Source organism: Nyctibius grandis, chromosome 7, assembly GCF_013368605.1.
Source record: "Nyctibius grandis isolate bNycGra1 chromosome 7, bNycGra1.pri, whole genome shotgun sequence".
NCBI lineage: Eukaryota > Metazoa > Chordata > Aves > Nyctibiiformes > Nyctibiidae > Nyctibius > Nyctibius grandis.
The window spans coordinates 55,432,814-55,504,902 of NC_090664.1; the positions used below are offsets into that span (position 1 = coordinate 55,432,814).

The following is a 72,089-nucleotide window of genomic DNA, read 5'->3' on the forward strand; positions in this document are numbered from 1 at the left end:
GGGAAGCCTTAAGACTGTTAACCCCCATAACACTGACACATTACAGGAAACCTGATGGATGCTCAGCCAAAGATTTTTTCTTTAATCTGGAATCTCTGTGGGGAGAGAAAGAGAGGGAATGTGTCCGAGTGCTGTAACACAGCCTCTGCTGGCATGAGCTTGTGATGACACCACCAGTCTCTATGGTTTTATAGGATTTTCAAGGAATATAACAATATTAAACATTTGTAAGACAGCTAAAACTCCCGGTTGTCTACCTCCTCAAATGGTAAGTTGAGGTAATCAGCAAAACACTGGTAGGAACTGAATACTGTTGCCAGATATTTTGAAGGCATGTGGCATGGTGAATTAAGACTCTGTAGGTTTAAGCTCTTTTAACAGCTTTTTTCATAACTTCACCAGCTGTAAAAGCAAATTTAACACTATGGGCTGAAATTTTTCCATGATATAGCTCTTCAGGGAAATCTTTCAATTCTCAAGATTTTGTAGCTTCTGAAATGAGGTTAGGAAAAATATGAGAATTTCCCATGATAAATACACTTATAAGTGTTCATTTACAAGGTCTAGAGCTTCATTCTCTGGAACTAGATGGTGAAAATTGCCAGGAATACAGCTCTAGTTTTGTTTTAGACAGCTCTGTGAAAGCTTGCCTAATTTAGGAAAAGCATAAGGCTTTGGGGAAAAAAGAAATAAATCCTCATGCACACACTGAAAGGAAAGCTTGCCAGCTTCAGCTCTCCAAAGACACCTTCTGCATTGCACATATTCAAGTCCCTCACAGCTCCACCCTACAACCAAGCCCTGAAGGTTTCATCCTCACAGAGGTTTCCATGTGTAGTTGAGCCCTGCATAAGTACAAATTTAGTTCCTCATGGCTGTGGTGACTCTAGGAGCTGGAAGGCTCCTTTCCAAGGTCTCAGCATTCCCCTACCCAGCCTGTGCAGACAAGCAGTAAGAGGTCATTTGATTTAACTGCAGAAAGATGAGCTGGAGAAGATGGAGCAAAAGCAATGTCAGAGGCGAAAACAGGATTGTAGGATGGACAATTGTGGGAAGATGGGAGCTGGGGTTAAGAATTGATTTTGAGGAATGGCATGATATGAGAATAGAAGAGTGGAGAACAACATTTTAAAGGTATTTCATATCTTGCGTCTCTGATTTTGCAATGTTAACCTTTGCTTAATGTTGATATAGAATTTGAAGTTCTTCAAGATAGTATAAATGGATAGACAAACTTTCATATGTACACAGCATGGCTGGAGTACAGCTGACCTTATGACATCTAGACATTAGACATTTAGCTCTGAGTGAAACTGGGTTATTTCCAAAGTAGGATTCATCTGGCCCATCTTAAAGCTTATGTTAGGATGAGATGAATGAGCTGAGTGTACATATTTCTATACTTTGAGTAGAGAAGATGACTAGTTCAGATTTAGACACTGAACTTTCAGAAGTCTGAAGTAAAGTGAGAAGAATCCCTTGTGAATTTTGCCTTCAAATCAATGTCCAACAGGTACCCAGCAAAATTCGTGTTCACATGCCTGTGAATAGTTTTTGATCCTGTATTTTAAAATATAGTACTGTGGTCATTATACTACCTACAAACACACCTACACACAGATACACTGAAGCCACACTATGAAATGTGTTTTATTAGTATAAATTGACAATAATATTAGCTGTTAGGAGAGGGTTTCTTTTATGCCAGCCATGTTGTTTTAGTACAGGATCAGCAATATTTAGAGTGTTCATGCCTCCTAAAATTATTGTGTGTTACAAAGAAAGAAACAAGGGTCTTGCTAGGAGGAACAGCATTCCCATAATCTTGGGAACAATTGCTCAATTCATTCATTCATTCCAGTCTTTGAGCATGCAGCAAAGTCAAAAGAGTGGACAGCAGGTTAAATGCAGCTTAGAGAGTTGTTAATATTTATTTCCTACTTCACTGTATTGTTACGTCACTTCTGTGCAAAAAGATAAATGCTTCAAATCAGCAACTGACAGGCGAAAGGGAAGTCAAAAAGCAGATGAAAGATGCTAAGAAAGGCTAAAAGAAGGGAAGTCTGACTCTTGCTTTGGAACATGAACTCTCGTGCTTTATACCACTGTGCTCTCTACACCCTAAGTCTGGCAGTGCTTGTAAGTAATTGCATGAAAAAAAGCTTTTACTTCATTGTTTTTCAATAATTGTTCATTTTATTCTTGGAGCAGATGGTCAGACACAGCTTTACTTTTTGCATGAGACTCTTCTCTTTATTTGCTTTGGATTCCTGTTAAACAAGGGAAGATGCTATGAAAAGTGTGAACAGCAGCAGAAGGGACACACATTGTAGAATTTATATAACAATGCATATTACTGCTTTCTTACCACACACTCACTAAAGAGAAACAACATAATTGGCAGAACCCCCCTTTTCTGTGTGTAGGCTTGAAAAGACAGTAATGAAGAAGAAACTGGAGGAAAGCTGTTACACCAGAGCAGCTGAGTTTTGATAGAGATTTATTAGATTTCAGATTATGAAATCTTATTAGTTACAATTTCATCTGCCTTGTTGGTAGCATTAATGTCATTTAATATGTGAACAACTGCGATGCTACAGGTAACAAATGAGTTGAAGCAGCAGAGATGCTTATGGCAGAATTAGAAATATCCAAACGCAGTAAAAGCCTAGAGGTCTTGCTGATATTTTGCTTTGGACAATGATTAGTAAACCAGCATTCAGGATCACACAGATATCAGGAAAAGTCTGTGAAAAGAGGGGGAAGGATATTTTCTTTGCTTTTGAGAGTAATTACATTTTCAGCATCTTCCTTTTGTGATTGTTCTGCTATATCCTTTCCTCTTCCCTGAGAATCTCTTCTCTGTTGGAGTATTTCATGAGGGGTGGCACAGCAGCTTGTTTTTTGTGGGTCAAGAGAAATAAAACACTGTGAAATGATTGAAAAGACATTTTACTGATGTGAATCTACGGTTTCGTTCGTAACATCTTTGTGACAAACTCTCCTTCCCTGTAGTGTGAGAAGATAAGTATGATTACTCATAAGTAGAATATCAGGATCCAGTGCTAATAGTTGATAATATCACCGGAGGTCTCTGAAAGAACCTGTCCCATTTACCCAAGAGAAATAGCACTTCCTTCTATAAAGTTGGATTGGTTACAATATGATTATGCGCTGATCAAAAACAGGTTTATGTGGAAGTGTATCATAAAAATCTCCTAGTGTGTGCTGCATGTTTTATTATAACAGAGAGTAGGTAAACAACTCTTATTTGAGAAGAAAATGGTGGAAAAAACAACCACCTGTTTTAATTGTTGGTATAGCTTCATAGTATGCCTTCCCTGGAAGAGCTGAACTCAACATTTGGAGAGGTTTTAAATGCTTAAGAGGCTGACTCTCAGCTTCCATAAACTGAGATTTATTCACCGTTACTCATTTATTTTGTCTCATGGTAGTGGAAGCATCACAAAGGTGTAGCTGACTTCCACATGTCAAAGTCCTTAAAAGGTACCTAGTGCCCAGTGAGTTTGCTGTCCAATGTGCTCTGCCTTAGTGAATTGTTATGAATGTTCTGGGAATGCAAAGCTGTTGGAAAATCAGGGCCCACTAAGAGGTCCTGTGTTTGCTCATTAGTGATGCCAAACAGTAGTTATCACAGAATCAGTTAAAAGACTGATCCAAAATTGGTATCTTCAGATTGGCATGGACTTGGGAAGATGCATTCCAAAATTGCCAACCATCTGTTCTTTTCTCCTTCTGTTTCCTCCTCTTCCAAGTTCTGCTAACAGGTACCAAAATTCATCAGGCACATCCCGTTTTTTCACTTGAGAGTTGTGCAGATGCAGAATGGTTTCACACTGTGTGATTAGGATCCTTCTCCCTAAACAAGCTATATTTGGATACTGGTTCCATTCAGAAATAGGAAACAGAAACTTGAAACTTCTCAGGTTCGGTAGGGAGTTGAACCTAGGTTTGCTGTACTCCACATGAACATTTTAACTAAGAGACACTTAAAAATGTGAGCAGTTCAACTGGTGACAGCACAGTTTTAAAAAGAGACAGATATGTTCTGCTCAGCTTTGTGAAATTGTTGTAGCTACCCAGCAGGGTATATGGAACAGGCATGCCTGCAGATCTCACCTGCTGTCTGTTAAGTAGCTCTCAGGGAAGCAGTACTTCACATCTGTCCACCTTCATGGATGTAAATGACCATGAAAAGTGCTAGAAACTCTGCTTCATCTTTCCTGTACTGGTTACCAGAAATTGGAAAAAGAAACAAGTCAAGTTTGGATTCCTGTTTTGCCTCATCTACAAAACACAAGGGGCTGCTTGTGGTGGAAGAGCCCACATTAATCCACCATATTTAACATTTTGCGGAAGAGCCTAAAGTAAGATGGCAGTTATCTAAGGCTTTCCCTCTAGTCCATTGAGAGAGGCACCTCTCTTGAGGACAACCCAGCTCCTAGGTAATATGAATAGCCCTCTGTCAGTGGTATGCAATGAAAGGACAAGAGGCAATGGGTATAAACTGAAATACAGAAAATTCCATTTAAATACAAGAAACCACTTTTTACTGTGAGGGTAGCCCAACACTGGAAGAAGCTCCCCAGAGAGCTGGTGGAGTCCCCATCCTTGTTGATATTCAAAATCTGACTGAACGCAGCCCTGAACAACCTGCTCTACTTGACCGTGTGTTGAGCAGGGAAGTTGCATTAGATGATCCCCAGAGGTTCCTGCCAAAGTCAACCATTCTATGATTCTGTGATCTGTGAGCTACAGAGGGAGTTTCTGTAAGGAGGATCCTAAGAAAAGTGGCAAACTAAAAGATTTCATGGAGTTTCATTTCTTTAGGGATGAAAAAACAGAAACACTTGTCTTATTATCATATTATCTTATAATGATTTGCACACGAGCCTGCACCGTGGCAGTAGCTGTAGTAAGTAGGATTAATCTGACTTAGTGCTGAAGCCCAAATTTAGAAAGTAACCATGGATTTAATAGTCAGGGGATTCTTGGTGAATTGAGTCTAAACCATAGCTTATTCCATCCAAAAATAAATGTATAAAATAATTGAATTGATCTATGCATAAAAATGCTAGCATCTCTCTGTTATGCTCATGAAAGGAACCTAAGATGACTAGATCAGATAATGATGTCCCTGTTGATGTAGAGACCAAAGGGAGCTGAATCACGTACACAGAATTTTATTTTTGTCTTAAAGAATGGCTCTTACCTCTATCCCATTATTTGATGCTTCCAGAAGTCGGCAGAATGGAAGGAGGTAGAAAATGAGTTTAAACAAGTAAGTCTATAGATGTTTTCAGAGTAGTTTGGAACCTCATTCTACGTCTTGTTTGGGAATAACATTCAGAGCAGTTTGGAAATTTTAAGTTTCTGCTAGAGGTAGTCAAATGCTCTAGGGGGATGGGTGTATCTAGAATGCAGCCTAGGAGTGGAATAAATCTTTTTAGTTTATTTTGCCTGAGTTTCTGTCACAGCGGATCTTGCACTCACTGTTTATTCAAGCAGTGGTTAGTGCTGACTTGAATATAAACTATGAGAGCATCTCTTAATGTCAGGTCTTCTTGAAGGAAGAGGTAATAATTTAAATACCTGGCAGTTGAACAGACTCACCTTTTTATTTGAGACGCATATGGTAAAGCGATCTCATGAGTCTGGAGACTTAGAAAGAAAAAGAAGAAATAGGTTTCCTGGACTGGTGAATAAGCCAAACAATCTTTGTTCTTGCCGTGACCATTTCAGTGAGAAAAGAGTTTTCACAGGCAAAATCTAGTCACTTTTTTTTTGCCAGGAGAAATAATTTAGGACTGTGCAAATGGATACATTTCCTGCCTACCGAGGTTTTTCTGGGCACAGTTCACCGAACCAAGAGAATGTTGTAAAATAGCTTTTCAGTAAATGTGATGACTGTTTTTTCAACTGACTAATAAAGCTACTTTTTGCAATAGCTGCTGAACATGATGGGTAGTGAGCTTTTCAGCATAGATGAATTTCATTGTTCAGGGTGAGTATAAGGGAGGGAGAATATGTGTTGGCATAAGAGATATCAAGTGAGCAAAGGTGTTCAAGACACGGGCCAATTCTCTGTCATCCTGCCTACCTTCATATCTTAGTGAAGTGGAGCTCAGGGGCTTTCTAGAATACCTGTTTTTACTGATCATGGCTGACATCAGTGAGGCATCCTGCACATCAGATCTCCATCTCCTGGGGCTAAGGCTGGCCTCTGCTCCATCCATTCATATCTGCTCTTGAGTGTGGGAGTGCCCTAAACTGATCCATGGCACTGCTCTCTGCCAGTTTGGCAGGAAAACCACAATCTCCTCAAAGTGCAGCAAATGGGAAGCAGACTAGCTCCTTGAAGAGCATACATGAAGGTACATGCTATTTTCAACTGTCGGGGTCCAAACCCCAGAAGAGCAAAGGCTGTGCAATTAATCCAGTATTCTCCAGGAGCCCTACAGCCTAAAGTTATTAGCCAATATACAGTTCAAATGCTCTGCAGGCCAATATGAGATATGGACATTGGCATGGAGCGGAAAGACCAGCTTATTGGAAAGGATAAGATCTGCCCTCTGAATGAACTGTAAGCCAGCTATTTATTTTCTCTGAATATTAATCTTCCATGGGTAGAACAAAACTGAGCCATATGCCAGCCACCTGTTCACCATGTAAGTCTCATCCTGAGTTTATTTTTTGTTGTGTATATCTGTGTCTTTATATCTATATTCACACACAACAGAGCACACTGGTAGCCGTGGCCAGGGCGCAGAGCTGAGATGAGAGTGTGTCTGATGACAACTGGCCTTCTGGGACTGGGGACAATGTCTATAGTTGGCACATATTGATTTCTTTGTGGATAATAGATGCGTGTACTTCTGCACAGTGGGTACACCCACAGCAGTTGTGGTGTGTAGCAGCCTACTGCAGACTGTGTCCGTTGGTGGCCAGGGTACTCTGGATCTCTTCTAATTCTCTTGTGGTGTCCATGTAAGCACATGTCTAAATAAAGACTAAAGCAACCAAAATGTTCCTGCTGTTAAAACACTGGGTGCCAATTTTTTTCTCTACATCAGCATACCAAACCAACAAATGCTTTTGTGCAGAGTTTTTTTCCAAAGAAAGGAGTTTTGCCTCCCACCCTGTGTAAAGAAAGGCAGATGGCAGAAGGGAGAGAACAGATCCATCCTTTTGAAGTGAAGAGCTCATTCAGAAGACAATTTTGCAGTAATTGTATGTGGTTTCAAGATGTTTCTTTGGAGGCTGGCAGGGGCATGTCTATGCTGAGGAGCAGGTGGGCTCTGCAGCATGTCCTGCAGTGCTGAGCCCTTCACTGTTAAGAAAAGGAGCCTGTCCAAGTGCACTCTGTCTCCCTGGGCCCAGATTTAGCAGGGGCTGAAGTCAGAGTGAAAATGAGTTGTGCAGTCAAACCTGGGCCCTAGCAAATAGGTTTTTCATTATGAACATAGCCAGAGAAATATAAATTTTCCAGTGTAGAGCTGTAGCTACCGTCCTCCTACATCTATACTGCCAAAAGATTTGTTCTAATGTAAAGCAGCACAGCTCAACTGCCTTTGACAGAGCTCAGCTGGCTTCATCTGCTGAAAGTGTTGCAATTTGTGTAGAGATAGTGGCACCCTTTGACTACTAAACCCTAAGGTAGTGCTGTATGTCCTTAACATGGTCTTGTTAGTTGCAAAAGTGGGTCTGGACTTAATGGCTCATCAGATCCTATCCAACCCCTTCTTACTAATCAGCTGAAACTCTTCTCCCTGTAGGTTGCTGGGAATGTCCACCCAGAATGTGATTTTATGACAGAGCTGAGGAAAAAGGAGGCTGAATGTCTGGAGGACTCAGAAGAGCATGGAAATGCAACACCACCAGGTATCCGTGTGTGAGGGTTGAAATGAGTGACAGAGAAGCAACACCCTACCAGAGCCAGGACACAGCCATGCTGCCAATGTGCATGTTTGAGTATTTTATTGATTGTCCCACATCCGTGTTGTCTGGTCAGCTCTTCTTCCATCTACTTTCATTCCTTTCAATTCTTTTTTTGAACATTTTTTTTCACATTCAAATGTGGATAGTCAATCTATCTGAGTGAATCCTTGTGTCCTTGTCCTATTCCTTCCCCAAATGGATGCTATCATGGCATCACGCTTGCTGTGTGAGGGTGTGTTGATCTTTAAAAACAGGGTAACCCCTTAACAAGTACTGTAATCCGGTCTTTCTTCCAGCATTACTCTCCCTCCCTTTCATTTACTGCATTATGTCTGAAAACCAACCCCAATCTAACACAGGGGGTCTAACTAAAGCAGATTAAATAGTCCTCTGGAGGTATTTATTTCTCACTACAAAATAAAAATTGTGCTAAACTATTTTTATAAGATATGTAGAGGGTGGAGGGTCAAAGTTTAAAAAGGTTTTGTTATTATTTTTTGTGTTGCTCAAATATAATTATACTTAAAAATATATTTCACTTTCTGTCTGAGGTTGCAAGAGAACTTGGGACAAATTACTGTGTTGGCCAGAAGCAGATGCTGGAGAGACTCTTGCCTTACCATGCCCAAACATCCTCTTTCACTTCATGAAGGAGCCAGGTGATACGCTGTCATGGTTGCACTCCTGTTGTTGTGTTGCATGCCTGGCAAGAGCATTTCTAAAATATGGGGGGGTGAAGAAAGAACATTGCAAGTTCCCACTCTCTAACTGGATCAGAGCATTACTGCAAAGATTTCAGCAGGATCTGAGGGAGCTTAGCAGTTCTTGTATTTTAAGCATTACCCATAACTGGATATAATCCCATAGTCTGTGATGAGGCTCTGAGCCAAAGAACACTGAAATGAATGGAGTGATTTCCATTGGTTTCCACAGGATTTGGGATCAGCTTGTTGCATGAGTTTTCTAGAGCTCATATGGGGGTTGCGTAGGACAGAACTTAAGCATGGGGCTTTATGAGATTTATGCTCTGATTAGTGTGGGATGAAATGAAAGACAGAGGAATGAATAATGTGATTGTTCTTTAAGATCAAGGTTAGAGATATAAAGCAGAATTTTGCCATTGAAGTAACACATGTGTTGGGTCAAATGCAAGACTCTGCAAACTAATGCCTTTGTGGCTGCCTACTGTCTGGGTGAATACGGCTAGAACAAACTACAAGCCCATAAGGAGGAAATGATCTTCCAGGAAAGACCCAGATTTGGCAGTTCCACAAGAAAAAGAAACTGCAAAGCCCAACCTCTGCCTCACCCAACACATGCTAGTTATAAATGAGGGATAAGGAAAATCCCTTTCATCTGTGCAGATTCATTTCCTGCCCTGGGATTCTCTTACTTATCCTTCATCTGACTCTCAAAGCTTTTTTTATGGAAACGTGCTATCCTCATAAAACACACTGCTTATTCCAGCCTCTGATCTGCAAAGAAAGAGTAAGCCCCAAGGAAGGTGGGAATGAGAAGGGATACATTAGAGGGGTGAGTGCTGAATGAGGCAGAAGTCTGATGGACCAGTGCTTCCCAATCTTTTTCAATGGTCTTCCTTGGCCTTAATATGATTTCTTCCTTACTCCTTCCCACCTCTACCTCTGTCACCTCGGTTCTCTCACTTCTTCCTATTGCTTGTCTCCAGATAAAGTGAAAAGTTTTGTATATGACCACCTGAATGTACACATGCAAAATATCCTATCAACTCTGTGAGATGCTAATGGAGATGATCCTCTCTTCTTGATATAACCTTTGTACCAACAAGAGGTCTTCTCCTGGTTTTTATTGTCTGTGTTACGTGGCTCTTCATCAGAAAAAATAAGTGCTTCTGTTTCAGCTGGGATAGTAAAAAGGAACTGCACAAAGAAAGGCTGGTCTGACCCATTCCCTCCCTACCATATTGCTTGTCCAGTAGAAGATGATATTCCACTTGAAGAAGTAAGTTTAATTAAATAAATATATGTGAGTGGTGTGCTGACGACGTAGGATTCCTTTCTATTCCTGCAGACCACTGGGGAGGGAAACTCAGCTGAAGCCAGAATTTGTTACCAAGTATGGAATGAAATCCAAATTTTATCCAAGTAACTTGTTTTGGAGAATTTCTAGGGATGTTTTATTATTCAGGTATAAGAGTATAACAAAACCAAAGCTAGCTGCTAATTCCATACAATCATGCAGTTCTGTTAAACTTGCTCACAGATATAACAGCTAGAGATATATTGTGAAATGTTCATAAAATATGAATTAAGACATTTCAATAATATCAGTCAGCAAGATGATTTTGTGGCATCACAGCATCAGTACAGCAAACATGCTGTTATAACACCACTGTTCCAAACTCAACAATATCTAAGGACAAGAGGGTTTTCTGGTTTCTCACCCTGCCTAGCGTAAGATATCTAATTCAACAAGGAAATAAAAATTTAAAATATTTCAAAATCTACAACACTGTAATGCAGATCTGAATTTGACGTATTTCCTCAGCTAGATTTGCACAATTGGTGATATTTAGAGGTTATACGTACACGGAAAACATAACGCTTGATCTCTAACTAATACGGGTACAAACATATTGTATAGATATGCTTAGCTTCCTGTAACTCTTCTTCCAGGGGAAAGCAACAAGCTAAAATACTGTATCATATTTCAATGAAAAAAAAATCACAATCCTGGGGATTATTGTGGTTACATAAAGCTTCTTTCGTGATCAGATTTTGCTGCCTTATTAGCTACTGTGGAGAAAATTAGGAGTAACTCAGTGGAAAGAATCTGAAGAAATCTCCACTAAGTTAAAACTGATAGCAAGGAGTCAGGAATCACTTTAAGTGATTAAAAATTAGTTGTCTAGTCTAACTCTACATCTCTACCCTTCCTCTGTACAGGCTAAACACTGCACTTTTGTCTTTATTTGCACAAGTGAGGTGAATACTATCTTTTTTTGTCCACTACAGAGAGAATGAAAATAACATTTTTACTGTAGTAAAATGCTGGAGAGAATTTAGTTTATATTTTCATGGGGAGATTTGCCTTGTCTTCCCTCTACTTTTTGTACTGACTACTATCATGTTGTTTAACTCAAATTTCCATTCCAGCCTCTAAGCCACAGTACCTGCTGCTCACCATAAATAAACACATTGAAATGCAACTCTTCTCTTTCTTTCCTTCTTTTATTGCTTCCTTACATTTCTGGTGTAAAAATAATCTTAAATGAGTCTATGGATTTTTTTAGTAATAGCCCATATTTTACCTCAACGTAAACTCTTCAGTTGTAGGTTTATCCACTTAAGGATTTGATTATTTTCTGTGTTTTTAAGTGGATTTTTAAGTGGAGGTTGTCACCTAAGTGGAGGTTGTCAACTAAGGTCAGCCTGGCACATCTTTGATATGTTTCTTATGGATTGGTGCCTTCCAGACTTACTGCCTCGCCACCAGTCTCAAAAAATTATTGCACAAGTCTAAGCTAATCACTACACAGGGGATCTATATTAATGCTTTGGTCAGGATCAGGTGTGAGCTTTTCAAGGAGATCTCTTGGTTATCCCCACTTACTGCATTTACACTGAGGGGTGCTCTCAGAAAGGATGATCTGGCTTCCTATGGATGAAACTAACCTGGAAGACAAATACTGGGTGCACCTAGTGTGCTCTGACCAATAAAAATGTTCAGCCCATGGGATTCAACCATGGCTAGTCAGAAACGCACACAGCATGGATGTAGGGTCCTCGGCACCAAAAGTTTTGCTCTACTAAGCTAGACCTACCAACCTTCACTTGTTAAGGTGGGTGTAATGATAGATTCTTTTTCTTGAGGATAGAAAGTGATAAGGTCTCATCCTACAATGAGTCGAATTGTTTTCTGGGGGTGCTTGTTTCCCTTCATTAACTAGAAAAGAAACAGAATAAGAAGAAACAGGACCGTGTTAATTAAACGGTACAGTCCTGTGGCCATTTCTCACCCTGCTCGTTTTACTATAGACTCAGCTGCTCACGCTTAGGCAGCTAATTTTTAAGCACCTAAAATAAATGAAATAAATCCTACCCAATGTCAGCCTTATAATGACTTAAGTTATACTTAAGGCTCAAAACAAGTATCTGCCCTTCCCCACAGTGGACTGCAGCAACGTGCTGCACAGCTGCGTAGATTTTAGGATATAAAAACACTGAAATGGGACCCAAGAGACAAACCATGTTAGACTGAAGGGAAAGATTTGCAGCCTAGAGCTTAGCCATTCTGTTTTCTGCTTCCATGTGTGATAATTGAAGTCAGCTCATCCTCCGTCTGAGATCATGTCTGATAAAGGTGCCATTTAAATTGATATGGATTTTGATTGACATTCTGACTAACAATTGCGTTTGGCAGCAAGAAAAAAAGAGGAAAAAAAACAACCCCAGAAAAAAACACACGACACAATAAAAATGAAAAGGAAGAATAGATGGCAAAATTATAAGGAAGGAAGTGGAGCGAAGGAAAGTGGAGAAACAAGGAGAAGCTGACAGGATTCTGTATGCATCATGCAGCCAGCTGCCAGCAGGATTGTCCTATTACTGCTGTGGAGAAAACATGGTATAAAATGCAGTGCTTACAAAAATGCATAAGAGTTTTTACAATGCCTTTGTGGAAGTCTGGCTTGTTTTTTATGGTTTATGAATGAGCTTGAAACCATCCTGATCAATACGTGTTTCCTTATCAGAGTGGGCTGTATCCATGTACCTATGGAATCGGTCTTCACAAAATAAACGTAATGATTGATTTTAGTTGAATTTTGCTGTGGGATTAAAAGGGGAAGAAAAAGACAGTCAGGGATATGAACAGATTGGAAGCACCAAACAAAACAAAACTGACAGAATCAGTAAAACAGGTGTCATTTGGCTGCAAGTTATGGGGCAAATAATTCTTTTCTTTTATAGCAATCCTACTTTTCTACTATAAAGATCATCTACACTGTAGGGTACAGTGTATCGATCACATCACTCATTATTGCTGTGACAGTTCTTATTGCATTCAGGTAGGTAAAGTTATCTTCTAAGCTTGATGGTTTTAATAGCTCTTAGTATATTAAACTGTATGCGACAACATTAGACATAATAAAGTAACATAGATAGAAATCCAGAAGAATAAAATAAAAATTTCAGGTAATATTGGCTTAATAATGTTAAATTGAGGCTAGAAATTAAAAATGACCACAGAAAGCGAGAAATAAGAATCAGAACTGGAAATAAACCCTGTCTGTCTTTGGCAAAGGTCAGCGATTCACTTTGATCCTAAATAACCAGTAAATATATTTGCTTGCTTTAGCTGGAATGAAGATAATTTTTGATAAACTATATGTGTTTGTCTTGTATGGGCTCAGTAAATTTTATATTAATAAGAAGACTATAAATGAAGAACTCAGTTCTGATTCAATGTTCCTATGGCACTGTACATATTACCATTGAAAGATTCACAACTAAAGACAGGTTTTGAAAGTAGGCTCTGAATTTCACTACATTTGGTAAGATTTCTTTCCTACTAAACTATCCAGCTATTAGGCATTTTCAGGTATAATTTAGAGTATCTGGAGTAAACCTGTTTGTTTATTTTCTCATTTAATATAGATTTGATGTTTGCTTCCGTGTAGGATTTATTTTATTAATCTTTCTTTATTCTTTGTATTTGTGCAGGACAAAAAAGAGTTTTATTATTATGCTGTGAGAATGAGGTTTCTCTGGGGAAAGTTTCTTGACCTCTGTTGGTTCCTAGCTCATGTCTGGAAGTCAACAGATGCATTTATCGACATCCACTGTGACCTCAGGAAATCAAACTAGCCCAAATAAGGGGAAAGAAACAATGGACATACAGAGACTTAGCAATAAGGAGGAAAATGTTATAGTTAACAATGGGATTGGTATTCGAGTTCAGTAATAAAATTCTGCACACTTTAAGTGAGCTTTAAGATTAGGAGACCCTGAGATTACTGAATCTGGATGGAATTCAGCTTTTGATGGGGCATTTTATTAATTAGCTAAAGCCATCATCTCCAAACGAAAATATAAAGTTGAAGTTGAATAACTTGTCCAAAAGTCTGTATTGAATAAGTCAAAAAAATTAATCTGAATTAACTGAGTGTAAGAATTTAAAGCAGATGCGCCAAATTGTTTTAAAGCAATTATCTGCACTCATTTAATTCATAAGAATAACTTTGACAAACTAAGAAATAATTCTTTAATTCTGGATAAGGCTGTCTACACAGGGGTTTAATGCAATTTAATTCACCTACCACATAGGGTCTAGAAAACCTTGCTAAGTAATCATTACCCTGTTCATTGAGAAAACCGTCTAGCTGGTCCAGGATATCTCTGTGTGCTTGTTCTTGGGAGTGGTTTAGCCACAGTCAGAATTATATCAATAAAGATCATTCCTGAAATGCAGGTTTCTCTTGGCCCAAAAATAATGTTGACCAAAAGCCTGCCTCCAGTATACTGAACGCAAGCTAAAACTGAGATTCCAGGAATCTGGCAGACCAGGAACATCACCAGGGTACCACCTAGCAAGGAAGGAGACTAAGATGTAGACTCTGGATGAATTGCTTTACATGAGGAAGGTTTCTACTTCTGCCTGCCTGCAGAGGCAGCTGAGTGGATGAAAGTGTTCTTTCTATACATGCCTGGAAGTACCTGACATGAAACAAGGGCTTATAGCGTGTTTGTATTACTGCCAGTACAAGTCAGTTAATTACCTCAGAAGAATATTTCTCCTTTTCTTCCAGGAGGCTTCGCTGTCCCAGAAATTATATCCATGTACAGCTCTTTTTTACTTTTATCTTAAAAGCTGTTGCCATTTTCATTAAGGATGCTGTCCTTTTCCGAGAGGAAGACATTGATCATTGCAGCTTCTCTACAGTAAGCACAAGAAAAGCAAGATACTGTGGTACTTGCTGTTTTTACATACCATCTATACATGGTTTCACTTTTCATTGCTCTTTTTTACTATTTTTTTTTCCTTTTATCCTGATAGGGAAAATCATATAATTCTTTTATTTGTACATTTTACCTCCATAAGTGTGCACCTCAGAACGTCTATGGTCTTAATGTATCAATTTGTGATCCTGTAGTACTCTAAATCAGATACAAACTTTGCCACAGAAAAAAGTAGTATCATTACACTGTTACGCTTCTATAATCTGGAGCTTAAAATTGAAAATCTCTGAGTACCTCGTAACACAACTTTTAAAAGAAGCTTATTCTGGAAACGTTGGATTTCATGTTCTGCCTGGAAGCTACGAATTGTAAACCACAAGACACGCAAGGTACTAGGCAATCAACTTAGCTTTGGTCCAGCCACAAATATTGGCAACCTAGAAATGGTTTTCTAACAGAGGTTTATGGGATGATTCTTCTGCGTTGCTCATGGTCACACAAAAAAATTAAAACTGAGCATAAGTAAGAAAGGAGATCCTTGAACATTTGTCCAAGGGCTATGGAGCATTTGATTCTACTCATATAAGGTGCATTGAAGGCAGTGCATTTGTGGAAGAAATCACATGCTTGAGATACGAAGCTATATTTTTAATACATAGATATAAAGCAAAATACAGTGGAGATTTCAAGGTATTGTGATGGTTAAAGCCTTACTATTCAGAAACCCATATTACAGTTGAAGCTTTCCCTTTAAACATGCATGTAATCATGAGATCTTCTTTGTAGATCTCAGCCAGAATTACAGATGCCTACTGCCTCTGCAAATCAAATACTTGTATGCACAAGTAATGCCAAAACTATGACTTTCCTGTTCCCTAGACTGAATGCAAGATCTCAGTTGTTTTCTGTCACTACTTCATGATGACAAATTTCATGTGGCTGCTAGTAGAGGCTCTCTACTTAAATTGTCTACTACTCTCATCTCTTTCTCATGGAAGAAGATATTTTTGGTGGCTTGTTCTCTTTGGCTGGGGTAAGTAAGGCTTGTACATGAAATTAATAAAAGGCAAGATGTTACAAAAGGCTTTATCCATCCCATTAAAAATACTGGATGTGGAATCTAGTCTGCCTAATTGAAGTGCTCAACTTGGGCATTGCTTTGATTTTATTTTTACATGTATATTAGTGAGGAACAATCAAGATTTTAAATAAGGCATTAAAGTCCCTATGAAAGAAGTGGAAAATTAAGTACGGTTGGAAACCCACAGAGAGAGATCCAGTCCACTTAACCTTCTTCCCATTGAAAGCACAGATCCCTCTAAGGAGCTACCCCAGTCACCTAAGTTAGGTATACCTTGATTGAGTTCATGCAAGAATGTAGTTATGTAGTCTTCTCCTGAGAATGGGTCCATCTGGAGACATAGCAGGCATTTTTGTAGTCCTGATATTGCTACAGTCCATCTTTTGCATTGGGAAATTGTGCAAATAAAGGAGGTCTATCCACTAAATAACAGTGCAGGCATGAGACAGCAACATCCCCACTCCTTTCTCTTGTAGTCTGCAATAAATCTAATTGCTCAGACCTTTGTGGTCACTTAGAAATCAGAAATTAAGTGATTTCCCATATAAAGCTTCTGTGTAAAGGAAAAAACAGAGAACTCCTTCCTGAGGATATATGGCAGGTGAATGCACTTGATCAGGAGAATTTTTGGTCAGTTTAGGAAGGCCATCCATGCATGTTGCCACCAAAGGTTAAGGTAGACCTGACAAACAAGCAGACTGAATCACTTTTTGTGTTTAGGGAGACTTCAAGTGCCTTTCTAGGAAGGTGGAAGGTAGCTTGTAAAGTGGTAGTATGGCTATTATTTTCAGATTTGGTAAATTCTATTCCCCAATATTTCATCATGCAGAAAGCACTCTTACTGCTTACTGAAGAAAACTGGGTTTTAATGTGCTATCTGCATGCAAGTGCTAACTTCAGGTGAGATCACACATGTGAATTGCGTTCATGTCAGTAAGAAGTTGCAAGTTCAGTCCTCTGTGGCAGAGCTATATCATGTGCAAAGTGTGTCCCTTTATAGCCTCACAGTGATGCATGGTCACCGAACAATCAATGTCTTAACTTGTTTCATTCCATCATGGGTATTAGATTTCTTTTTAGGTTTATACCATGAGTCTAAAGCAATTCCTGTTACACGACCAGGCCACAAAGGGTAATTCCAGTTCTGCAAATGAGTGACCTGTATCATCACAGCAGAGTTTCAGTGGACAAGATTTGGATTAATTAATGAAATTAAACAACCACAGTTTTTATTTAACTGTCTTAACAGGTTTTCCAACGCTTTTCACCCTTATATGGATATTAGCAAAATTCTACTTTGAAGACACAGCGTAAGTAATTTTTTCCTACATTATTCTAGATTCCTGGGTTATATTATTAAAATAATGATAGTGATGAAGGCTTATGTGATTTCAATTACGTGGGAAAATAATATCAGTATATTACTCACTTTTCCCTACATCACCGAGTAGATTAGTGCCTGTGGTGGAGTTCTGCATTTCCATTCCACTGTGGACATAATGAATGGGGATTACAATCTCCATTAGAGTATATTATGGCAATGATATTGTAATTGTGCAGGGGATCCCTCCCAGGAACCTGACATATTTATTTGTGCTGCAAGAAAAAAAGAGATTCAAATCAGATAAACAAAGTAAAGAAGCAAATTTTAGGAGTTTCTGATACAAAATACTTTTTGATATTTCTGAAGGCTGGAGTGCTCACTATTTTACACAGATGAAATGTTTCATGTCTTAAATAAGTGTCTTTGAAGAAAAAAGCTATATCTTTGTATTGGTCATAGCATCTTCTGTTTAAGTCTTTTGTCAGAGTTGCTGCATCCATGGCTGTCACTTAGCACATTGAGATCACTATTTCTTTTTGAAAAGAGTATGATAATCTGTAAAAAGTATGTCCTCTTCAAAGCAGAGTTTAAATATTTGGATACTTGCTTTACACCTGCACTTCCACAAAAATACCTCTCTTCAGATTTTCACTGACACTGCTAAGTGGTGTCTTAATTGCAGTGATTACATACACGTCTTTTTTAAATTTACTGTTATTTTCTCAGATGCTGGGATATTAATCAAGGTTCTCCATACTGGTGGCTAATCAAAGGGCCTATTATAATTTCTGTTGGGGTAGGTACTTCTAAGTTTGACAACATTAATTAGAAGAAAAAAGACTCTTAAATTAAAATCTGGTTACTGTTTGCTGAAATGTTATTTGAAATAAGAAAGATGCATGGTAGAATTTCTACTGCAAAGTTGCCTATGTCCAGTGCAAACTAGAAAGAGGAAGAGAACTGCCCTCCTTCCCCTGGTCAAAGACCCTTCAAAGAAATGAAAGATTTCATAGAATTGTCAGTTTGGTTGAAATTAATGGGAGATGAGAAATTAAACAATCCTTACAATATTTGAAAATGCAAGTTTTAGCCTGAGTCCAGAATCATCCGTAAATTTTAATACAAACTTTCAAGGGCAATAGGTTTCTGTTCATAGGTGATAACAATGATAATAGCTATTGACCCTGACATTTACTACATAAACTGATAGGCTTTAAATGATTATCATGTATGATTACTCCCACATGTCATTAAACCCAAGCAATGTTTGAAAAAGCAGCTAATGGATGACCTTAAGGCTGTCTATTAAAAGCTTAATTTAATTGGACGACAGATGCATACAAATAAGGCATGTATAGGCAAACAATGTGAAAGAAGAATCTCAAATTGAATTCTGGTCATAGTTTGCCATGTTTCAATAAAATATTACATTTCCTGCTACCTCCATTATTTTCCCCCCCTACGAGTTCTCATCTGACATCCACATTTGAAGTCAGGAGACTCAGGAGATTGCAGTGATGATTTTTCTGCTGGAATGTACTTAAGGCATCACTGATGCATGAGATTGGACTTTCTGGTAAAATGTGGACATTCTTAGTCAGAATTACGCATTCAGCCTCCCCTAAAGAAGAGCTGGTGTGCACGGACACACAAAAATGCATAGGGAGAAACTCTCTGATTGTGGAAAACTGAGCAGCTTCACAGACTTTGGTAAAGCTGTGCCGAATTGCAATTGTAGAAAATTTGATTTGCAAGTTAGGATTGAGCCTGGCTAGCTTTGGAGCTGAGCTAATGCTCCTCAGTTCTCTTCGAGACAATAAAGGGAAATATGCACTTTTGGTTTGTGATTCATCTGACTTAATAGATGTCTACATTTGGAGGAGATGACTCGTCCCTGACCCACCTGAGGCTCTATCGGCTATACTGGCTGTCTCTCCATTGACTACAAAGGGAGAACAGGGTGCTCAGCTCAGATGCAGACATGTCATTGTAGATACCTATATTAGTCAGATGAATTCTTCTAATAATGTCTAAAGACATTAGACAGAATTTAATGCAATAGCCATCTCAAAAAAGTATCCAAACTATATAAACTACAAAAAATAAAAAGAACCACACAAGCTATTAACAAAAATAATATACTTAACAAAGTCAAATTCTAAGTTTACATCTTCAGCTATTTCTTTAAGAAGGAATGTAACTTATTGAGATGCTTGAATGCTGCCAGCAGGAATGGCATTAGTAAACTTACACTGGTCTCACTGAAACTGCACAAATTATGTAATAACTGAAGTAAAAAACAGATTTCCATTGCAAGGTTTTACATGTGAAAGTAACGTGTTTTTTTTTCCCCAAAAACATTGTGAGCAGGTCAATTTTGTCCTATTTATCAACATCATCAGAATTTTGCTGAAAAAACTAGACCCTAGACAAATCAACTTCAATAACTCTTCTCAGTACAGGTAATGTATGGAATAAAAAAAGAAATCATTTATTTTAATCATAGAAACTTGTATCACAGAATCACAGAATCACAGAATCACAGAATGTTAGGGATTGGAAGGGACCTCGAAAGATCATCTAGTCCAATCCCCCTGCCGGGGCAGGATTACCTAGACCATATCACACAGGAACGCGTCCAGGCGGGTTTTGAATGTCTCCAGAGAAGGAGACTCCACAACCTCTCTGGGCAGCCTGTTCCAGTGTTCAGTCACCCTTACAGTAAAGAAGTTTTTCCTCAAATTTAAGTGGAACCTCCTGTGCTCCAGCTTGCACCCATTGCTCCTTGTCCTGTCAAGGGATGTCACTGAGAAGAGCCTGGCTCCATCCTCTTGACACTTGCCCTTTACATATTTATAAACATTAATGAGGTCACCCCTCAGTCTCCTCTTCTCCAAGCTAAAGAGACCCAGCTCCCTCAGCCTCTCCTCATAAGGGAGATGTTCCACTCCCTTAATCATCTTCGTGGCTCTGCGCTGGACTCTCTCTAGCAGTTCCCTGTCCTTCTTGAACTGAGGGGCCCAGAACTGGACACAATACTCCAGATGCGGCCTCACCAGGGCAGAGTAGAGGGGGAGGAGAACCTCTCTCGACCTGCTGACCACACCCCTTCTAATACACCCCAGGATGCCATTGGCCTTCTTGGCCACAAGGGCACACTGCTGGCTCATGGTCATCCTGCTGTCCACTAGGACCCCCAGGTCCCTTTCCCCTACGCTGGTATCCAACAGCTCTGCCCCCAATTTGTACTGGTACATGGGGTTGTTCTTGCCCAGATGCAGGACTCTACACTTGCCCTTGTTATATTTCATTAAATTTCTCCCCGCCCAACTCTCCAGCCTGTCCAGGTCCCTCTGAATGGCTGCGCAGCCTTCCGGTGTGTCAGCCACTCCTCCCAGTTTTGTGTCATCAGCGAACTTGCTGACAGCGCACTCTAATCCCTCATCCAAGTCATTAATGAATAATAAGAAGTACATGTCCAGTGTCACACACAGGCTCAGTTCGGTTGGCATCAAATTTTAGAAAATCCCAACGTTACCCCATTCCAAGGAAACTAGTGAAAGGATGAGACCCCTCTCAGCTAATATTGGCCATCTAAACATGATGTACTCAGATCAGTTCAGATGTCTACCTTCCAATTACAATCGATGGGGAGACTAGGAAATTAAATGTGGATTCAATGAATCTCCTAGATCTCTGATTTAGGGCAGGGTAAATTACTCTCTATAGATGCCTTTTCCTGTACGTGGACTATAAAGGGAGCCTGCATATTACTTTCTATGTATTTAGTTACAAATAAATTTCAAATTTTCAATGTCTCCAATGGGGCAAAATGTGTTCTGCTCCTTTGTGTTTTCCTGAACTGTAATCTCATTCAGAAAGACAAGATGTCAAAATACCATAACAAAAGCCATGAACATGGTATTGCCAATAAGGATCAGCAATCTGTTTCCAGCTAGTTTCTCATTATGCTTTCTGCCCAGTGCTGTAGTCCCAAGAGATATGAACTTCACATGTAGATATTTAGATTCTACTTTTAACTTCTGTTCATTACTGTGACATATTCCATGCATTAGTCTTTACTCGGGGAAATAATACTAACTTACTTCTTCTTGTGTCCTGTGCTAGACGTCTCTCAAGGTCAACTCTGCTTCTAATTCCACTATTTGGAACACATTATATTGTCTTCAACTTTCTTCCGGAATATACCAGCCTGGGGTTTCGGCTTTACTTAGAGCTCTGCATTGGATCTTTTCAGGTAAAATGACCACAGAGGCTTCAGTACCTTCTTAGTAGATTTTCTAATTTAATCTAGTGTCCATGTTACAACTAGTATTGCACAAAAAATCATTGGATCCTGAAGCTAGTGTCTCCTCACAGAGTTCATGGTTCTTTGCTGTGTTACAATATCTGAAGATGTGACCTACATCTTACCTGTCTGTAGGCTAGACTGTATATTTGCAGATTTTGCAAATACAATGCCAAGTCTTTCAGATCACAGAATCACAGAATCAACCAGGTTGGAAGAGACCTCAGGGATCATCGATTCCAACCATTGCCCTGACACCACCCTGTCAACTAGATCATGGCACTAAGTGCCATGTCCAGTCTTTTCTTAAACACATCCAGAGATGGTGACTCCACCACCTCCCTGGGCAACAAGAGATGCATGTGTAAATTGGATGATGGGTCAAAGTCAAGCATGGAAAACCTTCTTTGCTACCAGTGATAATCTACATACCTTTTCTGACTGCACTGACAAGATCAAGCTGATTTGGACTGATGTTAAATTATCCAGGGGCAAACAAAGCTGCAGGTCCAGCCCCCTTACTAATTCTTTGGCAAAGAATAAACTGATAGGCAAACACATAAACATCGAATAGTGCCTGGTGCACATACTAACCCCATACAGACTACTGCCCTGAGGAATGCTAGATGTGTTTCCCTCCAGGGTAGGCAAAACGTTTGGTGTACTCTGGATGCCCCCAACTGCTCTGTATTGGCACACTGGGCATGGATGGCATGAGGAGCTTGGTGCCAACTAGAACAGCTAATGGGGCTGCTCTGACATACCCTCCAAGTGGTTTTTCTACCTGAGTTATGAACAAGGCAGACCCCAGCTGCACTTTGCATTCCTCCCTTTCCCTGTGCTGCACCTCAGAGCCTACAAGCAGCAGCTGTGGGCAATACTACCAAACTTCACAAGGGAGCATATCTCCCTCTGAATGGTTGCATGGCATCTTTTGTCAGTGAACATCACCAAAAATCCAGCAGTTGTGCTGGTTTCGTCCTCTTGGGGGTTTAATCCATTGTGTCAATTCTGTCCAATAAACCCTGCACATCTTACATGCATGGAAAGCTGCATGAGCGCCATACATGGATCTCCTTACAAAGTCTATGTTTCTTTACTGATTTACACTGGGTAAAGTATTAGCTCACAGTGTGTTTGGCTGTAGAATGGACCATACTTTTGTAAGCATAATGTGGGAGAACCTCAGTTGCCATATCACCCATTCTTGTGAATTGATATCGTGTTACTGACTTTGGTGAAATGACACTAATTAGTTGATTATCCAGTTGATCAGCTTTATTGGAGATACATAAGAAATTTTCTAATTTATAATAATACTCCAACATATAATGACACTCATTAATTCACATACACAGTACTAGCACGAAGTCAGATAATGTAAGTGGCTTTTTCAAATTGAGCTAACAGTCAACCCTTTTTTTTTTTTTGGTCTTTTTCAGGGATTTATTGTAGCAGTTCTTTACTGTTTCCTGAACCAAGAGGTAAAGAAACTACATCTTTTACAATATTGCTTTCACTGACAGATATATAGAGTTAATAATCACTTTCATACAAACAGATAATCAAATCTTTTAGTTTCTCAGGATTGTCTGTTAACATGGGAATCAATGAAGTTGAATTTCAGTTTAATTATCTTCATGGGAATGAAGCCATCTAGTGGAGAAAAGAACTTTTACTACTTTGCTATTCCATCAAGCATTTTTTACTGTTTCTGCACACTTTTGTACTATAGCAGGGCTTGGGAAACCCATGCTAGGTCCAGACCTGAAAGTACAAGCTGCTACAGTGATGTAAAGAGATCTCCAATTACTAAAAGTCTGTGATTAAATTGGAAAGAATTTAAATTTATGCTGATTTTCCCATACCATAATATTATTTTCTAGCATTTTTAATATGCTCATGAATCTTCTCAGTATTTCCTCATGTTGATAAATCTGTTTTTCCATTTAGAATATATAAGGCAGAATTTTACTGTTGGTGAGACAGGAATCATTCCATTTACTTAGTATCCAAGTCCATTTATATAGTCTCGATGTTGTGATAAGAAAGCATCTTAAAAGAATTATATAGGCAACATAACAGTTTATCCTCCATATTTTAGAATGGGTTGAAACTCTGGAACTTCACCCTTCTTTCTGAGTACATGGTAGCTGAGATGACTATTTTACAGTATGACTGGGATTTGGTTTCAGACTACACTAACAATCTACTGGTTTCTACCTGCAGCTCCTAAAAAGGAAGAGTCTCCTGATTCATATATATCACCACACAGGGCATCCTCTAGAGTGTCAAAGCTGTGTTTAGGAGGTGAATCCTGTCCCTAATTGTCACAGTCAATGAAATATTCAAATACCCAAGAGATGACTGACCCACTCTAGACTCCCTGGGCTGTATTGACTAAATCTCCATTTTCTAAGTTTAAAGTCTCAGGCTGATTAAGCTTTCAAAACGTATTTAATTGTCCACATGTGCCATGGTCTACACTCAATTTTGTCAGACATTTCTGAAATATTAAAACAAATATCTTCAAATATATTAACACTTCTTAGCCTTTTGGTTGAGTTTATGGCTATGAATTTTTGACTGCTCTAATGATGCTTGTGTTCAGTTAACACTGTTGTTCACTGGTCTGTCAAGTGTCCTAATCTCTTCTGATGGTAGACCATCAGATGTAGCCTTACATTCAGCTTGTCATCCCAGTCAAACAGTGCTTTAATTTAGAAATTTCCTTCCTATTAAACTACTGGGAAGGCACATTTCTAATAAGAATCAGATGTGAAAGCAGGTTTTGTGGCTGGTCTGGACCCACTGTATGTTTCTGTGAACATGACAATGCATGGCATACATAGTTGTCAACAACAGAAAGAAAGTATCTCCTGATTGTTAATGGCTTTCCCCTCACCATCTTAAATAGCAAAGTAGTATTATTTCTCAGCCACAAATTGATGAGTGTTGATTAAGAAACTTACTAGACTTCTAGAACGTACTGTTCTAGAAACAGATGGAAACAAGATGACATCCCTTAGCAACTGAGGAAGACCAAGCAATGTGGAGAGAATATGTTTAGTTGTGTAGGCAATGTTGGTGAGACTATTACTGGAATAAATTTTCAAAGGGATATTTTAAAAAAATGGGAGAATGTATTAAAAAAGCTGAGAAAATACTGTAGTGATGGACAAAATGCTTTATAATGCTAGAGTTAGAGTCCTCAAGCCCTTTCATTTCTCAGAAGAAGACTGAGGTGACTTGACTATACAAAAAGATATCAAAGTATAGCTACTTTGGTGGGAGGAAGTTACTTAGTGCTGATAGACTTTTCAGTTGAGCAGAAGAAGGTGGACTGAGGACCACCAGGTAGAAATGTAAACCAGGTAAGTTAAAAATGAGAGTGGGACTTTTTTCATTTATTTAACCATGTGATAGCTCTAATAATAAACTTTAATTTTTGGGTCCATAGTCATTAAGTAAGAACACAGGACAGGGAGGATTCACATAAAGTATGTCCTTACTTCCTGAAAGGGAGAGTGGGGTTCATTTACTCTTTTCAACATGAGAGGCCAGTTCTGAGCTAGCCACATGATGTTTTCATCAGTGCAAAGGGATGGGCATGATGAGACAGGCCAGATGAAACATTCCCTGGAGGATCCTACTTTTCTCTATCAGCTAGAAAGGGAGCCCAGAGGAACTAACTTGGACTGAGATGTCTAAATTTTACCCTTCTCTAGCCAGTATTTCTGTCTTTCCTCTTTCCCACTGATCTACTCCCAAGCAGTATTTGACCACAAAATAGCACTCTCCTTCCCTTTTGAGGTGCAAACGGAAATTGGCCGGAGGTGGCATGGTAAGAGATATGGAATTATGCCAGTGTGGAGGAGGACGAGATGGACTGTGCCGTCTAGTTCTGGAGTAAAAATGACCACATCTGTGTGCTAAAGATGGCCTCAGGATCTGGAGTAATCACATATAAAAGCCTGATTAGGAAAAAAAACAAACAACAAACAAACCAAAAAACCCACCAAATGTAACGATTGCAGTTTATACTGAGCAAATTGGGGGAGGATCCACTTCTACAGCAGTTCTGCCCACTCGATGTCTTTTACAGGACAATCATTGCAGTGATAGATTATATACTGACTGGCCTTCTAAACACAAAATAGTCCTCTCATCGATATACCATGCATCACAGCAAACACAAAAATCAACTCTTCTTGGTTCACTTCTGGTACACTTTCACTGATGAACCACATAGCATAATGTGTCTAGGGAGTGGACACCAGTAGTACCCCTTCAGTGACACCACAGATGACCAGCTCTGGAAAGTGGAATTCCATCCTCATGCAATGGGTGCTGGAGACTATCCAGGTTGTTCAAGCTTTGTTCCTTGTTTTGATTCAGTAGACATCCAAATAAGAAGCCAAATGTCTTGTTAAACTGCAACACAATGACTAAAAAGTCCTCTTATATTGTCTTTTTATATTTTTTTTTAGAGGCAAAAAGATTCAAAGTTCACAATAAAAACCAATATACTCTCATGTTCTGGTGTTATTCCAGTAGCTACGGGTTAGAAAATTTCTTATAGCCAAGTAGCAGAAAGTGGAAGTGTTGGGGTGGATGAGGGTCTATAAGATAATCATGAAGGAATAACTGCTCTTTGCAAGTAAATTAGAAAGAAAAGCAAACTTTTGCACAGAAAGAGAATGAGACCCATGGGAGATGGACTAGGAGACTGCTAGGAATACTGATAAGCATTTTCTTATGTGTGACTGTTTTAGCTCTTCAGTGCTGTGAAATATTCAGAAGCTTGAAAATAAACTTGCATTCATAGTATTTGTACTTGAGGGTTTTGTTTCTTTGTTTATTTGTATGGTTTTGGGGTGGGGGGGTTTGTGTGTGTTTTTCCCCCAATGGTTATTATAACCTGTAGAGCTGATGGATTGATTAACCTTTCTGATGGGAGCATCAGGGCTTGGAAAGGAGTGAAGAAAGCTAAACTGTACCAGTGAGGACTACCATAGTGATACATTTTCACCAGGCTCTTCTGAACATTTCAGTGACCTGCAAAGTCCGATTAAACAGCAGAAATGATAATAGAGAAACGTGGACTTGCCTTCCTTTTTCCTTTTCTGTACCCAGGTAATTACAGCTAACTTGAAGAAGTGGAATGTTATGTTATCCAGTTTTTACGTAAAAGCTGACTGCCAAGGAGGTGTCTTCCTCTTTCAATTAAAAAATGTGTATTTCTCCTTGTTTTTCTTCTGTCTGTGAAAAATACAGCAATGGCTGAATTCAGATCTGAGGGTGGGAGAAGAGTCTGAGGGAGCATGAGAGGAAGGTGTTTGTTTCCATTTCTGCACTGACTCCTTGGAACGTGTATTACAATGTGGGGCCCAAGATATTGTTCATATTGGTTTCCTTCCTTTATCTAGAAGGATTCAAGGTGAGCTGGATGGAAGCATGTGTCAAATGGTTGGTGATCTGTTGAAAGCAAGAGACTAACACAGAGATGAGTTTGCATGGCTTTCAGTGTTATATAGCATCCAGCTCATGAAAAAAGTGGCATAACCTGTAAACATGCGTGTCGAGGTACTTGAATGAGTCTTCTTTCCTGGAGATAGGTGTCTTTCAGCTTCAGAAAGATCATGGTCTCTATCAGCTAGAAAGGAGCCCAGAATAATAGCTCAACTAAGAGGTCTAAATTTTACCCATCTCTACCCATACATTTTTAGACAGAAAATTTCCTACAGCTGCTGCATTTCTATTGTTGTATAATTAATTATGAAGTGGCAAATTTACTCTGAGGACCATCATGCTACGTAACTGGAATGTAAAAGAAGAGGTGATAAAAAACGAATAAAATTATTTCTTCTGCTGAACTGATCCACCATTGTCAGGCTCAGCTGATTTCTGAATGTGAGATGGTATTTTCTTATCTCCATGTCCCAACCAGTGATGTAACTTGTCATATCAATACTTGTAAGTCTTGACTGTATAAATTGGATTTTCTGGGTTGTAATTAAGTCCTACAATAGTGAACTGGTGTTGCAATAACGACTTCGAAATTAACTAGACACATTAGTAACAGATATGAAGGCTCATGAGTACATGGACTTATTGGGGCTCTTGTTCTCTGCTTTTATAGAAGCCTGCATTAAGGGCTTGGCCCCAAATCCCTCTGAATCAAGAATATCAGCCGTCTGTCCAAACAATTTCCATTGGCTTTGTATCATATATAATACGAACAATTATTTGGCTGCATTCAAGTATCTGCGGCTTCCATTCTCAGCTAAATAGGGCTATCAAAAATGAGGTCTTTGTCCTTTTCTAGTCATCTCAGGTTTTTCTAATGTGAACAGAAGCAGGAAACTTCAGAGAGTATTTTGTTCCTTCCTGAAATAAATAGCTACTATAGGGGGAATGTTTTCCTGGGGGATACCTGAAATTGGAAACAGAAGTGGCTAAAACCAGGAGACATTACTCTAAGTATTTAATTAGAATATTAATATCAGTTATGACTAGGTATGGCATTGATATTAGGGTTACATTACATTTATAGCAAATTCAATCTTGAATATAAGGTGTTAAGCAGAATTCAAAAACGTAAGCAATTCAGTTTTTCAAGAAGGCAATGGCATTGCATTTAAACAATTTTTACCAAGATTAATACTTGCTTAGAAGCACGTGCACACTTATCACATAAGATTATGTTCCTGCAAGTTCTTGTCTGTCACATGCAAAGTTTGATAAAAAAAGTATGAAAAGTGTGAGTAGCAGAAACTCCTTAACCTTTGAAGAATAAATTTTGCTAAGTGTGATTTACTTTCACTTGGAGCAGGGCCAGAGCAGTGGAAAATTGACCTGAAGATAGAGAATCATTCCCACGGTGTGCAAATTGCTACAGGGTTTACACTCAAATGAGTAAAGACAGAAGCAAAACACAGTTTCCAGGTGCAATGGCTGAGCTGGTCTCACTGCAGGCTACAGAAGACAAAAAAAAATCAGCAGCCTTAGGTGCAATTGTCAGGTTTCTGCCAGCTTAGGCGCAACTTGTCACTTGGACTTGGCTTTTATGCTGTATCACAACCAATTGTATGACATTGATTAACTTTTCTCCTTCCACCCTCAAAGACATCTGCCAGATTCCTAAAAATAAGTAGTATTTTTGACAGCATGACATCACTAAAGACCCCATCTTCCATTTCCATTTATTTTTTTGAATGGAAATATCTCACTGTAGAGTGACTAGTTTCTTCTACACTACACATTCAGGTAGCATTTTCTGTTAGGCTCTTGTTCGTTGTTTTTGTCCTCAATTTTTTATCTTTTCTCAGTCAGGCAATCACCCTTTTATACTGTTTTTTTCTGTCTAGCTTAGTGCCTTACATTGTTTCCCCACACACTGCAACTATTGATAACTTCAATGGCAATCAATAGCAATGGCAAAGTCTCTCCTATTAACAGCATATATTTTATATTAACAAAATGAAATGGTGCATAATACAATGATTCAGAGTGAACATTCGTGGTTCTGTCTTTATCTAACATCAAGACAAGGTTACTATTATTGGTTTTATATCATGAAATAATTTCAGACTTGAGCAAAGCAAGAACAGCTTTTCAGTGTTTTGCTTTATTTTTTACCTCTACCAAGGGATGTCCTACAGAGATAATGACATTGACCTTATTGTAAGACACTGTAGAGAAAAGAAAACATAAAAATATTAGAAGTGGCCCAAAGTGTTTAGTGAGCTTTAGATTGATTATTCTAATAAAAAATCTACTTGCAATATTTGTTATCTAAACCAATTTGTACCTGAAGTCCTTCCATGTATTAAGATCCCAGATCTTCTATGTTGCCTGTATGTATCTGTAGGAAAAGGGACATGTCCCTGTCTATCTATAATAGATTGGGAACAAGCATGAAACATCTTTTAATTATAATGTTACTGTTCCCTGATGATCAGGGAGAGGTCTGGAAATTGAAACTGAGATCAGACACGTGTAATCCACATCAGCTTTGATTGCAAGAGACAATTACATCTACACAATCGCTGTCTAGCTTGAATTGTGCTCTCATATTATCAAATTAAGATATCAATATGGTATCCTTGAGGTGAATGTCTTGCAATTATCCATAAAGAATAAAGCTTTTAATCAGATCTTGCCTACTGCAAAATAAGTCAGAATGACTGTGAGGTTTTTGGTTAGTGAAAATGATTTTATAACACACTATGAAAAACTTATAGCTAAAGAGTTTAAAAAGAGGATTGCAGTTTGCACGAATATTTCATTATTTTTATGCTTGCCGAACATCAATGTTGTTTAGTCGCCAATAAAAATACATTGTGTTCATATTTCATGACATAATATTAAATGAGTGGAAATGTTTAATTTTACAACATTTTGTTTCAAATGTTACCAATTTTTAATATATATTAATATTTTACAATATGAGAAAAGAAAGTGAAAAAAATATTTGCAGTTTTGTGTAACAATAGGATTTTCCTGTTATTTTGCATGTGATTGAACAAATCTGCTGTATCAAAGTGGACAATAAATACCTTTCTTAAAGTGACAGGAGCACATATAGTAGATCCTTAATATCGCAGTGTACACACAAATGGCTGCAATAAATCTGTGTTTCTTTATTTCCCCTATTACATTCACTGAACTTGACAGACTATTTTATCTGTACCATAGTAGGTCATGTGCAGAGCTGTCTAGATAATGACGACATTCCTTGCTCCAAGCTTAGCTTATATAGTCCTTTCTTCTGGTCAATCCACTTCCAAATTGGAGAGCTGTAGGTATCCATTTCCTTTTCCCAAATTCAACTTGAGTCAGATTGATCTCTCACCACTTTTTGCATGTTTAAAATATTAGAAAAATAATTTATTTCTTTTAACAGCTACCTGTTATGCCACAGATGGAAAATATTCACTGAGTCAAATTTCACCTTGAAATTTGATGGAGGGGTGTTAGGGAGGTGGGAAGAAACACCCCGAAGTGAACTTTTTCCCTTTCTCCAGTAACAACCGATGAAGCAGAAATGACTAAGCTGGATTCCCCGTGATCAGGACAAACAGCTAGAACCACACCATTAAATTAGGAATGGGATTCACCTCTAGCTGTGGTAGCTAAACCAAGGTTAGGAAATTATGAGAGGGTGAGGTAGTGTCTCCCCTGCTCTGCCCAAGCACAAGCTTTATTTTAATAACTCAGATTGGTTTCCAGCCAGATCAGTTTCTTGATCCAATTGACTATGTCTGCATGAGTGCTGATACCAGCACACACAAAGCTTTAGAAAGGCTGTATTTGGTAATAGCATTCATTTCTGATGATTTGAAGTGATTTTAGAAACTAGAGAAATATCCACACCTAATCCACACTGAGTGCATTAACAAGTTAAGGATTTTCTCTGTCTCCGTACTGCACAGATGATAACAATGTGTAAAACAGAATACTGAGTCCAAATCAACTTGATGGCAAAAAACTACATGATATTCTGTTTACAGTGTTAACTGTGCTTTTCTACACAGTGGGGTCTACAGAGAGAAGGTAAAATTTCACAAGGGAACGTCAAAGCATGTTAAAGAAAAATGCGCAGTGTCAGCATGGGGGTGAGAGATTTTTTCCCTTGAAAGATTCCCTCACCCCCTGCATGACACTGTTTTGCAAAGCCTTGCCAGATATGCAGAGTTTGTGCGGGTTCAGCACAAGATTGGACATAGGATTGGAAAATTTGGTAAATGCCAGACACGAGTGGGATGTTCTCAGGGAAGCAGTGTGTATGCCTGCCCTATGCTTGCACTCTTTCTCTAGGTGCTTTGGCCACCATCAGTGATGAGGTACAGGCTAGAACTGATGTACGTTCTGATCTGCTGGGAGGATAAACAAACAGTGCTGGTCAGAAAGTTGTGAAGTGAACTTTCCATGCAAATATCTGCCACATTTTTTAGCAAAAAAAAAAAAAAGTACAGTTGTGTTGCAAAGTGCACATGCTAGAAAACAATCTGGTGTGGCGGGAATTAAAATACCATATGATTGCTCTGAAAACAGCCCATATTTTCTTTAGTTGGGAATGAAAAACCTTTTGTGTTTTTCCATAGAGGTGAGAGGGAGGATACAAACTGTTTGAGGAATAGTGGGCAAGACAACCTCAGTGTTCCTGTATCCCCTGTTTCCTGTGATTACGATGTGGTTCTGTCGTCAGTTTCATTGGTGTGTAGGTTACTTTATTTTTTTATTACTTTTTCTCAAGTAATGAGGCTATTTAACCTACAGGTTACAGGTTAGTTCTCTGTTATTCCCACAGCTCTCTGTTATTCCCATATGTACGATTTATATATTTATTTTAGTCTAAAGACGCATCACGACTCCACTAGATGGCAGGCGGGACCTTCACAGATCTCACCCTGCTGAAACCAGATCACACTTTTCACAGGTTCCCTTGACACATTCCAATTAAGATGTTCCGTTCAATGGATGAATTATTTCACCATCTTTCCAGTGAGTCTCTCATCCTTCAGTACAGCACCAATGGACTCCACTGTCCATCTTACAGCCAGGACATTACACCTTTTTTTCTGCTTGCCTGGGATTACTGAAATTACCATAAAGGCACCTGGAGGCCTCTCTGCAGGGTAGTGCCATGTGTTTACACTGTATGTCCCTCAGTAGAGCAAGCCCAAGGCACCCTTGAGGCCAGCCTGTCAGGCCTTGTACAGGTTGTGAGACTGCAAGTGTGGATTGAGGCATGGCTGAATCTCGTTCTCATCCCCAAGCATCGTCTACAGGCTCCTGGACCACCAAACACGACTGGAGAGCAATCAGCAAGCTGTTTGCAAGGCCACTAGTGACTGACAGCTAAGTGGAATATGTATCATTTCACTTTTACATCCACACTGGAGACCAGTCAGGGTCATAATGACTTTCCATGGCAGCCTATTGACGTCTCTAAGTGCAAAGGGAATACATTGCAGTCCGTCTGGGGACTGCCAAGACTCCTTGCATTGCTGGTGGGAGTGTCTGGGAGAAGGTGGACTTCTGTGGGGCTATCCCATCCCATCTGGAGAGATGATGGAGAAGCAGGCAGATGGCAAAGTTGACAAAGCAAAGGCTGAATCATTAGGATATATTAATCAGTGTCTCAGAGCTAGTGTTTGAGTGAAAACAACTCCTGCCAGAAGCAGGACTCTCTTAGGCTATACTCTGTCAAGCAGCAAACGTGGATTTGGTGCAAAAGCCTGCACCTCAGGTATGGGCAGCATACAGGCCTCAATTCAAGCTTTAAAATCCACCTGAGATGCCAAGAAAAAAAAAATGAATTAGCAGGTGACCTGGGCTTAGTGCCACAGCTGCTTGGCTGTTCCCAGTTGTAGGAAACTCCTTCACAAGGGTCCCCATGGGGGCTTGGTCACTTGGTTGTGACAGTAGTGGATGCATTTGTGAAGACAGCTCTAAGAATCACATAGTGCCCCTTTTTCTAGTACTATGACAAAATCTTAGTAGTTCCCTGTCTTTTTTCTGTTTTACTAGTGCATTTACAGTATTTTAATACGTTTTAATAGGTTTTGGAGAGAAAAGTTTGTAAGCTTGCAGTGACCTCTTTGAAGCTCAGTTTTGGTAAAAGGGCTAGATCTGAAATGCAGATGGATTCTGATTCTAGTAGTGATTGTTTAATTGTAGAGTTCATTTAAAAAAAGTAAAAGAAAAAGTAATGTTTTTTGAGTGTTTGGGGGTAGGTGCAAGAGAAAGAATAAACAAAAAGTAGATTTCATGGCTAGATGTATGTTAATAGAATTATTTTCTGCATGCCACCATCACAGATTATAGAGCTGTCATATTTTATAAAGAGGATTAAAAAATACCATTCTAATTCTGACTGAAAATAGCTTTTTCACTTTCCTTCTGATAAAGAAAAGGCTGCAACCATAAAGGTATTGGAAACATTAACTTGCTATTCATTTCATAAGCAGGGCTAGCTGGCATATTTTGGAAACACCAATGTTTTATTGGGGGATTGGACTAGATGATCTTTCGAAGTCCCTTCCAATCCCTAATACTCTGTGATTGAAAACAAATTTTTGTACCCATTTTAGAGTTTCTGAAGAGTCGTTGCATCCTTGGAAAACAGTTCACACCAGTTGTAGAAATCAACTTGACCTACTCACACGGTTAATTCTGCACATGTACTTAAATCTTTTCCTGGAACGGGGACTGTATTAATCCAAAGCATGGGTGTGTTTGTATCTTTGCTGATGTAAAATTTGCTCTAGTATCTTTGAGCAGGAAATGCAGACAACCACCACCTTTAAAAATCAAAATACCTTACTTATCAACCTAAGAAATGTATCATGGGGTTCCCTCTTGTTGACCATCTTTTTTTTTTTCCCCTGAGAATGTGTGTCTGCCATAGGAAGTGCGTGTCTTATGTTCTTTGTAATGGGAGAATAAAGCTTTTAGCACCAGAGGGGTGGGATCCCAGTGGGATCATCTGGTCAGCTGCAAAGAGATGGGATTCATCTGACATTATTTAGTCTCTATGAGGTAGGTGCCTAAATCCAGGGCAGGCAACCCAGGCTCTCTTTATAGCCAAAAGAGAGGAATAAGTCACTCTGAGATGTGATTTACAGGAACCATTTTAAATATTCTGTTTTAAGATGAGATGAATTGCACTGCGGACTCCCCTCAGAAGCTCTTCATGGCTTATAGAGGAAGCCCACACTGATCAGCTATAGCTGTACTGACATTTAGCCAGGTGATCCCAGCCAACATGATCTGCATACAGACAAGTGGCAGAAAGTTGTGAGCCTTGCCTGCCCTCACTGTGCTGACACTATACAAAATTACAGAGTTTCAAGACCACCCTGGAGACTCCTCAAAGCTGGTTCTCATCAGGTGTGACCAGTCTTACTATTGTCCTACCAGTCAGCTCTTTTGTTTGGTGTCCACAGGGTTCCTCATGCTTTCACAAGCCCTTTTGCCATCCTGGACTTAGGATGTGTCAGGACTTTGCAGGATGTGTCAGGGCTCCCATCCAGGACACTCCCAGAGATCTGCATGGATATTCAGACCCCTGGACACATGCTGATTTCTCTACCCTGGTGTAATTCCTCTGGCTTTTCCAACAGATATGCCTGCGTGTGCTGGATCCATTGCTGCTCTAGAATCATTGCTTGTGGCAGCCGATATTGCCACGGATCAGCAAAGCAATAGCCCAGCTCTCTGTAGTCTCCTCCTGGTGTTGGAGAAGGTTTCCTGGCTGTGTTAAAATTGAAGTTATAGCCCAGTCTTGGTCCCCAGTGCAGCTGTAGGCTTATTAGCAGAGTAAGTACCCTCAATGCTTTTTCATATCCTGATTTCTCTCACTGAACTACTCAGAAAATCCCAAATTTTTTTTTCAGTACTTAAGTTAAGCAGGTGCTTACCTAATTTGCTGGCATGTGGCATTTGCTTTGCTGTTTCTGACATTTGCATGGGCATAGGACAAAATACACTGAAGCAACCAGGTGCAAGTGCTGTCTATTCTCATCCCTCAGCTTTTAATGCATCTGTTTTCCTGAGTGCCCTTTCAGAAGCCCAGTAACAAAAGGAAAGTAGCTTTTAACTATGGATTGGATTTTAATCTCAGTCTGTCTCTGTTTTAAAAGCTTTGCAAAAAAAATAGAGTAGCTTTTAATAAATTAGCAACTATTGAAATACCAGTAATTTTCTTTCCTCCCTGACACACAGTGGAGAATATAATTTAATTTGATTAACTCACAGCTCACATTTAAAGTGGGGGGTTCTTTTTGTTTCTCTATTTTTTTTTTCCTTTTTCTTTTTCCCCTACTTTCTTTTTGGCACTTGCATTTATCAGCTATTTGAAAACAATTCAGATGCTTTTAGCAGGAAGTGGTTACCTCCGTAACCAGCATGAAACCTGCCAGAACGTTGGTACCTTGACTTCTGATATGTGATGGAGAGGGATATCTGGTGAGTCATATAATGACACACTGAGACAAAAGGAAGCTAAATTCCTCTAATTATTCTGCTATTTTTCTTCATGGGTGACTGCTCAGGATTTGGTCATGTACTACATTTCTATTAGTACTCCATTTGTCTTTCTTTATAGCCACATATTTGAGCAAAGAAATATTAAAGTTACAGAAAGAAAAATTAAGAATATTTCCATTAGAGCTGGCTGGAAAGTTCTTTAATGATTTCTTGGTTGGTTTTTGAGGTCAGTATGTGTGTCAGAAATCCTTCCTCAATGAAAACAAGATGTTTTGCATAGATTGTTGTTTTTGAAAAAGGATTATCAAGTTCATGCTGGAATTTTTGATCTATCTGCAAAAGTAAAAGGCAGACTCAAATGGCAGACCTGACCCTTTCAGTACAATTTAATTCCATGAAATAGTTTTTGAATCTTTATTTTTACATCTTCCTTAGGGCTCCCATGAACTATTGGAATAGTCGTTTGCTTAATATTGTTTTTCCTTATAGCATAATGACAATTCACAAAGACAGGCTATTGTCAAACTATTTGAAAACATTGATCTGCAGCTTAATTTCAGGGAGAAAACTTTTGGAGAAATGTTAAACTCTTCATTTCCTTTTCCTCAAGAGAAAAAAAAGCGGCTTTTCTTTTTTTTTAGCAGTATGTAAAAATATTCCAGCAGGTACACAGACACACAAACACACACACACTTTTTCCTGCATTGCCTTGCTCAGTACCTATGCTGTTGTTCCCTACGTAGAGATGTTTTATTTTCTGTATATTCATAAAGCTCCACTGTTTCCAAATTACTGTTCCCTTGCATGTCTGTTTACCTGAGCACTTATAAAATAGCTCCAGGAAGTGTAACCACTGGAAATATCTCGATAAAGAGATTGTAACCAGAGTCTGTGCCAGTGTGTGACATCAGCAAGAAGGCATACAGGCAACATTGGAATACAGTCTGGTAAAAGATTCTCACAAAAACCACGTCCCCTCTAACAGGCTTTTGGGATTTGGAGTGCTGAAAAGCTTTTTTGATAAGAAAAGCAGGGCTTTTATCAGCATAATTGGACAAACACCAAGTAGCTGATTTCACATTGGGTAAATATCTGCAGAGGAAAAGGCAGCAGGGGAGTACGCGGGCTTTGTGGTTGGTCCGTGTTTACCCTGTAAGTGAAGGAGTTGCAGGAATTGACACGTGCTGGGCAAAAACTAAATGTGAGAGCCTATTGCTATGGGAGTGTGCAATACGGCAGCCCAAATCACCGAACATGACGAGTAGTCACGAACGGCTTTGCTGTAGCTGCTCAGCTGGAAAGCAGGTATCGTGCTCCTGCAGCAGCGGAGCAAGAGGGATTTTGGCAGGGGAGGCACATGGGCTGGACTCAGCTGAAGGGAAATGGTTAGTGCTGCTGAGGAGCTCCCTTCTGCAACGGGTGTTTACATCAAGTTAAATTCTGCCTGAGATATAGGTCACTAAAACCTCTAGGAAAAAATCCACATCTGAAGAAAACTGCCTTCATATTTTCAGTACAGGTACAGTGGAAATCACATGAATTAAGCTCTAAGTTTCAAGTTTGAGCTTTGAGCTGATCGATGTATGAAATATAAATGAGATCAAGACTAAGAAACAGAGCACAACTTGACCTCTTCCCGGTATAAGTCAGCCTGACAAGGTAGCTGAAAAATACATGCTATTCTTCCTTTTGTAGGGGTGTAAAGTTTAAAAGTTACCATCTAAGGCCTCCTGACTCACGTGTTCCCTTTTCTGATTCTCTTGTCAATATTTTGGCAAAAAAGTAAACTAAAATGGCTAAGCTTTGATAAATTTTGATAATCACTGTTTAAAAAAAAAAATTGTCTTGGTTCAGAAATACAGTTCCATATAGTTGGGTTTCATCTGATCCAAACCAAGATGTGTGACACAGGCTTCCTATGTAGACAACAGGCTTTACAGGCACCTCCAGGAGGTGGTTACTTTTTCCTAAGCAAAACATGTAAGACAATGGGGTGAACCACACTGCAGAGGTGATATCACTCACCAGTGGCTTTAAAAGGGTTCTATGTCTAATTTAGAGGTTTAATTTTCAGATATCTATCTTTAAGTGTCTAAATTACAGCATATGAATCCCAATTCAAAAATCAAAGTTGAATTCTGTCTCTACTGCATGTATTTGTAAACATGCTTTTTTTAAACTGAATTTCAACTGAAAGTGGGCTGAATCTTTTTCAATATCACATTGCTTTCTAAAGAAACAAGGCATGTAGGATACTGAGCATGGGAAGGAAAGTTAAAGGAGAAATGGAATGAAGAGCAGAGGTGCTCTGTGAGACATTGCAGATACAGAAGGTGAAAAAATATGGTAAGTGGAGCTGCCCACAAAAGAAAAACAGAAAGGACGTATCCTACACATTAGACAGAAAGTCAGGGCAATCGCTCTGTAGCAGGGGAAACAAAGTGCACTTCCTGAGAAGTGTCAAAGCCTGTTCAACTGGCCTTTTTGTTTGCTATGCTGCTTACTTAGTCCTCTGCAGGAGACTCAGGAGACACCCCTGGGCACTGTTGGGGAGGAGAGTGATTAAGGTTTAGGTCACTTAAAGAATCACCGTCAAAGATATTAGCAAAAGTGATTTTAATGTGAATTAGTAAAAGCATGGCTTAACAAAGTTCGAATGGCAACTTCCCTTTTGTACTTACTACAAAAGGGAAATTGAGTTAGAATTGGACTAGAATGATTTACACAGAGATCAGGAATGGACGGGGTAAAGGGGAAAAGGCTAATGTAAAAAGGGTAAGGAAGACCTTCCCGTTGGGTCACGAGGTTTAGAATGGACCCTCTTGCTTTCTAAACTCCTCCTTAGAGAAGAGTCTCGGTGCAGCTGGATCCAATTCTAGTCCCAGACTTGCTCAACGGTTTATGTTTAAGGGAATTGGATGCAGGGATTTCAGTGGTATTGATTCAACATGGTGTTATGTGTTTTGCACAACTTTGGGATAGCAGCAATTTAAGATTTAACACTATTATGGTAAATCACAAAATTAGATTATAGATTTGTTATTAGCACTTATATCTAGCTTCACAAAAGAGTGTAGGTGTTAGATATTATCGAGAGATGGGGCTGGTATCAGCTAAATATAACCTTGTAAAAATAGCTAGATTCAATTGTTCACAAATGCTTACTGCTGTTTGAGATGTCCTGAAATATCTTACACAACTACATGATGCTGACAAATATAATGTAGGAGCTGCATGAAACCTATGGCCTTCTGGCAAGAAGGGCAAGTGGAGGCATATCTCATAGGGGGAGCTAATTAGGTAGTGCCTTAAGATGTTATTCAGTTGCCCATAGTCATCTACTATGATGAACATTGTATGAGATGCTCATCATATAAGTTGTTTAAGGTTTCCAGGACAGTTATATGGGACTGACTGAACGTATCCAGGTCAGACAACTGACATCTTAAAACAATCTAAAAAATTCTTCACTTATACATGCAGTTGACTCAAGTGTTACAACTAATATATATCATAGACGCTTATATTTAAGTGCCTCTATTTAAAGCTAAATCCCACCACTAAAAGTGGGAATATTAATATTAAGGACTTGATCCAATTGTCCGTACACAGGACGCTTGTGTTGTTTGAGATGCCTTGGATTACTCAAGGTGGCAAATATGATTGAGGTCCTACAGGAGACCTGTGTCCTTCTGAACCATCTGCTAGAGGCCTAGTGGGGTAGAATTTGATGGAAGATGAAGTTTCTTGAGCTGCTGGGTTGTGTGATAACGTATTCTGTGGATCACACTGACTTCAGCTTGAAGCTTAGGTATAATTATCATCATTGTTCACTAATTTAGGTGTTAGGTTTTACTTGGTGTCCTGGTTATTTTTGAAAACAGTACCCTAAGAGAGACTGAGATTACTGACTGGGACTACTAACCTTTGCTGTATGACAAAGTAGATGTTTTAAATCTCCAACCATGCTATATGATAAGGCAAGGCTTTCCCAAACAAGTTGAATGGGATCCATGAAGAGTGATCATAACATTTGTCCAGTGACATTGTTGCTACCATGGCAACACGTTTTTGGTGTTGCAATTGAGAAAAAAATTATTTTATTTTTAATGCCTGTCTGGAGGTTAGAAGCCACAGGCAAGACTTCATTCTAGTCTCTCATAGCAGTGTCTTCTCAAGAGAATGGAAATGAAAACGTGAAGAGTTCAAGTATTCAGAGTCTCAGGAAAAACAAAGACCGAAAGAATGAGAACAGCAGAAGCTGAAGAAGCAGTATTTTCTTTTGTTAAATATTTCTTTTAAAATTTATGCAAAGAGAAAGCAGCTTTGTAAAAGGAACTGAACATAATGTTAAACACTGATGGCAGTGCTCAGACAATGAAGGTAAGTTGTTCAATTAGGTATGCAAATTGCAGATTTAATCAAAATTCATGGCCCTATAGAGCATCACTGTAGTGTTTAGTCCTCTTAGATGATAAAAGGCCTGAAAGCAGAAGATAGTCTTTGTGTATATTACTGCATAAGTGGAGACATTTTTCAAAGGTGCATATCAGATTTTGATGCATAAATCTGACTACATGGCAATTAAACCTACATGGCTAATTGCTGTGGATAAGCTTAAAATCCTCAATTTAGATTGCATTGTAACTTCTAGACATTGCCTCAGGGAAAGCTGTAAGAAATGGGGGCAGGAGGAGTGTGTGCAGGAAGCCTGCATAGAGATAAAAGAAGACTTAGTGAGTGATGAAAATAAATTAGTCCAAACAGAACAAGTAAGCAGGTGAAGTATTTTTACCTTCTATTAGCTATTCAGAAGTTAGAAATCAAATCTAAGCTGGTTATGTAGACCATCTCTATAGTCAATAAAATGAAATGCAATGAAATGAAATCCAGAATTTCCTACCACTAATTCATCTAACCTCTGTTAGTCACAGCTTAAGGGAGATTGAATTGACATTTGGAAGTGTCTATGTGTCTCCATTGACCACCTACCAATTTAGCTTGAAAAATGGAATAGAATAGAATATTTTCCATTGGAAGGTACCTACAACGATCATCTAGTCCAACTGCCTGAGCACTTCAGGGCAAAAGACACTTTGCTTTTAGATAAGATGAATTCAGCTTCATCTATCTGCCCAAAACAAGACGGTGTTTTTTTCCAAAAATTATTGTTCATCCACATGTGCAGTTTGAGTGCATGAGAGTAGCACACACAGAGAATCTGATTCCTTCTAAGTACCAGAGAGTATGAATGCAGAGATGAACAGACAACTGCAAATTTATGAATTGCTTTCACCTTCTGCTGATTGACATTGTGCTTCTGAGCTTTCATAGACCTTAAATTTGTATTTCTCTTATTAAAGAAACCCTTACTCTGTATCTAGATTGAGAGTGCTTTAGAAGCCAGAAAATTCTGTCTGCAAAGGACAACCAAAGGAAGATATATACATAATTTATTTTCCCCTGGGTAAGGGTATGAACCAGATTAATTACTTTTCATGAGCAACTGCTGGCAGATTGACCCCAGCTATTATTATAACCATTAAGTATCTGAGAGGAAGATAATCAGTCAGTCTGTTAGACTTGCAATCTTGGCATCTGAAACAATCAAGGAGCAGTAGATCTATTCATCTGCCTGCCTGTCTGTCTATTTTTCTACCTATTCATATCTTCTAGATAGCAATATCTATCTATCATCTGATAGTCACTACTTCGTAAGACACATTCTCAGCTGGTAGCTATGTAGAACTATTCAATCCAGTTGAGCATCAGCAGTTTCCGTTCCCTGATGCATCAGTCCAGTATTATTTGCTCTCTGTAGAGTGAAAGTTGGATGAAAATGAAAGCAATTAGCATTCAGATGAGCTGAATCAGAGACAGCTGAATCAAAGAAGCACAACAGAAACCCAGCATAGGATAGCTGCTCTCTCTTTTTCCACCTCCAGGAGATTTTACATATTGAAGATGAACACTTTATTTTTCATTGTGATCAGGACTTAATTACAGATGCAGTCACTAATAAATATCATTGCCAACAGCTGTTTCTGTTAATATATTGCATAAATCTTCTCTCTACTTTAATCAAGTGGACGGAGTTCTGCTCAGAAGGAACCCTTTCTACCACCTTCCTTCTGCCACTCCTGTTAGACCTATTGTCTTCAGGAATGCCTCTTGTGGAATAAGAGTCCTCAGTGTAAGGGTGGCCAAAGAGCAGAGAGAAAAACTCAATGATTGTTCACACTCTGGAATACCAGCAAAGCTTTTGCCTGTTCTATTAATTCATGCGAGAAAGGAACCATTTACATGCATATTTATCTATAGCACGTATCGCTCCTGTAAATCAAGCATTTCTCTGTGAAGCATCTTCCAAGTAGTCTAAAGAGTCAATTTATTTGTTCTGTGCTGTTAAGTAATTGAAGAGACTAACAGAGGGATAATAGCATGAGTTCGGTAGCTCATATAAACATGAAATTTCAAGCTGTAATGATCCTCCAAAATTCTTATTGTGCATTTTGAGTCATGTATCAATAACAAGTAATTCAGCTGGCTCTGTTTTGAAGCTCTCTGTGCAGCCTGTGTCCTGATTTTCTTCAATTTTCTCTCAATGAAATCCCTGTCCTGATAGACATGCTCTGTAGTTTTTCATGCAGCTAAGCCCAAAACTAAAAGATCATTGAAAATACAGCTAGAAAGGCCTCAGGAGGTTTCCTAGGATTCTTTCTCCAAGGGAGGCCCTGCTTACCTAAAGAGTTGGTTTAGATATTTATACAATCTGCTTCTAATGAAATACAGAAATGGAATATTGCAATCTGTTTGGAGATACTTCTAATTAGAATGCTTTATAACAAATACCTTTATAATAACCTGAAACACCTCTTGCTGAAATTTAAGTCTTTTTGTTTTAGCCACAGGAGATGCAAACATGCGTGTACAACTTCTCCTTTGACAGAAGCATTTTATATCTTTAAAAGACTGTTATGTGGGTACTGTAATTGCAAGCGAGTAAGTATTCTTTCTTTCATTTCGTACAGATTTTCTACTGAGAATGTAACAACAGATAGATTTGGAAAATCTACATATTAAGATACCAAACACCAGAGAGAAAAACAGAGCTGAGACACACACACAAAAAAGCTCCAAATAAAAATACTTCTGTGTTATGCTGTTCTTTTTTAATTGACTGCATAAATGATGGAAAATAATGTTGACAAAAACCAGGAGTTTCGCATTTGTAGTTTTTTCTGTTTCTTCTCAGTTTTGCTGCTAAATACAAGCCACAATTTATTATGCTTCATGAAGCTTTATATAATGATTTAGATTGATATGTTAACTGATCATAATTAATTTTATCATGAGAGCTCTCCATTCAGGCCACGTATATAAACAATGTACTTAAAGTATTTTCACCTGAGGTCCTACTTATAAAACATGTAATTCACCTCACCTAATTATAAATATTTTAATATTACATCTCTCAGTTTATGCTAGTCTCCAATTTTTTATAGTCTAGAGAGAAGTAGGAGGTAATTTTTATCTTAGAATTAGAGAAATCATCCTATTGCAGTTTTGATTTCTCTTCAGCGAATACAAGGGTGACTAGTTCAGGCTTTGACAGGTAACCTGCCTACCTTACATAAATAAATCTCGCCTGAGAGTAGAAAGAGAAATATAGACACAAAGTAAATTAAATTTAATGAGATTTTTCAACAAGCCAAGATAGAATCAAAAGGGGATTTACCAAAAAATATGCCACATATCAATGTCAGAGGCAAGAATCAAACCCAGTTCTCCAGAGAGTCATCCTGGTGTAATACAGAGACATAATGAATTGCAAATCCCTGTCAATGAGTAGTTGTTTCTCCAGAGTAAAAAAGTGAGGCAGAATGAAACGAGATGAGAATTAGTTGCCAGTGCTAAGTATAAGATTTCAGGAGCTGTTGCCAAAAAGAAAACCACCAAAACCAGAAAATTAAAACCAGAAAGTAACTGGGAGAGTAGGACAAATGTTCTCTAAGCATCTTATTTGTCTCAAATATTTTTTCATCTATTATATTGCCTTTCTTCCTTCACTACTCATTAGAGAAGATAAATCTTGTAGCCCTTGCTGTAACAGATTCTCAGAATAACGTACCATCTGAAAGTTATAGTCTGGAATACACAAAGCAAGACCTTCAATGCTCACATCCTGTCCCTCTTGTAGATAACAGCAGCCATTATCTCAAAATCACAATGACCTTCTCTTTGTGTTCTATTGGAGAAGGAAATTGTTCGTTTCAACTCCAGAGGCTAATGGTCTGCAAATATTTTCCCAGCTGAAAGCAGACAGGCTGTATTTCTGGACTCTCTCTATATAAACAGCATCTTGTCTACATGTGTACACTGTGTCCAGGCCCCCATTACTGTCAGTGGAGAACTTGATTCAGTTGTGATAACATAGTTGTCAAGTGGTACTGGAGATACCCTAGGACGTCTGAATCATCCATGCTGTGACTCACTGATAGCCCTAAGGGACCAATAGGAAACCAAAACCAACCTGCTGTGGTAGGTGCTAGAAGGTACATCTTAATGTACCATTGTACATCTGGTGAGTGGAACAGCTCTTTAGGCTCCATAGTACTGATCAGATCTTCACTGACCATAACGAACACTTAGAGACTTTGCACACATGTAGATATCTATATTTAGTCAATTAAATTGGTGTGTTTTAATCTACAAAATGAGGTCCATCTCTAAGGAGGAATAACTCAACTCATAAGTATACAGAAAGTGCCTGGGATGCCTAGCATGCAGAGGATGAATGAACATACATGTTTGTAACAAGAATATGCCCAATTGCTTGGAAAAAAAGAGACAGAACTCTACTTGCTCAAGAGAAGTTTTTTTAAAACAAGGCTCACTGTGAAAAGCATTCATATAATCTCTTGGCAGCTGGATTGCAGTTAATCACTGACCAGACTATTTAACTGCCACCCAGACCCAGATCATTCCTCTGTGAAGCAGTTTATCAAATATCTACGAGGTTGCTGAGATAATCCACGCTGATTTTCAGCCAACAGTTCCTCACTTCTTAAAATTTCTTTCCTGCTCCTTCTGGCAATGGATCCATTTGCTTTTTGTCTCTTTCTAAGTGAGCATGCCAGGATCTAATATTTTAATCTGTAAAAGAACAGTGGTATTTCTTGAAATTATTTTGAGATTTAATCCTGTGGATAGAGAGAATTCTTGCAAGTTTTTTCCCACTAGTTAATGATTCATTGAGAGCTGGAGTTCTGAAGATAAATATATGTAACTTAGACTTCCATCACAGTCAGCTTTTACTTTAAATTAGTCAAGGCTCATTCCAATTTCAATTAACATTTTTTAATTTCTGCATACACACCAAATTCAGGGAAATATGATCAGGAAGTTACTCGAGATGATTTGGTGATGATGTCACTCATTATATCATTTAATATATAAGTTGATGAATGGTGTCCATATGCATAAAACTAGAACCTCAGCAAGAGTTTCAGGTTTGTGACTGTCATGACCATATTGCAGTGGTGGAGGAATGAGGGGAGCAAGGAACTCTCATATGTGGGATGGCTCATTGGGACTGCAACATGTATTTCTGCCTTATCAGATCCTAAAAAGTTAACTCTTCCTTTTTTCTTCTTCTTTTTTTTTTTTTTTTTATATTCCCATTGGCAAATTTTCTTCTGCCTTTCTACAGGTAAAAACCTATAGACTATAATTATTATTAGTGTGAGGACTGCATAAAGGAAACTGAGAACCTGCCTGCTGTTCTTCTCAAAATAGATACCGAATCACTGCCATTGACATCCCTTTTGTTTGTACAGTTGCTACAGGGTTGTAACATTCTCTTCGTGTTGGCAATTCTTGAGCAGTTCATAAGAGAGCAAGATCCCAGTTTACACAGAGAATGGCATAAACATCTGCTGACGATCTGATAGGTACAGGGGGGATAACTGAGACAAAGGAAAGATTTAGCTTGCTCTAAGAATGGCAAAGGCTGATTTCATTCTCTGAAGAATTAGGGCACACTAGGAATTCAACTGCTGCTTTTTGCACAATGAGTAAGGAAGAGGGGGCAGCTCAATTAAACAATTCCTTCAAACTTATCCTGAGGCTGTTTTTTATTCTAAAATAAATGTTTACACTTTCTTGCAGATATTTCTGTTGAGTCAGGTTTGCATTGGTGTTTAGATTTGATGAGACGGAAATTGCAGATATTAGGATTAATGAAAGTGACTATGTGTGGTTCTAAAGCGATATTAGTGCAGGAAAGCCTGGTGTTGCCCAACAGCAGGAAGACAAAGATAAATTCAACTAAAGTTAAGTTTTAATAATGAGGGCAAATAATCTGTGAGTTAACTGTTCTACTCCCCCACCACAGCTTCCCTCTGAACATGGCAGCGTTTCTTCAGGTTTTGAAAATATATTCTTCAAAGCAGAGTCCATTCCAAGACAGAAAGAGTTCTTCTGCCCTTTGGAAAAGCGATTGAATGAAATTATGGGGCTAAGTGGAAGTGGACAAATAAGACCAACTTATGATCTTTCCTATCCTTAAACCTTTGTAAATAATGTTTTTGGATTTAGGTGTAAATAGGTTCTCCTTCTGCAAGTCCTTCATTTTTCCTTGTTAGCAGCATGACTGAGTTCATTTTCCAGGAGCTTTCTGTAAATACCAGCTCGAGGCCCTGCCCAGAAATCTGGAAGATAAATACAAATTCCTGAGTAGTTAAAGAGCTCTGCAATAATTCAAAACTCTCTTAAATTTTCTGGTGAGGTGGCTAGAAGGGGAACTGACTAACCTCCACCTCCTTGGTAATACCTTTTGCAGGTTGTTGTGCCAAATTCTGGAGGTCTCTCAGTGGTCTGCAGCTGAGCAGGACCTTATTGAGCTGCATCTGACCCTTCAGGTAGGGCTGCCTGCTAACCCACCGCAGCTGGTCGTTCCTCTTTGTAAGCTTTCTCAGCAGCTACTGATTGCCATCATCTGCCTCTCTAACATCTTTGCTGCTTAGCAGAAATACAACGGACTATGTACCTTAGAATAGTATCTCCCTTTCTGCTGCCTCTGATTTAGGGTTTTGGTACCCTAAGGTTACAAACCATGTAATTCAGTTAGTTTGACTAGATCCATGCAGGGCTAGTTGGTTTGTTCAGACTTGTAATGATAATCACACTATTTTGTTAAGTGTGGAGTGTCCCTGAGTTTTGAGGACTAAACTCTTCCACATATAGTAAAGAATAAAACACAAATAAACTATTTTTTAGCCATGCCAAATAGTTCTGCTCATCTAACTTTATTTCCACTGAAGGCTAGTAAGTGCTACTGCTATTCAGACTTACTTTCTCTCGAGCCTTGTGGGAGGTACTGCTCCTCTCTTTCAAGCCTTTGTAATCAGAATGGCATTTCCCTTGCATGTTATGTTTAAAAAACAAGAAAAAGAAGGGGAAAAAAAAGGAATGAAATAATGCCATTTTATTGCAAGTGAAAAATGTTTTAGGAAAATAATCTTTTCAAGTCAAAATAGGAAAGAAACCATCAATACACAAAAAAGGACAGTTAAGTTACATTTCACATTACAAAATGCCTACCCATGAAGCATGAAATGAAAAATAATTTTTTTTGATCCCACAAATCAGAATTTGACCTGAGCAATATATGCATGACTGAATCCTAAGACATTAAAATGTAACTGAAGAGCACCTGGTTCTCACGATCTTCAGAAGTTCAACCTTCAGAGAAAGGATAATCCAGTAGTAAAGATGTTACATTAAGATTCAGGAGACAAGTTCAACCCTGCCTTCTGCTGCACACTTCTTGTGTGAGACTTAATAAATCACTTTGGGTCAGATCTGTGAAGGTGGATAATGTGTCACAGTGCTACTTGTTACAACACCTTCAGATGCCAAGATGCTGAGCAGAATCCACAGGCATCCAAGCTGGAGTTGCAGAAGGAGGAGAGCTGAAACAGCCAGTTCTGTCCATAGGAAACTGTGCAAGCTGGGCAATAAGTAATGTAAAAGAAGGGGTTGTGTCTTGAATTCTACAACTCTGGAAGATTTCAGTATTTTATTGTGAAGTTTGGGCAGCTGCCTTTTCTTCATAGGGAATTCACAGCGAAACGGTTGGGGCCCCAAGACCAAGGGGGATGTTGTAAATACTCAACTATCTTGGGTGTTCAACTAAACGAAGGAAAGCCTTTGCAATTTGGAGAGCAGTAATGGCTGTAAGACTTGCAAACTGCAACAGATGCCTACGTGATTCCAGGACTGAGTTTACGTAAGACACAGTGAGGAAGACTACAAACTGTTATCTGAAGACACCCCCACCCACCCACCCCCGACGCCCACCAGGGAAGATGACTGTGCGTGAGTACAATTGCATATCTCATGGTTACGTAAATGAGTTCTCGGAAATCCTATGACTATGTATGACTTTATGGTATATAGTCTCTGAAAATCTGCCAAATCGGTGGAGCACTCATGGTGGATAATCCCCAGTGCTGCAATAAAGAATGCCTGCTTAATAACACTCTGGTGTTATTGAGTTTTCTTTTGGACTCCTTACCCAGCCACAGTTAGCTTCCCACTTCGGTGAGGAAAGTTAGAAAGCAAGGGGGTTTGGAGATCTCCGATTTTTGTATCAACAGCTTTATGCACACTCCTGGAATTAAATAACTTAGTCTCTTGTTTACATTAAAAAAACCCAAAAAACACCCCCTCACACCCCAAAATACACAGGATTCTTTTCTTCCATGGAGGAAGTGCTGCCACCCTTTACCTGAGAGGGTGCTCAGCAGAACCTCCTCCTCGACAGTGAGAAACCTTGGTGTACTTCCAGAGATTAAACCTACGTGTGTGCACAGGGTACTCCAGCCAAAAGGCTATCAGCTGCTCTGGGCTGGTCTAGCACAGGGGAAGCAGATGTTTTCACTCTCTCCTTAAGCTGCTCCACTTTGTATGGAATAATTTAGTATGAATTGGACCACTGAGAGAGAGAGAGATTAGTAAATGTAATTTTGAACCCCAGAGGCTAGTCACTTACTGGAGGGAAGGGAGCTAGACTTCAGTCCCACTTCCAATTAATATAAGTAATGTATGCATTCATCAGAGCATGGTGTAAATGCAGCTCCCTGTCTCCCGGGTGCATCAGTTAACCACAAATCCTATTCCTTTCTTGAGCTCAGATAACTGATAATTAGCATGCATAACATAAAAAAAATTGGCAGTAGGATTATAGAACCCCACTAGACTGCAGCCTAATGGTTAGGACAGGTTTATGTGGGTTTAGTTTTCCTTGGCTGAGAGACAGACTGAAAATCTCTGACCGTGAGTTACTGGATAAAAAGGAAAAAACAAAATGCTTCAATTTGCTGAGCCTGCAATTGGTACAAAACCTTTCTGTATGTCTCTCAACTAGATTTGGAGAAATTATTATTTGTTTTTAAATTCTGACAGCGCATAAATATGAATTACATGCTTAGCTGCTCAGTGCCATCAAAATGTATATGGTTCTGGGCATACCCCAAAGGAACCATTTATCTGCTCATGTAAGTTAACTGGTGGAAGTGCAACCACTTAAGGACCCGTTTCTGTTAGTGTGAAGGCTGCCGTTGATTGCTGCCTGCTGCTTTCTTCCTGCTGCAAAGCCTGACTGTTTGGGAACCAGATGACTGGCTGATTTTGAATGTAAAGTGTGGGTTTTATTTGACAAAGCGTAGATGTTTATAGCACAGATATCTATATATGACCCTGTATCTTTGATTCCCTCTATAGGCAATGATGATTTAGTCAATATAGTCAGTGGATTTTACGACCAACTGACTCCTTGACAAATAAATATCTAAAATAGATTAAATAAAACATGTCTTAAAATAACTATTTCTCTCCACTAACTATTAAGGAAACCAAACAGATCTTTTATAAAAGAAAACACAATTTTCACATGAGTTCTGGCCATCAGTTCCCAGCAAGTCCTCCTCCATATTTTGGCATGTGGTGTTATCATTCACATCTCAGCACAGAAGTTGCATAACATTGCGGTTCGAACTTGTTAGTATATTATAGAATCAGCAGGTGGTTGCCACTAATGAGTTTGAATATTATGAAGAGTTACCACCAATTAGCAGGGAGCTGCTGCTTCTCAGGGGAAAATTGCAAGGGACTCCGTCACTTCACACCACAACTGATAAGCAGCTTATGCGTGGTCAACCACCACTTCTTGGCTAAAAGGCAATACCATATGCTCACTCATCTTCATGTTGCAGTCAGGAAAAAAAAAAAAAGCTTCAAAAAGGATGAGGGGAATAGAATATAGACTTTTGTCCTAGAAATTAGGAACATTAATATAGTTACATCTATTTCTTCTTTGGTATATATGTAGCATATCAAAGGTGGTTTAGAAGAGAGTCTAATGAGTATTAAGTCATTGTGTGATGGTCTAGTGCTTTCAGGTGTCAGGAAAATTAATATGGCCTTGTGGTTACTGTCAGACAACTCTTTAAAATAGCCCAGCTACTACTGCCAAAGAGCTATTACACGTTATTCATTTTAAGAGTGATGGAGCTCAATTAAAGACCTTGATATATTCCTGCTCCTTTTCACACCGTCTGTCACCAGCATGTTCCGCCACATCCATTTGCCTAATTTTTTTAAAAAGAGAGACCTTACCCTTCTGATTTTGAGTGAATATTAAAATGTTTTGCTGTCTGGTTTCAAGCAATCTTCACAGACAAAAACTGTAGTGAAAGATGCTGTGTGGCTAAAAAAGCCACAGCATTTTATTGAATGAACACAACATGCAGTTTAAGTTTGAAAATTTGTTTGCAGCAACTGTTCATTTAAATTATTATCCCTCAGATGTTATCAAATGTAACAAAGTTTTAGAGAAAATCCCCCAATCCATAACTTTATCTTTCTTCCTTTAGCCTTTAAAAGCTATGATTGAGTTGTCTAGACTCTAAAATTTTAAGACCTTTAACTGAGACGGAAAGGAAATGTCTTCCTGGAAAAACAGGGACAGATCACTAATTGCAGGAGCTATGCTGTCTGTTTTTAGGTATGCAATTCATGTCCTCTAACTTAAAGCTTCAGACTCAGACACCTAAATTTAGGTGTTCCAGTCTAGACCTCCATACATGACTTAGGTGTCTGAGCTCCTCTCCAGGTACCTATGTATAGACACCTATTGCAATGTAAGTTGTCACAGGGTATCCAAAACATCTATATGGGGTTGTCGGATATAACAGGGAACCTATATGCAACCTGTTGTCTTCTGGAAGGCCAGGCAAGACCCTTTGGGGCATCACAGATGGCACAACACACTTCTGTGTGAGCAACTGAGATATTTAGGAAAGTGATTATCTCCCTGTACTCATCACTGGTGAGGCTAGACCTCAAATACTGTGTTCAGTTTTGAGCTCCTCACTACAAGAAAGACATCGAGATGCTGCACCGAGTCCAAAGAAGAGCAATGAAGCTGGCGAAGGGTCTGAAGAACAAGTTTTATGAGGAGTGGCTGAGGGAACCGCAGTGGTTTAGTCTGGAGAAAAGGAAGCTGAGGGGAGACCTTATCACTCTCTACAGCTACCTGAAAGGAGGGTGTAGCAAGGCAGGTATTGGTCTCTTCTCCTAAGTAACAAGAAATAGGACAAAGCCTCAAGTTGTGCCAGGGGAGGTTTAGTTCAGATATTAGGAAAAATTTCTTCATTGAAAGGTTTCTTAAACATTGGAACAGGCTGCCCAGGGCAGTGGTGGGGTCACCATGCCTGGAGGGTTTTAAAAGACGTGTAGATGTGGTGCTTAGGGACATGGTTTCGTGGTGGACTTGGCAGGCTTAGGTTAACAGTTGGAGTTGATGATATTAAGGTTCTTTTCCAACCTAAACCGTTCTATGATTCTATGAACCCCCAAAGTGGGTGGGATGAGCCATCCTCTGGAGATCCCCTTCCCTTTGCTGTTTACTGTTACTGAGACAGCTTAGACTGGATACATGCTATAAGTAGATAACATGAATCTCACAATAAATTTCCATAATCCAATATCTCAGATGGTTTACATCTACTGTTCAAAGCAGCAAAGGTGAAAAATTTATGTATAGAAAATACCTAGATTTTTCTGAGATCAATAAAACAATTTCTATACTTGAGAGTCATTAACACTTTCTAAGATCCTATTTTCAATTTCTCACAACAAGACTGACTATTCCAGAAACTCTCTGCTCTGTTCTTTAGAAATCTTCTTCTAAATTCATGTGGGAAACTGCAAGAAACTGCAAGAAATTGTATCTATAAATAATTCCTTGAACATGGAGTTTTAGAGGCTGCAGAGGAAGCTTGCATTGCTACCCCTTTTTAGGATACAGTTTTGTCTTCAGGGACTTAATTGTTTTAATATATTCAGAAGTTTCACCCACAGTATATTAGCATAGCTAGCTCTATGTCCTCGGTAGAAAAAAGGTAGTGATATCCAGCTGTCTGTCCCTTCCATAAAGATAATTAAATATAAATATGTAAGTATTTTAAAGATCTCCTTGAAAAGAAAGCCAAGCAAAACCAGATTTATTAATAGTCGCCATTTCAGTAAAACACTGAAGAAGAAGTATACTCTCATTGCATTAAACAAACTAGTATGTAGTTAAATATTTTTGTTTTTATCAGCCAACAGTACTTTATGCGTAACAGAATACCACTTGGATTTTAAAAGACCCTATAAAGTGCTTCTAGGTAATCTCATTAATCTCCTTATTAAAGCTACTGCTCCTAATTTATGCATATTTATTAGCCTCCCTTGAGTATTAAACTATGTTCATGAAATCTTAATTCCGTTTCTCACATTACACAAACAGACAGAGTAATGATCCTCAGTATCCAAAGCAACTATCAAGGGGTAATAGCTAGCATACAGCTTATTTTTAACTCCCTGTACTGTATACACTAAAAGTCCTTTTGCTTTCCTCTCAGCTGAAGGATATAGTATGGATGTTTACTCTCTCCCCCCCTCTTTATTTTTCTTTCTCCAACGGGATTGCTCAGTTTGCTAAGGAATTTACAGTTACCCATGTAAAACTAATTAAAATTAAAAGAGCAGCTCTTCTGAATGGTTCACACTTGTGAATTTGTTTCTGTGCCTAATCAGTTCATATTTAATGTAATCATACAGAAGAATATATGTCCATGTTCTTCTTTTGGAAGAACATCTCCCAAAATTCATGTAAAGGAACACTTTTCGTGAGATTTGCTTATCTTTGGGTTGTGCTTCCAATGTACAAAACTACCTGACAACGTATGGAATCCTGGTGAAAGTAACCCTTTATTTTGGAAGAAATATGGAACAAACATTAAACTCCTTTCTCTATGTTTTCTCTGTCAAAGACATAGAGTCCAAAGGACTAAATGTCTGCCTCTGAGATAGCTGGTCACCTTCTGCTCTCTTCTGTCACTGGAAGCAGGTTCTTCCAGAGCTTGCTCATCTGATGAATGTTTGTACGGTTCCCTGGAAGTGTTTATTTCCTTCCATGGATGTCACAGGCAGCAACTGTCTTAAAACTGACATCCACCTTTTATAGGATTAAATTAGGATACATCATCATACCCTGAACTACTCTTCTCTCTTGTGTTGTGAGTTAAGGGGAGCACAACCCTTCCCAGAACACCCATTAAGCTGCACACTTTCATTGTGCCTTTGCACACGCAAACCAGTGCTTTTAAAATTTTTTTTAATGGATGTGCTTGGTGTTAAAAAAAAATATCCCCTCCCCCTCCCTCCCCCCGAAAAAACCCAAACCAAAACTTGGTTAAAGATAGAGATCTTATTTTCCCCACTTGCTAAACAAAGGCTTGAGTTCACCTCATCTCCTTATCTCCTTAAGTCTTTGGACTCCTGTAGTCCTGTAGTAGAGCATATAGTACTTTATAATCTTATAGTATAGCACAGGGTGGCAACAGATACTGGTTCATCATAACTGTCTTGTATATCAGCTTCAGTGGGCCAACATTATGTCTATAGGCTTGTACCTTATTATGTTTCTATAACCACAACCCAAGCATCTAGATTACACAGCAGGAGGTCATTAAAACTCAGTTTTTGAGTAGCTTCCTTAATCCATTAGCAACAGGCAATCTGAAAACTGGAGAAAACTGTGAGGAAGTCTATTTTCTGGATCCTACATGTTAGCAGGTCTTATCTTCTCCTCCATGACATGATGCCTTTACATCTATAGGAGTTTGCCAGAGGGTGTTGCCATTTTGTTTGGTGGAGTATCAATTTATATATTGCTCAGCATGAAGTTATATGACTTCTGCACTTCCATGTAAATGTTGTTATTTCTCTCCTTTTCACTTGATCTCTTATGAGTTCATTCAAAAAGTACAAACTGTGTCTATTAGTATGGAAATCATAACATAAATCACCCTGGAAAGTGTGAAGAGGAGTACTGAAAAAGAAAAAGAAAAGAAAAAAGTCTCATCAATCCAACACATTTTTTTGATCATTGAACAGATGCAGTGCATTCAAATTAGTTTACTCAAATTATATGTGATTTCTGCTTTCCTGACTCTTTTGATGTTAGCCATAATAGGCTGTAGAAAAAAAATATCGTATGTTCAAATTTGAGCATTCTATTATCAAGTGTATAATGACTTTGGAGGAGGTGGATACTGTGAATGAATTACACTGGAGAGCAAGTGACAGTTTCTGCTTTATAATTTTTGCTGTGTGCATATTGTGCTGCTTTAAGGGTAACTGAATAACACTTTGGTTTCAGCAGACATAATAACACCTCTAGGCAAGTAAGTTCTTCTTTCTATCAAAAATGCTTTCTTCTCAAGTAAAATATAATTCAATTCCTTCTTTACATTCCCAGAATAACAGTATCTCACATTATATTCAAGTGAAAAATAACATATAAAATGGCTTTCTGATTCAAGAAGTCTGAATAGTACAGATTCATCAAAAGAGATTTGAGCTTTAGTAGGGCAAAAATGGTCTCTGTGCTTTAAAATGAGAGTAGAAGTGGCTCTATTTTGACCAAGATCTTTGTAGATGTAAAAAGTGATTTTTGCCTGAAAATGGGTGTAAGCAAGAAATAACGAAAAATGCATTCAGTTGCCAGTTTGAAGATGTGAAGCGTCTTCAACCTGGTACACAGAGCAACCAGCAGAAAGACCTGCCTGCCTTTATTTTGATTGCTTTCTCTCCAATTTCCACTAGCATTAACGAGAAGCAGGTTAGGATTGCCCTTGCAACATGGTTAGGATTGCCCTTGCAGAGTTAAACTGGGCCTGCAGTTTGCCAAAACCCTTTCTGCCACCACACCAGTCCCTTTGAGCAGCTAAGGCAAGAACCTGTCTATGCTGCTTCTGCAGTTCTGCTACAGTCTCTCAAAAGAAATATATATATATAAAGAAAAAGAGGGAAGAGTTAGTCTCTGGGCATTCTTCTGGGTGTCTGTAACTACAGGAGGTGTTTGGACCACAGGTGCTGACCTAGAGAAATCAGTGTCAAGTCTGGCAGCAATGGAAATTTGGACTGAAATAAAATTTGCCATTGCTGCCCTCCTTGGCAAATATAGATTAGGTGCCTGGCATTCAGGATGTTCAAATTAGCCAGCACAAGCCTGATCTCTCAACCCTTTCGAAAGCACAGGAGAATAAATATTCAAATGGGATTTTTTCTATGTAAGGTTAAAAATAGAGCAAAGGATAAGGCAAAGATGTGATAAAATCACTTCTGTTAGCCCCAAATCATTCCCTAGTAATAGCAAGGAGAAAATCTCTGGATCCTTGTGTGTGTGGAGTTTGAAGAGAAAACAAATTTAAACAGCATCTTGAATTTTAGAGCTGTCAATGTTTCAACAAATAGAAGATAAAATAGAATAAAACAAAATAAAATAAAGAACAGTGGACTGAAGGCGTTGATGCTGGGAAAGGAGTGATTCCTCTGAAAACCTGATATATCAGGAAATAATGAAATATTAATTTTTTTTTGAAAGTTGCATATTCAGAGTGGCAAAACTAGAATGAATAAAACCTAAAAGAAAGCAGAAAGAGTTTGTTTTTTCTTCCATCAGGTCTTGCTGACGATGAAAAATATAATGGCTTCATTTTTATATAGCAACAACAGAGAACTGAATGTTCCTTCTTGGACATTTTTTTAAATAGAAAGATTTATATCTTACTGAAAATTTCACCAATCTCCTTTTTCCTCTGATTCTCAGACTGCAATGAAGTAAATTAGAGAGCTGTATGTTGTTACTATAGCAATAAATGTTGCAGAGCATAAAAAGAAATTGGGCAGTCTAAGATACATATTTTCCACAGAAAGTCGAATACAATTTTTCATAATTTTGACCACTCAGTGCTTTTGTAGCTGTGGGTTCTAAGAAATGAATGTCCCTATGTCAGTGCAAATATTTTCCTACTCATTTGTCATTTTCAAAATGAACAGACATTTGCATCAAAGCTTAAAGTATATTCCAGGCTGGTGGTGTAAGCAAGAAGACCAGGGCTTACAGTACAATTTACATTGACATGTTGCTAGGCATAACTCTTTATATTTGATGTCGTCTAGACCAGCTTTATTTTCAAGCTTTGAATTGAATACATTTGTAAAGAAATAGAAATAAATTCACAGTTTAGTTGTTAATCTACATTTCTTTACATATACACAAATGGATTTTATGTACATTTATATGCTTCTGAATCTTCATGCATGGGTGAGTGTATTTAGATAGGTGTGTACACATACATAGCAGTTGGATCATAAAAGTAAATTAGTCTGGATCTAATTAAAATTAAACATTACTACTATGTAATATAATAGAATTAAAACATAATACAGCAATCCTTATTTAAAAAATGAAATAAATGAGGATAATTTAAAAATAAAATTTCATACACAATTTGAATGACAAGTAACTAATTAATCACAAGTAAAACACAAGAGGACCTGGAGGTGACAGTGAATTCCAGTTTGCACATGAATTCAAAATATGATGCTTTTACTGTTAAAAAAAAATAAACATCAGCCCACCAGTACCTTGAACCCCTTTGGGTTGGAGTGTCTGATTCTGGGAGATGTAGAATAGGTACTAAGAAAAGATGCTTGTTTAGCTATGTGGATGATGAAGGTGGCAGTCAAGTAACAGATATGTTTGTCTCCATTTTAGCTGCTTGTCTAGAAACATCTTCTATTCTATACAGAAATGTAGAAAGAACATGATTAGTCTCACACCAGAGCAGACGTCTGAAGCAAGTTAGATGAATCATGCCCTCCGCATCTCTGTTCCTCTCATTGACTATAAAAAGAACCCAGAAGGACTGGCTGAGCTGTCAATGCCTATGCTACACATGTATAAAGTTATGTGAAACGAGTCTGGTCCTTAACGCTTGGGACAGCTACCTAGAGTGATGGAGGAATCCATATTAATGGAGACCTTTAAGAATGTGTCAGACATGGATCTGCCAAGAATAACGTCAGGGTGTTTGATCCCATTCGGCATTTGGAGATGGACTAGATGATCCTTCCACCTCTATGTGTGTCTGATCATAAAACACTCGTAAAAGTCCTTGTTTGGGATGTATATGGTGTCAGAGGCATTAAAACAGGCAAAAGACATCAAGCAGATATCATCTCAGTATCCTGAAGCATGGGATACTAAGCTTGTTTTACACACTCTTCGTTCATCACACCTGTGAAAAGCAGATGTTTGTTTCTGCATTTACTTTTGTTTTGCTCTGCGGAGAATGACCTGACCAGTACATTGAAACCGTTAATGTGAGAATGCATTCACAGTTCTGGCTTCCCCAGCAGAGTCAATGCAGATCACAGAAAAAAAAATTCAATTTGCTTAAATGTCTTTTGCAATACTCTTTTCCTAGGTTTGTTTCACAAAGCTGAAGAGACCCACGGTTTAACTCAGACTGATATATATGTTACAACAAATTCTCCATCCGTGCCAACATCGTGCTTGTTACACCTTCACCCATTATTCGAAGGCTTGAGGAGCACCCTGTGGAGTCATCCCTACAGCACTCTTTCACACTGTCTCCAGCTAGGTATTCTCCCTTGGTCAGATATATCTCCCCTGGCATAAATCTTGCCTTTAAATTCAAAACTGAGTGACAAAGCAAGGAGGACATTCATAACATTGTCTTTCTTCTGCAGCCTGTTAAAGCACAGACAAAAAAGGCTGTTCTACAATACTTTATCTATGGTGTGTATGGATAAGAGAACGCAAGATTTGAACAGAGTCAGTGGTAAAAAATGTGCCCTAAAATATTTATTATGGAAGGTATTTGTGCTTCCCAGAGCCCCCTTTAGAAGACGTCTTTATACAGAAATTATAACATCTCACGCCCTGTTTCTGGTAAAAGGGGCTATCTGTTCGCCAAGTTGCATGCACGAAGCAGCATATTGCTGACAGAGAAGCTGTCAGTTACATAAAGCTGTCAGCAAAAAAATCTGCCTTCATGTGTACGAAGCTAGAGAAAACATGGCACACAATTTACGAGAGATTACGTTGGTCGTGCCAGCTCTCCAAAATGACTGTTCATTTTGAGATACCCGGCTCTGAAGCTGTGTAAAATGGAGCCTCGGTGTTTTTTCTTTAGTTAGTGGTGAAAAATGTTCCTCACAACTCAGGCCTTGTGATATTTAAAAAAAAAAAATCTTGGGTGATTTTTTTTTGTTCTTTTTTCATTTCTCTGATGGGAGTTGGCTGTTATTTTGAAAAATGATGTTAGCCCAGAAGTCAAGGGTACTTGATTAATTCTCTAATCTGCCACAGACTTCTTATATAATCTTGGTTATGGCATGACTCTTTTTTGCCTTCTAGTTGGCCATCTTCACAATAGGGAAAATTATATTAAAGTGGTGTTTAAATAGATGACAGAATTACAGAATCACAGAATGTTTAAGGGTTGGAAGGGACCTCTGGAGATCATCTAGTCCAACCCCCTGCCAAAGCAGGTTCCTCTGGAGCACATTGCACAGGGTTGTGTCCAGGCAGGTTTTGAATATCTCCAGAGAAGGAGACTCCCCACCCTCCCTGGGCAGCCTGTGCCAGGGCTCTGGCACCCTCACAGGAAAGAAGTTTAGCTGTTATAGGGGGCTTAGAAACTGAAGTAAAAGTGTCCAGGTAAATTACTTAGAGAAATATCTTTTCTATTTCAGGTGCATGGGTTGGTTTTTGGTTTCCATAAAAGTACCATCTTGGTTATCCTTATTTTTATTTTCCAGTGATTGGAGGGACAGTATTTGTTGTCAGCCTTTCGTAAGTTTTCTCTCTTGTTAATCTGAATAAATTTCTGAGCTTTGCTGATGACAAAAAATTGTTTTCCTTACTCCTTCTACTTCTTTACATATTCTGTTAGTCTGACTGCCTGTCAAGGCATCTTTACGCTAAAAAGATGACTAATGTGAAAGTTTCAGTCAAAGCACAGTCTTACCAGAAAAACAGAAAAATTATCCAGTAGCTGCTGGACTGGACTGGAAAGTCAATGGCCAAACTCCTGCTCCTGTGATTGGCTGTTATACGAGGATTATGTGAAATCAGTGACTGTGTCACTGAACTTCTTCCATTATGTCAGTAATTGAACATAACTAGGCCTTAGGCAATAATGTAGTTTCACATTAAAAACACATTTTCACTTAGTGACAAAGCTATTGTCTTTGTATATTAGCAGTAACAAATCATATCAGCTAACATCACCGATGGACAATAATATCAGTCACATCTTTTTTCAGAAAATTTCAAGATGTGTACATTAAGGAATATAAACTCCTGATGTTTCCCATTTTAAACACGTCTGCATTATCTTCAGCGTTGTGTTGAGTCAAAAATTTTAAACATAGCTTGCTTGATGACAAACCTGTAAGGTTTACTGAAATACTTAGACAAGTTAGATAATAAGGGCTGGGAGAAATAAGCTGATCTCTAAGATCAGTTTCCCATGGCTGAAAGCAACCATGGAACTGGTATAGAAAATAAGATTCATTCCACCTGATTTTAGCCATTGAAAATTATGTCAGTCGTGTAAATTCTGTTTGAAGTCCAAGGGAGAGACAGATTTCTTCAGAGCTGATCCATAATAAAATAACTGTCTAAAGGGCAACAAGTCATCTTTTAGAGATGCCTGATTCTTTCCACTGATTATGAAGGAGCTGGATGGCTACCTTAGACTAGATGACTAACTTTTAGATGAATGAAGTTAGATAAATTAAATTCTGACCTGCTAACAGAAGAGTTCACAAAGCATCTACTCCACCCACCCCAAGCTTCAAAACACTTCTCAAGTAAAACTAATGTGTGCTTCAGAAAAAGAGCTTACGTATTTAACTGACATTTAAGTGGTTTTGAAAGTCCTAGGAAGACATATGTTTCTATCTTGGTTTCTAACTCTATCTCTGAAACTTTTCTGAAGACCTGAACTATACTCCTAAATCGTGGAATTGCCATTAACTCTATCTGTATTTTCCGTGTCTTCTTCCTAATTTTGTTGACTCGCTTTCTGCCATGACAACTTCTACAAAAATATGTACGAACAGAGAAGACAACACATAATCATGGAGCAGGCAATGATCTGGAGCCCACAAAGAAATAAGGATCACGGACTAGAGGCATTGAAAGTGAAGAGAAAATGGGATTTGCCAGGGGAAAATGTGTCTGTGGGGGGGAACATGTACATTCACGTTGTTTGGTGAGGAATTACTGTGAAAAAAAGAATCACTAATTCCACCATCAGATCAGGTTCTTAGAGCAGAAAATTGCCAATGGCAAAGGCACAGTGTGTGGCTCAAACGCATTCTGATCTGAGTGAAGAAAAACTCATGGGTGATCTTTCATATTAGGAAAAATGACATGGGCAGATTCTCACCCTGACAGCTCAGGAACAGCTGTTGCTTGGGTGAATTGCAGGCAGTCGATGAACAAAGTAAAGGGATGATTGAAATAGGTTATTCTGAAAGGATAATTACCAAAAGGAGGCATGTTACTAGTGGATCATCCTTGGAGCAATCAGTAATTAACCTCTTTATTAAATGTTTTGCCACATAAAGTAGATGTGTACTGAGGACAGTTACTGAAGATGCGTTTTTCAGAGGCATGCTCAATATGGTGTAGAACTGCAGAGTCACCCTAGATGGCGTGAATACCCTGAAGAAGAGTTAATAGACAGTGGAATAACAATGACCAGTACCAGAGAGGAAGACCATGAACTTGAGGACTAGCACAAAAAATTCTGCTTTAAGTGGAAATTTGCCATATGAAAAACTACAAAGGGTAATTACAGAGAACAAACAGTACAAGCACACCTATGTTAGCAAATTAAAGATGCCAGGGCAAGGATCCAAGCACTGCAACCCAGCATGGACACTGGTAAATTGCTATAACTGTCTTTGGTACCCTTTTGGCCAGGGTCTTTTGGGACTCCCTGGCACAGTTCAGTCATTAGGCTAGACCAGGGACTCTACCCAACATACAGTTTGAGTACAATCACTCTATCTGAAGGCCAAGAGAATTTAATAGCATAGTCACGGTGAGAACATGTCATTTACCTTAAGGTCAGGTAATGGTTAATGGCACAGTTTAATGTATTAGTACAGACATAGCTGATAACTACTGGTTAAGTTAATATGAACACAGAATATACAAAAAAGGACCTTCAAGTAAATATACAAGATATAAAAAATTGGTGACAACCTCCCAACCCTAGGAATAATGTGCTTTTTCCTGGCTTGTCAAAGACAACACTTAGTGGCCAAGATGAGTGTGTTTCGAAGGAAGTCCAATACTGTGACAGACAATTTTATGTCTCCATGTGCTCAACTTGTTCATGTAGAAGACTCTGATTCTTCAGAAAGCAGATCACCTCGGCATAGCTCCAGTAATCTCATCCCTTATACTTCAAGATCTGTGTGCTTACAAAGCTTTTTCACTGTTGAGCAGTGCCTGAAAATAGTAGAAAGCAGATGGTACTTCCTCACTCTCCCTTAGAAACAAACAGCAACACAGGAGCATTCTGGCAGTTTTCACTTCTCACTTAAGCACTGGCATGACTGTGAAAATATGACTGAGCCACCTTAGTGATTTAATATGAGTAAACTTGAAATTAAATCAGATTTCAGACAAGCTCACCCATCTCACTGAGAGGGAAGGCATCTAGTTAAACACATGCACACAACCCCTCTCATTTGTTTTCTCTTCCATTTCCCTTTCTAGAGGTACTGAGACTATGTTGATTTTATTGCAAGAGTGTGTAAGGCTAGATCCAAAAATTAAGTGCAGAAGGTCTCCTTCACTTTAAACGTGTCCTCTGCAGCAGGTGAAGAACGGTTTATGTCACATTCTGCTTCCCCGCCACACAGCTCCCTCCTGAGTAGCATGTACAAAGCCAGTGTTCATGGCAAAACACTAGTGCCTTGAGCAATCCCAGGTCCCATCCTATGGCTGTACTTTGATTCATGCTCCAGAACAACACGGAAGTCTCTCCAAGTCTGCGTGAAATCTTCACCATCAAGAGCTGCAAGGCTGAAATGAAACACTGATACAGGTCCTCAGATATACAACTGTCCTGTAAAGATGAAGGAAAAAAATCCCCTTTGTCATTTTAATATAGACTGGAACAACTTTTATTTCTAATAAAACTGGTTTTGTGCATTACAAATATTGTCCATCATTCCTCCAAAGATCATCAATTATCCATCCCTATTACCTTTTTTCCTTTTTTTCATTTAATGCCCCTCCGACACTGTCATTTCTCTTTTATTTATTTGAGAGGATTATTTCTAGCTTTTATGAGACAGTTTTATGAGACATGACCAGAATTATGGAACAGTTCTCAAAAATGCTGCATTATCCCTGATGTGCTGTAATTAGATGACAACAAATATAGCCTTTTATGTGTGTTAGCTTGTGAAGGTAAAAACAATAGCCTATTTATAAAGGTTTTTTATAGTTTTTTCCTGAAGCAAAGCTGACAGATAGCTTGAAATCCTTTGATTTATTTCAGTAGGCTTCAGACCAACATAAAAATCCTCAAAACAGTGGACAAGTTTCCATTTAACCTGCTACGACATTATGTATTTCCAATAACTCCTTTGCCATGTATTTAAATCTGCACACCAATGAACAAAAGGTAAATCAAGCCTTCCCTAGATGAGACCTAAATGAATAAGCTTTGTAAATAGTGCGTTACCAGCTCAGGATTTAGCCTTCATCTGGGAAATATATATTTAAAAATCTGGTGATGTATAGTTTATGGACAAGAGCTGGAAATATAGGTTACCTTTAAAAATACAAAATTACCTACAGTGACTTTTTTTTCTTTTTGACTTTGGGGAAAAAAGTAGTAGTGAGAAACAGCAGAAGATATCTGTTTACAGTAAGAAAAGAGGATACACACAGTTTTACAGCAAATTTTTTTAAAAAAACAAACAAAAGTATTTTCTGATTAAATCTTTCTGGCTTGGGAGAATAGTTCCCTGGCAAAAAAAAAAAAAAAATCTTAATTTTTAATCAGTAGTGACTTTTGTCAGTAGTGACATTTGCCTGTGAAGTTAAGCATGAGTGTATTGGTCCCAGACATGACGAAATGGTTGGGGTATGGTGCCCAGGCTGTGCAGCTCCTGGAAAAGGGGCAATGGTGGGAACCTTTATCAAAGAGTGGGTGTGCTTTCAACAGCTGTCTTAGTACAGCCTTGAGATTCCTTTATTTTCTTTCCCATGCAAAGAGAACTCCAGAGTAATGAGAAAAGTTTAAGAAAAGTGCTGAAGCTGAGGCTGTGAACTGAGGAACGTTTGCCTTCCCTTTGGGCTGAAAGTGCTTGACTGCCGTTTCTGTGACTAATGACTTCTAATAGCTTTAAGCAATCCCCAGCTGATCCCTGGGCATTTTGCAACACTCTCCGTGTTATGTCTCATGGTTGTTGTAGAAACTTAGAGTGATCCGCTCAGATGCAGTCTGAGTCCACCTGCACTGACAAGCTTCTTTTTCAGCCCTTGCTGCCATTATGCTTTGATTGCAAATTTTGGAGGGGCTCAGAAGTCAGACTACCTTGATACAGTTCTGCTACCTTGATGCACTTCTGCTGCCTTCAGTTCTTGAGTGAGGTCAGTTTGTTCATCTCCTTGATATATTCAATTTTAGATTAGTATCTGATCATTAAGGGTAGGATTCAGCTGATTTCACATTGTTCCTCTATCACAGAATCACAGAATCACAGAATGCTTGAAGTTGGAAGGGACCTCTGGAAGTCATCTGGTCCAACCACCCTGCTTAAGCAGGATCACCTACAGCCAGTTGCCCAGGACTGTGTCCAGATGGCTTTTGACTGTCTCCAAGAGTGAGACTTCACAACCTCCCTGGGCAACCTGTTCCAGTGTTCAGTCACCCTCACAGTGAAAAAGTGTTTCCTGAGGTTCAGATGGAACCTCCATTGTCTCAGTTTGTGCTGACTGCCTCTGGTCCTGGGCACCAGTGAATAGAGCCTGGCTCCATCCTCTTTGTATCCTCCCTGTAGGTATTTATATACATTAATAAATCCCCCCTGAGCCTTCTGTTGGCTAAACAGTCCCAGCTCACATTCTTTCCTCATAGGAGAGGTACTCCAGTCCCTTAATCACCTTCATGACCCTTCACTGGACTCTCTCCGGTATGTCCATGTGTCTCTTGTTCTGAGGAGCCCAGAACTGAACATAAGACTTCAGAGATGGCCTCACCAGTTCTGGGTAGAGAAGGATCATGTCCCTTAACCTGCTGGCAATGCTTTACCTAATGCAGCCCAGAATAACATTTACCTTCTTTGCTGCAAGGGCACATTGCTGGCTCATGTTCAACTTGTTGCTCACCTACTGAAGGAACAAGGCATTGCAGCAACTGTTCAGTTCTTTCAGTGTCCATTCATCATAAATAACTGGAAAGAGGCTCCTTATGGAGTTAGGGAGAGAATTTCCAAAGCACAAGGACAAATGAATATTCAGCAAATAATCCTTAGCTGACAATCACATTCTAAACCCCTAGGATGGATAGTTGATTTAACTATACATGTCAGCATCTGAGTTATTCAACACAGGCTCCCTTTGCAGACCTCATCAACAGTCACTGAAACTTATGGCCTGATTTATCTCATGTGAAGGTAGATATTTAAATATGGTAGATGAATCATAAGTTAAGGTACATATTTCTCTGTAAGACAGTCCAGACTCTGTTGCAGATGCCTAAAGTTAGGGGAAGTGAATTCTATCATATACAGAGAAGGCTTAATTCATTTAGAAGGTGGTATAAATATTCAGGGCTTCATTAAGAGGTGGCAATTTTTTCCTAACGCTAACTCCGACCAAGCTATACCCAACCTTCATCTCTTGATTTTTCCTGATGAAAGCTGTTCATAATGAATTATTCTCTTTTTGAATATTTTGATTAAATCAGAGATTCTGAGGAATAGAAGTGACACCACCATCCCGATCACCACCCAAATAAAACAAACCCTGCTTGAATTTAATATGGAACTGCCTGAGTTTGAGCCTTTGTGTTCTTCAGTTTGAACCATCTTATTATTAGTACTGCCACTGTTCAAGGTAAGAAAATGCAACCTGCTGTCTCTACATATTTAAGACATAAGATTTTGGTTTTGATTTTTCTTCAGGTGATTTGTCTCATGGAAGAACGAGAAGCAGGAGAAGGGGCAGTGTTTTTTTGGTTATAAATTCAGGTTTTAATAGCTTAGTGTCTCATACTTAAAAAAAATTCATATTACTTTCAACTTTTTGTGCCTAACTTTCTCTTTCCTCTAAGGGCCCTTATACTCCAAAGCCTATATCCATTACTCCAGTAAGTGCGTATATTTATTTTCAAGATGTTCTTGTCTTTTTTCATGCTCTTTGTGACACACGAAAACCAATTTCCTTCTTTTCTCCTAGATGCTAACACATCCTTCCCATCTGCCCCTATCAGTGGTGATAAGAAAGAGTTAGGCTAGCACTCCAGTATTTTATATATAAATTTTAACTATGAGTGAATTTGTTGCTTCTGAAAATAGGACAACTAATAGCCTTGACTGTAGCTGAATGAAATCTCTGGCAGTGCTGTGCTTTCCTTGCACAGCTCAGCCTGTCAAATGTCTTCCATGGGAATGGGCATTTGAATTCTGTAGGTAGACATTGAACTTTTGTTATTTCCTTTCTTTTTTTTTTCCTTTGGCTTCCTCTCTGCCTAAAAGGAATTCTAAAAGATAACATGCAGCAAACAGTATTTTCCACAGCACAGGAGTCTCAGGACTCCTCCTGGAGATTTGGAAGCACATGTTGGTAATTCAGACAGGGTGGAGGAGTTAGTCCCCTGGGTACCTTTTGGTGGCTGATGTACGTATATGCCCCAAGACCAGATTTTTCTTTTTATCACAGTAGCTGGACAAATTATTAAAATCAGGACTTTTAAAATTACAACTAGACTTCTGGCAACCTTAATTTTGTGAAGAAGCTGAAAGGGTAAATGACAAGTTCTGATTTTTCTACTGAACTACTTCCACTTACTGAACTAACAGGAGCAGCAGAAATGTAGGCTCCTGAAAATCACTCTCTGCTGCTTTTCTTCAAAGACAAGGGGAAAATATGCACAAACAGCATTCCTTAGAATAATTAAAGCTTAGCTTTGATCTGCTCTTCCCACCTCATCTTACCACCTCAACAAGCAATGGCCACTTCATGGTGAAATTTTAGCAGTCACTGTTTGGATATAATCTTGAATCACTAAAATAATTTCAAAATTTTCTTATAAACATCAACTTCTTTATGAACTACACAAATGAGAACAAAGATTTTGGGGAACTGAAAAATATGACAAATTCACCTTCACCTGAAACAAAAATAATTTGGAGTTATTTCTCTAGAAATAAGTGACTTCTACATTCTTCTGCATTCATTTCATGGATTATTTTGTTGTCAAGTGAATAAGCTATGCATACGTAACTGTGCATTATATGGTAAATAAAAAAGTACCTCCTTTTTCTATTATGATCTATCTTTCTGGACTATACCAATATTTGTATGCCATGGCCAAACCACAGCCCCATTACGCAAAACATTATCCAGCCATATTTAAACAAGTTATTGAGCTTCACATCTTAAATTCAAGAACATTTTCATGCTTGTGTAGAGAGTAATGAGAAAAAATCCAGTGGAAGTTGGAGCTCTTTTCTTCATTGACCTAAACCCACAGAATTGCAAATATTCAGTTACTGCATATTAGTGAATAAAGATGAAGAAGCAGAACCTTAGCTGTGGGTTTGTTTTTTTTTTCACTGATATTGTTGATTTCTCAGTCTTTAAATATCTAGTGTGAGCTTATGTTTTCTTATGAAATGATTGCCTGAAAGATTTTAGATTTAAGTGTTCCTCTTCCAAATCTCTGTTGAAGTAATTCCACCCAAGCCAGAACCACTTCTTGCTACTGAAGTACAGTGATGCCCTATGGGTTTGGGGGCATCAAGGAAGAGTTTGGAAGGTGCAATGAGACTTTATCTTCCCCTTACTTTTCCACTCTGCTGTCCATGAGCAATGACACTCTCAGAAAATATGATCAGGGTGTGTTGTGTCTTATAGGCTTGTAGGTCACGAACCCTAGATTGGCTGAATGAAATAACCTTGTGGGACTATCAACACTAAGCTGTTTGGGAGGACAGTGCAAGCTCACTGAAAATTAATCATTTTTCTCTTCTGAATTTCCATATGGTTTGAGGAAAATACATTTTTAGGATCAGAAATATCTGTTTTGAGATTAAGGATTTCTTACGAGTTTCTCAGAGGCTGCCATTCCTGCCCTTTTTATTGGGACATGAATCAACAGCTTGTGAGTACTTACAGGAGAAGCCTCTAAAAGAAAGATTTTGATACTGGGCCCATTTAAAGATTTTTGCCCCCTTTTCACTATGATATCTACATGTTCAAGGGTAAAATACCCTCTGTTTCCTGACCGGATCTGGCAGTCGGCTGAAAATGAAAGAGAGATTTCAGGCCAGTATTACTACCAGGTGGGAAGTAGGGAGTAACTCAGGACTCACTACATTTCACAGAAAGACTCATTGACTGACACTGTTTCGCAAATAAGTACATTTTTATAGAATGGAATTAAAACTGCTTTTTGTCATAGTCAGATATTTTACATTTGTTATTTGTCCAAGTACATTTAGAAACACAGCTATTTATATCCTTTCTCCTGTTATTGTTACCTTCTCTGAAAGCTTATATTGCCCCTGGGAATAAAGCAAAAATTTTTCCTGTTTTGCAGATGTGAATAGTTCCAATAAATAAACCTGCTTGTTTTTTGTTTGGCTTTAAACTCATGCATAGCAATGATATTCAGGATGAGCAGCTCGTAAAAGCTAAGATTAAAATTAACAGTAGCAAAGAGGAATTTCAAGAAAACAAATGGAATTTAGAGAGTGAAACCATACTGCTGAAAAGTTCATTATGACAAAGGATAAAATGAACAGCATTAAAGACTGTCTCTGCGAAATATCTGAAGGATAGGCAGTCAACAGCCATGCCACTGTCATTGTGCAGATTGACAAGTGATGGTTCACCATCTGGTGACCATAAATTAATGGGAAATGAAACTTGTGTGTTCCAGAGCTAATGTTCGCAATACATTGACACAGAGCTTCCTCTTGCCCCTTGCTGCTGCTAGCAGGGTGTGCATTACTTGTCTAGCACGGACTTGCATTGAATAATAAAACAGACAGCGTTGCATGGGCAAGAGGTTTATGTCAAAACACAATTGGCAAACATTTGTTTTGGTTGGAAAGGACCTTTAAGATCATCAAGTCACAAGTGGTCTTTTAGATTTGCAAACTGATCCAGTCAGATTTTCAAATGGTGGCTAACGTCAGAGATGATACCGTATCACCAATGTACAAATGTCACAAAATTGCAGTTGAACGCAAAGGCTTCAAAATGTCTGACAATAAGAAACGTTTATATTATTGCAATAAAGTGCCACAAACATTAGTACAGCTGCAGTTTAAAGTCAAAGTTGGGATCATAGAATAAACACAGAAAAAGACTAGTAGGAAGAGAGTGAATGACTAATTTGTTTTTCTGGATGAACAAAGAAGAAGGAAGGAAAAGTTTTGATGGGAGAGAGATTAGAAAGAGTGAGGCAAAAAATTAAAGGCTTGTTTTGTATAAAAATATAAAAGCAGGGAAAAGGAGGGTTGAGGTACACAGGTAAAACCTGTGTGAAATCAATTAAACACAAAACAAAACAAAAAATTTTCTCTACATTTTCTCATTCTTTGTTTTTGTTTTTGTTTTTTTTTAACTTGGAATAGGTTCATCACTTCTGTAATGATCCTGGTGATACTGGATGGAATTTGCTAGATCATAATGACAAATTCACTGACATCAAGGAGACTTTGTATTAAGCAATTGACAGCTACTGAAGACTTTGCCACCTCTGAAAACATCTAACCTCCCATTGTGTGTGGTGTTGGAAATCCACTGAGCACTGAGCAGGACATTATCTTGAAGATTTCAGGTCAGAAATAATATGTATACATCTTATAGGACAGTCATTATAATATATACTCTGCAGGGAATAAGGGAAGAGGGAAAAGAAGCCAAAAAATGAATAGTCTTTTTTTAAAATAACTTGTTCTTCTGCAACACCTACCATTTAATATCCTTTGCAGATATGAAACCATGAGACATAACAGTATTTCTCCAAAACAAACAAATGCAATACTCAAGCTGTAGGTGTACAGCCACTTCAATCCAGCACAAGCTGGTGCTCTGCATGGAGCTTTTGTGCTGTATTAGCATTCACGTGGTTGCACAAAGAAACAGATTAGAGATTTTATCAGCTGGAAACTGATTAACTTTGTGCATTTCTTTGAGCTGAACCAATTCTTCTATCTGGCTGCAGAAACACAAGTGCTAGTAAAGGGGAGGAGAGGAAGTGGTCATGGATAGCTTTCCTCTATCAGGCCACTAAGATATGCAAAAATGATCCAAGTGTGAGGCAAACATGGGTTTTGTGCTTATTATTCTTGAATTTATCTAATTGCAAGGGAGCTGTAATATGTGTGCAGATGGAAGACACAGGAAGGTTTGGGAGTCAGTGTTCTCTTGAATACTACAAGAGCCTTTAAGTGCTCGCCTGCTTTTTCCTTGACTGGTGAGAAAAACTTTGCTTTATTCTCTTTTTGCATCAAGTTCTTATTCAAATATTTTTTAATTTGTTTTGGTTTACTACCCTTATTAATATTTGTTTTTTTCTTCAGGTTTTTGCTCCCTCTTTCTGTTTTAAACTGCAAATGCATTTAAAAAAGACGAAGTTAGCAAAAACATATAAAGTGAGAACACATAGGTATATTTGTTTTGTTTTCAGTCCTTGAATAAAGAGATATTGTAATGAAGAATGAAGCAATCAATATGTCCAGGCTGAAAAAAAAATCTTCACTGAATTTCATAGACTCATAGAATCACAGAATCGTTTTGGTTGGAAAGGACCTTTAAGATCATCAAGTCCAACCATTAACCCAGCACTGCCAAGCCCACCACTAAACCATGTTCCTCAGCACCACATCTACATGGCTTTTAAATCCCTCCAGGGATGGTGACTCCACCACTTCCCTGGGCAGCCTGTTCCAATATTTGACAACCCTTTCAGTGAAGAAATTTTTCCTCATACTCAATCTAAAGCTCCTCTGTCACAACTTGAGGCCATTTCCTCTTGTCCTATCATTTGTTAAACAGGGTCAAATAACTGTTACAAAGAATAATTCTGGAAATTGTATTGCATATTTTTTTCCTTATTTTCACTCTGAATAATTGTTATTCAAAATCTTTTTGCATTCATCACTATTATGTCCCAAGCAATCTGGAATCAAGAAGAGAAGAACCATTGAGGAGAAGAGCCAAGAGAAGAAGAGCCACTGAACCAGTATGGGCTGTTTAGGTCTTTGCCTCTAATTCCTCCAACAAGGAGCACATAATAGTTGTTCTGTAGGTGTGGGGGACATGAGTGATAGTGAATCAAGGTATGCTGAATTTCAAAACAACTGATGAAGGAGCTTCACTTTTGAGCAAGATAACAGGAGTGCTTTGTTACTTAAAGATGATTTCAAGTGGAGTAGATGTATGAAGAGGATTTTTGTGTGTATTTCATATTGGTTTTTAATACATTCAAATGCAAAACCCAACAACGTTAATGGAGATAAAACTATTTTAAAATGGAAAAGAGGAAAACATCTGTCTACAGCAAACCAAAATTGTTGTTATTTAAATTTTTCCTTCCACATAATAAGTATGGCTATGGGGACCACAGGAAATTGCTGCCTTTGTCCCTTCTCATCCGTCAGGAACAGCTAATGAAGACATTCCTGGCAGATTTGCATAACCTGCTCTTAAAATCCTAAAATCACTAGCTGGATTAACTCACTGCAGTGTTGCAAACTGTTGGATGACCCAGGCTCTGAATCCGAAATCATGCTTTGTCAATAAACTACTGCAGCACTATTGACAGAAGCTTAAATTAATGTCTTCATGATCCTGCTTCTAAAAGCTTGTAGAGTGAAAGGCATTAAATGCTGGCAAGCTGGAGAGAGTTCACAGAAGGCCAACAGCTAAACAACATCCAGAGGTGGAATGGTTTATTAAGATATATGTACCCACATCCCTGACGATACAGTATTTTTTCCTTACTTATCCACAATTTGCTGTATAATTCTAAAATCTTCAAATATTAGACTATTTTCTTACATTCCCTTGCATATGCTGTTCAGATAAGCAGGACGTTTTAACTCATCAGTCACTCCTTTTTATAACTCATTTTTTTTTATTCCTTTCATCTGTTCCTTCCTATATTTTCTACATTTTGTCAAAATCATTCAGTGAAACACTTCAGATGCTTCATGGGTAATGATAAATATAATTATATCTTTTGATCTTGGCAATGTAATAGGACCACAAATATATATAATTCATATTGCCTGTTCCAGAGAAAATTGTTTCATTATTTCCATTTTTATACTTGGAAGGTTCATTCATGCTGTCAGGCTTGGAGAACATTAAGATAGAGGTGTAGACACAGTAATAATCCAGGAGTGTTTTAAGGATGTTGGAGACAAGGACATAAATGAATTAGTGCTATCATTATCTTTGAGTTCTTTATAATCAGGTCTAAAAACCTGCTAAGAAGAAGATCTCAAAACACTAGATCCTACACATACACGATATAGGGATCAGTTCATGTCCTGAAGAGCTTCTGTGGTATCATTAATGAATTTACTGTATTGACTCTTAGATCTAATCATCTGGAGTGATGCTGTTTACTTATCTTTCCCGGGACCTCATCTGGGGTTCTGCAAGGCCTTTGACATGGTCCTCCACAACATCCTTCTCTCTAAATTGGAGAGATATAGATTTGATGGGTGGACTGTTCAGTGAATGAGGAGTTGGTTAGACGGTCACAT

At 38.6% G+C, this 72,089-nt stretch overlaps 1 protein-coding gene across 1 annotated transcript; it reads left to right on the forward strand.

The window, feature by feature from the left end:
* The first annotated feature begins 2,082 nt into the window (after positions 1–2,082).
* On the forward strand, positions 2,083–25,547 carry GHRHR (growth hormone releasing hormone receptor). Its single transcript, XM_068405432.1, has 13 exons — positions 2,083–2,139; positions 7,797–7,902; positions 8,511–8,618; positions 9,839–9,939; positions 12,909–13,006; positions 14,747–14,879; positions 15,777–15,930; positions 17,228–17,288; positions 18,029–18,098; positions 19,673–19,764; positions 21,431–21,560; positions 23,054–23,095; positions 25,425–25,547. Exons 1-13 carry the CDS (start codon positions 2,083–2,085, stop codon positions 25,545–25,547), a joined length of 1,275 nt encoding a protein of 424 aa, XP_068261533.1.
* The last annotated feature ends 46,542 nt before the right edge of the window (positions 25,548–72,089 follow it).

Excerpts from the sequence above, each read along its gene's own strand:
- GHRHR (XM_068405432.1), top strand. The coding sequence starts at position 2,083 with ATGAACTCTCGTGCTTTATACCACTGTGCTCTCTACACCCTAAGTCTG. Across the intron at positions 7,903-8,510 it reads TGGAAATGCAACACCACCAG|GTTGCAAGAGAACTTGGGAC; the intron begins GTATCCGTGTGT and ends TTTCTGTCTGAG. Across the intron at positions 13,007-14,746 it reads ACAGTTCTTATTGCATTCAG|GAGGCTTCGCTGTCCCAGAA; the intron begins GTAGGTAAAGTT and ends CTTTTCTTCCAG.